This window comes from Patiria miniata, unplaced genomic scaffold (genome assembly GCF_015706575.1).
Source record: "Patiria miniata isolate m_02_andy unplaced genomic scaffold, ASM1570657v1 HiC_scaffold_29, whole genome shotgun sequence".
In the NCBI taxonomy this organism is placed as follows: Eukaryota; Metazoa; Echinodermata; class Asteroidea; order Valvatida; family Asterinidae; genus Patiria; species Patiria miniata.
This window is the reverse complement of record NW_024037068.1, coordinates 10258015-10330103: the sequence shown is the minus strand read 5'-3', so window position 1 is coordinate 10330103 and position 72089 is coordinate 10258015. Positions and strand designations below refer to the sequence as shown.

Here is a 72089-nt window from a genome sequence, read left to right as displayed (position 1 = left end):
ATGTGACGTCGTAATAAAGGCAGGCAATGAGTACACCACCATCTTTTCCTCAAAAAACATCGGTTAAAATGGTCAGAAATTGCCTCAAATCGCACCACAGAGCATCTCGAATCCAAAAATTTTCGGGGCCCTTAAGCGGGCCCCGAAGCCCAAGCCATAATTTTTGGACCCACTTTTTTTGGGGGGGGACCAAAATTCTTTGCCCCCCCCCCAAATTGTGTTCTGGATCCGCCCTTGCGTGATGATGTGTCACTCATGTGACTATAATTAGTTCTATATCAGTGTTTATTTCATAAAACAGGGCCTTGGCCTTGGCCTTGGCCTTGAGGGTTAAGCCTTGGCCTTGGCCTCGAGGCTTGAGGGTCAAAGCCTTGGCCTTGGCCTTGGCCTTGAGGGTCAAAGCCTTGGCCTTGGCCTTGGCCTTGAGGGTCAAAGCCTTTGCTCCAACACTGATGTCATTCCTTTGTTTTCGTGTAGTTAAGAAAACTCAGTACAAAAAATAATTTTACTTAAACTGTGAAAACTCTTTCAACCCAATTTTTTTTCTATGATTCCCTATAGTGTTTCTCTTCATTCTGCTACGGATAAACCTAACCCAAAAATGCCTCTAAACCTGTTTTCCAGAAAGGGCAAAACGTTATGTGGACGCGGCTTAGTCCACATAACGTTAACACAACCTGCATTATGTGGACATCTTTTGTTCACAAGTCCACATAGGGAATGTAAGACAAACTCACACACCCGCCCACCCACGGAAGGACAAGGCGGAAACAAGGCTAGGGGGGCTGTAGCCCCCCAAACATTTGTCTAGCCCCCCCCAAAAAATAAATTCCGTAAAAAAAAAATTGCATTAGCATAAAGAAGGATTGTGATGTATGCGAACGGTCTCCCCCTAAAGAAGAAATAGCTGTGACAAGGGTACATTAGTTAATATAGTGTGAATGATTTTAGGATTTTTTTGGCGCTCCCCATTGAAAATATGGCATGAAACCCCCCCCCCCCCCCCCCACCTATTGATTTTCGGAGGCCTAAGTGTCTGGAAAAAATAAGCGGTCAACATTTCAGCACGCCTCCCTGAAAAGTTCTGGATCCACCGTGCTATCCCCCCCCCAAAAAAAAATATTGGTTCTAGAACCGCGCCTGAATGGACGTATATTCTGTGCACATTTTTATGTTTATATGCCTATATATATATATATATATTAAACATATTAGAAGAGCACTTTCAAGAAATCCTTCATTGGGCCGCCCCTAATTCCCCTCCCTCTCCTTGTGATCCCCATAGTGTTTATAATACATGCACAATTAGGAAATGCCGCCATTGTAAGTATACAGGGTGAGTGAACAAAAAAGGAAACCCAAATGGCGGGACCATTTTCTTAATAACGTTTTGCATGTAGTACTTTCAAAATCTAGGATATGAAAGCCGATTCATAAGCTTTCTTTTAGTACAAGAATCATTCAAATCACTCATATGTACTTTTCAAGTTACGGAATTTTATACACAACCACTGTTTTAAAGATCTGTCCACGTATCAAAAAAAATGGTGTGTTTTCTTTCAGCAAAACGAAAAACAATTCCAGCGCATCCCCCTATATGTGAAGTGTTTTCGTTTTGCTGACAGAACTTTTAAGACGGTGTTTGTGTTTAAAATTCTGTAACTTGCAAAGTACATAAGTGATTTGAATGACTCTTGTACTAAAACAAAGCTTATAAATTGGGCTTTCATATCTTGATTTTGAAAGTGCTACATGCAGAACTTCATTAAAAAAATTTGTCCTGCCATTTGGGTTTCCTTTTCACCCTGTGTAAGTTACTTGTAGACAATCATAACAATTTAGATATGATTTTTTTTTTATAGCCGCCTACTTTAAAATGTAGCTCCACCCCTAAAGGGCAACAATTAGTCTTGCAACCGTTTAAACTTATCTTTACAGTGTATGGTAAACATAGTTAACCGATAGAAAAGTTGTGTTTTTACCAGCAAAAATGATGATATTCCCTTGTTTGAATCAAGCTGCTCTAATGTACCGCCTCTTTACATATTTAGGCCACGCCCGCAAAAGGGTGAAAATAACACGTTAGAATGTTAGAATTTACAAAGTGAATGTAAAATACAGTTTTCTGAGTTTTCTTTTTTTGCACTCCCCTTTTTGAAAAATCAAGCTCCGCCCCCCAAATGGGCAAGATCCAAGATGCGTTCACCTCAAAAAATTATGTTCGCCCATTTCAATTGGACATGCCAATTTTCAGAATTTTACCACCAAACTGAATGACGTTTTCCATATTAGGACCAAACTGCTAATATATACCGCCTCTTTTACCATTTAGACCACGCCCACAGAATGGGTGGAAAATTAACAGGTGTCAGAATGCTAGAATGTCTTATTTCATGCTTAAGTTTATTTCAAAGCGTAAAAAACAAGGAAATTTGATGTTAAATACAGTTTTCATGAGTTTGTATTGTTTGCACCCCTTTTTTGAAAAATCAAGCTCCGCCCCCAAAATGGGCAAGATCCAGGATGGGTCCCGATCTCAAAATGATTTTTAGCCAATTTTGACCCCACATGCCAAATTTCATGCTTTTACCACAAAGTGCACGATTTTTCGCTTAGCAGCTCCACTATAGCAGGCATCATCGAAAAAGTCAGTTTTTTTACCCAAAAAACCAGATCGAAAAAATTGACTCAAAAGTTTACACAAGGTGCCTAGAGGCCAGAATTGAATTCCCTGAAGAGTTCAACTCATTACATTAAGTATCCAGTGAGAAAACAAAACTTTTTGGCTTTTTATAAAATGTCCCAAAAACTTCAACTTTTTCCATAGCCGGCATCATCAAAAAAGTCAGTTTTTGAACCAAAAATCCAGATCGACAAAAATTGCTCAAAAGTTTACACAAGGTGCCTAGAGGCCAGAATTGAATTCCCTGAAGAGTTCAACTCATAACATTCAGTATCCAGTGAGAAAACAAAACTTTTTGGCTTTTTATAAAATGTCCCAAAACTTCAACTTTTCCATAGCCGGCATCATCAAAAAAGTCAGTTTTTGACCCAAAAATCCAACTCCACAAAAATTGCTCCAAAGTTTACACGAGGTGCCTAGAGGCCAGAATTGAATTCCCCGAAGAGTTCAACTCATTACATTCAGTATCCAGTGAGAAAACAAAACTTTTTGGCTTTTTTTTTAAAATGTCCCCAAAACTTCAACGTTTTCCATAGCCGGCATCATCGAAAAGTCAGTTTTGACCCAAAAATCCAGATCGAAAAAATTGACTCAAAAGTTTACACAAGGTGCCTAGAGGCCAGAATTGAATTACCCGAAGAGTTCAACTCATTACATTCAGTATCCAGTGAGAAAACAAAACTTTTTGGCTTTTTATAAAATGTCCCCAAAACTTCAACGTTCCATAGCCGGCATCATCGAAAAAGTCAGTTTTTGACCAAAAATCCAGATCGAAAAAATTGCTCAAAAGTTTACACAAGGTGCCTAGAGGCCAGAATTGAATTCCCCGAAGAGTTCAACTCATAACATTCAGTGTCCAGTGAGAAAATAAACTTTTTAGCTTTTTATAAAATGTCCCAAAACTTCAACGTTTTCCATAGCCGGCATCATCAAAAAAGTCAGTTTTTGACCCAAAAATCCAGATCGAAAAAAATTGCTCAAAAGTTTACACAAGGTGCCTAGAGGCCAGAATTGAATTCCCTGTAGAGTTCAACTCATTACATTCAGTGTCGAGTGCGAAAAAAAACTTTTTTGCTTTTTAGAAAATGCCCCTAAAACTTCAACTTTTTCCATAGCCGGCATCATCAAAAAAGTCAGTTTTTGACCCAAAAATCCAGATCGACAAAAATTGCTCCAAAGTTTACACAAGGTGCCTAGAGGCCTGAATTGAATTCCCTGAAGAGTTCAACTCATTACATTCAGTATCCAGTGAGAAAACAAAACTTTTTGGCTTTTTATAAAATGTCCCAAAACTTCAACTTTTTCCATAGCCGGCATCATCAAAAAAGTCAGTTTTTGACCCAAAAATCCAACTCCACAAAAATTGCTCCAAAGTTTACACGAGGTGCCTAGAGGCCAGAATTGAATTCCCTGAAGAGTTAAACTCATTACATTCAGTATCCAGTGAGAAAACAAAACTTTTTGGCTTTTTATAAAATGTCCCAAAACTTCAACTTTTCCATAGCCGGCATCATCAAAAAAGTCAGTTTTTGACCCAAAAATCCAACTCCACAAAAATTGCTCCAAAGTTTACACAAGGTGCCTAGAGGCCTGAATTGAATTCCCTGAAGAGTTCAACTCATTACATTCAGTATCCAGTGAGAAAACAAAACTTTTTGGCTTTTTATAAAATGTCCCAAAACTTCAACTTTTTCCATAGCCGGCATCATCAAAAAGTCAGTTTTTGACCCAAAATCCAACTCCACAAAAATTGCTCCAAAGTTTACACAAGGTGCCTAGAGGCCAGAACTGAATTCCCTGAAGAGTTCAACTCATTACATTCAGTGTCCAGTGAGAAAAAAAACTTTTTGGCTTCTTATAAAATGCCCCCAAAACTTCAACATTTTCCATAGCCGGCATCATCAAAAAAGTCAGTTTTTGAACCAAAAATCCAGATCGACAAAAATTGCTCAAAAGTTTACACAAGGTGCCTAGAGGCCAGAATTGAATTCCCTGAAGAGTTCAACTCATAACATTCAGTATCCAGTGAGAAAACAAAACTTTTTGGCTTTTTATAAAATGTCCCAAAACTTCAACTTTTTCCATAGCCGGCATCATCAAAAAAGTCAGTTTTTGACCCAAAAATCCAACTCCACAAAAATTGCTCCAAAGTTTACACGAGGTGCCTAGAGGCCAGAATTGAATTCCCCGAAGAGTTCAACTCATTACATTCAGTATCCAGTGAGAAAACAAAACTGTTTGGCTTTTTTTTTAAAATGTCCCCAAAACTTCAACGTTTTCCATAACCGGCATCATCGAAAAAGTCAGTTTTTGACCCAAAAATCCAGATCGAAAAAATTGACTCAAAAGTTTACACAAGGTGCCTAGAGGCCAGAATTGAATTACCCGAAGAGTTCAACTCATTACATTCAGTATCCAGTGAGAAAACAAAACTTTTTGGCTTTTTATAAAATGTCCCAAAACTTCAACGTTCCATAGCCGGCATCATCGAAAAAGTCAGTTTTTGACCCAAAAATCCAGATCGAAAAAAATTGCTCAAAAGTTTACACAAGGTGCCTAGAGGCCAGAATTGAATTCCCTGTAGAGTTCAACTCATTACATTCAGTGTCGAGTGCGAAAAAAAACTTTTTTGCTTTTTAGAAAATGCCCCTAAAACTTCAACTTTTTCCATAGCCGGCATCATCAAAAAAGTCAGTTTTTGACCCAAAAATCCAGATCGACAAAAATTGCTCCAAAGTTTACACAAGGTGCCTAGAGGCCTGAATTGAATTCCCTGAAGAGTTCAACTCATTACATTCAGTATCCAGTGAGAAAACAAAACTTTTGGCTTTTTATAAAATGTCCCAAAACTTCAACTTTTTCCATAGCCGGCATCATCAAAAAAGTCAGTTTTTGACCCAAAAATCCAACTCCACAAAAATTGCTCCAAAGTTTACACGAGGTGCCTAGAGGCCAGAATTGAATTCCCTGAAGAGTTAAACTCATTACATTCAGTATCCAGTGAGAAAACAAAACTTTTTGGCTTTTTATAAAATGTCCCAAAACTTCAACTTTTTCCATAGCCGGCATCATCAAAAAAGTCAGTTTTTGACCCAAAAATCCAACTCCACAAAAATTGCTCCAAAGTTTACACAAGGTGCCTAGAGGCCTGAATTGAATTCCCTGAAGAGTTCAACTCATTACATTCAGTATCCAGTGAGAAAAAAAAACTTTTTGGCTTTTTATAAAATGTCCCAAAACTTCAACTTTTTCCATAGCCGGCATCATCAAAAAAGTCAGTTTTTGACCCAAAAATCCAACTCCACAAAAATTGCTCCAAAGTTTACACAAGGTGCCTAGAGGCCAGAACTGAATTCCCTGAAGAGTTCAACTCATTACATTCAGTGTCCAGTGAGAAAAAAAAACTTTTTGGCTTCTTATAAAATGCCCCCAAAACTTCAACATTTTCCATAGCCGGCATCATCGAAAAAGTCAGTTTTTGACCCAAAAATCCAGATCGAAAAAATTGACTCAAAAGTTTACACAAGGTGCCTAGAGGCCAGAATTGAATTCCCTGAAGAGTTCAACTCATTACATTCAGTATCCAGTGAGAAAACAAAGCTTTTTGGCTTTTTATAAAATGTCCCCAAAACTTCAACGTTCCATAGCCGGCATCATCGAAAAAGTCAGTTTTTGACCCAAAAATCCAGATCGAAAAAATTTGCTCAAAAGTTTACACAAGGTGCCTAGAGGCCAGAATTGAATTACCCGAAGAGTTCAACTCATAACATTCAGTGTCCAGTGAGAAAAAAAACTTTTTAGCTTTTTAGAAAATGCCCCAAAAACTTCAACATTTTCCATAGCTGGCATCATCAAAAAAGTCAGTTTTTGACCCAAAAATCCAGATCGACAAAAATTGCTCAAAAGTTTACACAAGGTGCCTAGAGGCCAGAATTGAATTCCCTGAAGGGTTCAACTCATTACATTCAGTATCCAGTGAGAAAACAAAACGATTTGGCTTTTTATAAAATGTCCCCAAAACTTCAACGTTTTCCATAGCCGGCATCATCGAAAAAGTCAGTTTTTTACCCAAAAATCCAGATGGACAAAAATTGCTCAAAAGTTTACACAAGGTGCCTAGAGGCCAGAATTGAATTCCCTGAAGAGTTCAACTCATTACATTTAGTATCCAGTGAGAAAAATAAACTTTTTGGCTTTTTAGAAAATGCCCCAAAACTTCAACGTTTTCCATAGCCGGCATCATCGAAAAAGTCAGTTTTTTACCCGAAAATCGAACTTGACAAAAATTGCTCAAAAGTTTACACAAGGTGCCTAGAGGCCAGAATTGAATTCCCTGTAGAGTTCAACTCATTACATTCAGTGTCGAGTGCGAAAAAAACCTTTTTGCTTTTTAGAAAATGCCCCTAAAACTTCAACATTTTCCATAGCAGGCATCATCGAAAAAGTCAGTTTTTTACCCAAAAAACCAGATCGACAAAAATTGCTCAAATATTTACACGAGGGGCCTAGAGGCCAGAATTGAATTCCCTGAAGAGTTCAACTCATTACATTAAGTATCCAGTGAGGAAACAAAACTTTTTGGCTTTTTTAAAATGTCCCAAAAACTTCAACTTTTTCCATAGCCGGCATCATCAAAAAAGTCAGTTTTTGACCCAAAAATCCAGATCGACAAAAATTGCTCAAAAGTTTACACAAGGTGCCTAGAGGCCAGAATTGAATTCCCTGAAGAGTTCAACTCATTACATTCAGTATCCAGTGAGAAAACAAAACTTTTTGGCTTTTTATAAAATGTCCCAAAAACTTCAACTTTTTCCATAGCCGGCATCATCAACAAAGTCAGTTTTTGACCCAAAAATCCAGATCGACAAAAATTGCTCAAAAGTTTACACAAGGTGCCTAGAGGCCAGAATTGAATTCCCTGAAGAGTTCAACTCATTACATTAAGTATCCAGTGAGAAAACAAAACTTTTTGGCTTTTTATAAAATGTCCCAAAACTTCAACTTTTTCCATAGCCGGCATCATCAAAAAAGTCAGTTTTTGACCCAAAAATCAAACTCCACAAAAATTGCTCCAAAGTTTACACGAGGTGCCTAGAGGCCAGAATTGAATTCCCTGAAGAGTTAAACTCATTACATTCAGTATCCAGTGAGAAAACAAAACTTTTTGGCTTTTTATAAAATGTCCCCAAAACTTCAACGTTTTCCATAGCCGGCATCATCGAAAAAGTCAGTTTTTGACCCAAAAATCCAGATCGAAAAAATTGACTCAAAAGTTTACACAAGGTGCCTAGAGGCCAGAATTGAATTCCCTGAAGAGTTCAACTCATTACATTCAGTATCCAGTGAGAAAACAAAACTTTTTGGCTTTTTATAAAATGTCCCCAAAACTTCAACGTTCCATAGCCGGCATCATCGAAAAAGTCAGTTTTTGACCCAAAAATCCAGATCGAAAAAATTTGCTCAAAAGTTGACACAAGGTGCCTAGAGGCCAGAATTGAATTACCCGAAGAGTTCAACTCATAACATTCAGTGTCCAGTGAGAAAAAAAACTTTTTAGCTTTTTAGAAAATGTCCCCAAAACTTCAACATTTTCCATAGCTGGCATCATCAAAAAAGTCAGTTTTTGACCCAAAAATCCAGATCGACAAAAATTGCTCAAAAGTTTACACAAGGTGCCTAGAGGCCAGAATTGAATTCCCTGAAGGGTTCAACTCATTACATTCAGTATCCAGTGAGAAAACAAAACGATTTGGCTTTTTATAAAATGTCCCCAAAACTTCAACGTTTTCCATAGCCGGCATCATCGAAAAAGTCAGTTTTTTACCCAAAAATCCAGATGGACAAAAATTGCTCAAAAGTTTACACAAGGTGCCTAGAGGCCAGAATTGAAATCCCTGAAGAGTTCAACTCATTACATTAGTATCCAGTGAGAAAATAAAACTTTTTGGCTTTTTAGAAAATGCCCCAAAACTTCAACGTTTTCCATAGCCGGCATCATCGAAAAAGTCAGTTTTTTACCCGAAAATCAAACTTGACAAAAATTGCTCAAAAGTTTACACAAGGTGCCTAGAGGCCAGAATTGAATTCCCTAAAGAGTTCAACTCATTACATTCAGTGTCGAGTGAGAAAAAAACTTTTTAGCTTTTTATAAAATGTCCCAAAACTTCAACTTTTTCCATAGCCGGCATCATCAAAAAAGTCAGTTTTTGACCCAAAAATCCAACTCCACAAAAATTGCTCCAAAGTTTACACGAGGTGCCTAGAGGCCAGAATTGAATTCCCCGAAGAGTTCAACTCATTACATTCAGTATCCAGTGAGAAAAATAAACTTTTGGCTTTTTATAAAATGTCCCAAAAACTTCAACTTTTCCATAGCCGGCATCATCAAAAAAGTCAGTTTTTGACCCAAAAATCCAGATCGACAAAAATTGCTCAAAAGTTTACACAAGGTGCCTAGAGGCCAGAATTGAATTACCCGAAGAGTTCAACTCATAACATTCAGTATCCAGTGAGAAAACAAAACTTTTTGGCTTTTTATAAAATGTCCCAAAACTTCAACGTTTTCCATAGCCGGCATCATCAAAAAAGTCAGTTTTTGACCCAAAAATCCAGATCGACAAAAATTGCTCAAAAGTTTACACAAGGTGCCTAGAGGCCAGAATTGAATTCCCTGAAGGGTTCAACTCATTACATTCAGTATCCAGTGAGAAAACAAAACGATTTGGCTTTTTATAAAATGTCCCCAAAACTTCAACGTTTTCCATAGCCGGCATCATCGAAAAAGTCAGTTTTTTACCCAAAAATCCAGATGGACAAAAATTGCTCAAAAGTTTACACAAGGTGCCTAGAGGCCAGAATTGAAATCCCTGAAGAGTTCAACTCATTACATTTAGTATCCAGTGAGAAAAATAAACTTTTTGGCTTTTTAGAAAATGCCCCCAAAACTTCAACGTTTTCCATAGCCGGCATCATCGAAAAAGTCAGTTTTTTACCCGAAAATCAAACTTGACAAAAATTGCTCAAAAGTTTACACAAGGTGCCTAGAGGCCAGAATTGAATTCCCTAAAGAGTTCAACTCATTACATTCAGTGTCGAGTGAGAAAAAAAGCTTTTTAGCTTTTTATAAAATGTCCCAAAACTTCAACTTTTTCCATAGCCGGCATCATCAAAAAAGTCAGTTTTTGACCCAAAAATCCAACTCCACAAAAATTGCTCCAAAGTTTACACGAGGTGCCTAGAGGCCAGAATTGAATTCCCCGAAGAGTTCAACTCATTACATTCAGTATCCAGTGAGAAAAATAAAATTTTGGCTTTTTATAAAATGTCCCAAAAACTTCAACTTTTTCCATAGCCGGCATCATCAAAAAAGTCAGTTTTTGACCCAAAAATCCAGATCGACAAAAATTGCTCAAAAGTTTACACAAGGTGCCTAGAGGCCAGAATTGAATTACCCGAAGAGTTCAACTCATAACATTCAGTATCCAGTGAGAAAACAAAACTTTTTGGCTTTTTATAAAATGTCCCAAAACTTCAACTTTTTCCATAGCCGGCATCATCAAAAAAGTCAGTTTTTGACTCAAAAATCCAACTCCACAAAAATTGCTCCAAAGTTTACACGAGGTGCCTAGAGGCCAGAATTGAATTCCCGAAGAGTTCAACTCATTACATTCAGTATCCAGTGAGAAAACAAAACTTTTTGGCTTTTTATAAAATGTCCCCAAAACTTCAACGTTTTCCATAGCCGGCATCATCGAAAAAGTCAGTTTTTGACCCAAAAATCCAGATCGAAAAAATTGACTCAAAAGTTTACACAAGGTGCCTAGAGGCCAGAATTGAATTCCCTGAAGAGTTCAACTCATTACATTCAGTATCCAGTGAGAAAACAAAACTTTTTGGCTTTTTATAAAATGTCCCCAAAACTTCAACGTTCCATAGCCGGCATCATCGAAAAAGTCAGTTTTTGACCCAAAAATCCAGATCGAAAAAATTTGCTCAAAAGTTTACACAAGGTGCCTAGAGGCCAGAATTGAATTCCCCGAAGAGTTCAACTCATAACATTCAGTGTCCAGTGAGAAAATAAACTTTTTAGCTTTTTATAAAATGTCCCCAAAACTTCAACGTTTTCCATAGCCGGCATCATCAAAAAAGTCAGTTTTTGACCCAAAAATCCAGATCGAAAAAAATTGCTCAAAAGTTTACACAAGGTGCCTAGAGGCCAGAATTGAATTCCCTGTAGAGTTCAACTCATTACATTCAGTGTCGAGTGCGAAAAAAAACTTTTTGCTTTTTAGAAAATGCCCCTAAAACTTCAACATTTTCCATAGCAGGCATCATCGAAAAAGTCAGTTTTTTTACCCATAAAACCAGATCGACAAAAATTGCTCAAAAATTTACACGAGGTGCCTAGAGGCCAGAATTGAATTCCCTGAAGAGTTCAACTCATTACATTAAGTATCCAGTGAGGAAACAAAACTTTTGGCTTTTATAAAAATGTCCCAAAACTTCAACTTTTTCCATAGCCGGCATCATCAAAAAAGTCAGTTTTTGACCAAAAATCCAGATCGACAAAAATTGCTCCAAAGTTTACACAAGGTGCCTAGAGGCCTGAATTGAATTCCTGAAGAGTTCAACTCATTACATTCAGTATCCAGTGAGAAAACAAAACTTTTTGGCTTTTTATAAAATGTCCCAAAACTTCAACTTTTTCCATAGCCGGCATCATCAAAAAAGTCAGTTTTTGACCCAAAAACCCAACTCCACAAAAATTGCTCCAAAGTTTACACGAGGTGCCTAGAGGCCAGAATTGAATTCCCTGAAGAGTTAAACTCATTACATTCAGTATCCAGTGAGAAAACAAAACTTTTTGGCTTTTTATAAAATGTCCCAAAACTTCAACTTTTTCCATAGCCGGCATCATCAAAAAAGTCAGTTTTGACCCAAAAATCCAACTCCACAAAAATTGCTCCAAAGTTTACACAAGGTGCCAAGAGGCCAGAATTGAATTCCCTGAAGAGTTCAACTCATTACATTCAGTGTCCAGTGAGAAAAAAAACTTTTTGGCTTCTTATAAAATGCCCCCAAAACTTCAACATTTTCCATAGCCGGCATCATCGAAAAAGTCAGTTTTTGACTCAAAAATCCAGATCGAAAAAATTGACTCAAAAGTTTACACAAGGTGCCTAGAGGCCAGAATTGAATTCCCTGAAGAGTTCAACTCATTACATTCAGTATCCAGTGAGAAAACAAAACTTTTTGGCTTTTTATAAAATGTCCCCAAAACTTCAACGTTCCATAGCCGGCATCATCGAAAAAGTCAGTTTTTGACCCAAAAATCCAGATCGAAAAAATTTGCTCAAAAGTTTACACAAGGTGCCTAGAGGCCAGAATTGAATTACCCGAAGAGTTCAACTCATAACATTCAGTATCCAGTGAGAAAACAAAACTTTTTGGCTTTTTATAAAATGTCCCAAAACTTCAACTTTTTCCATAGCCGGCATCATCAAAAAAGTCAGTTTTTGACCCAAAAATCCAACTCCACAAAAAATTGCTCCAAAGTTTACACGAGGTGCCTAGAGGCCAGAATTGAATTCCCCGAAGAGTTCAACTCATTACATTCAGTATCCAGTGAGAAAACAAAACTTTTTGGCTTTTTATAAAATGTCCCCAAAACTTCAACGTTTTCCATAGCCGGCATCATCGAAAAAGTCAGTTTTTGACCCAAAAATCCAGATCGAAAAAATTGACTCAAAAGTTTACACAAGGTGCCTAGAGGCCAGAATTGAATTCCCTGAAGAGTTCAACTCATTACATTCAGTATCCAGTGAGAAAACAAAACTTTTTGGCTTTTTATAAAATGTCCCCAAAACTTCAACGTTCCATAGCCGGCATCATCGAAAAAGTCAGTTTTTGACCCAAAAATCCAGATCGAAAAAATTTGCTCAAAAGTTTACACAAGGTGCCTAGAGGCCAGAATTGAATTCCCCGAAGAGTTCAACTCATAACATTCAGTGTCCAGTGAGAAAATAAACTTTTTAGCTTTTTATAAAATGTCCCCAAAACTTCAACGTTTTCCATAGCCGGCATCATCGAAAAAGTCAGTTTTTTACCCGAAAATCGAACTTGACAAAAATTGCTCAAAATTTTACACAAGGTGCCTAGAGGCCAGAATTATATTCCCTAAAGAGTTCAACTCATTACATTCAGTGTCGAGTGAGAAAAAAGCTTTTTAGCTTTTTATAAAATGTCCCAAAACTTCAACTTTTTCCATATCCGGCATCATCAAAAAAGTCAGTTTTTGACCCAAAAATCCAACTCCACAAAAATTGCTCAAAAGTTTACACAAGGTGCCTAGAGGCCAGAATTGAATTCCCTGTAGAGTTCAACTCATTACATTCAGTGTCGAGTGCGAAAAAAAACTTTTTTGCTTTTTAGAAAATGCCCCCAAAACTTCAACGTTTTCCATAGCCGGCATCATCGAAAAAGTCAGTTTTTACCCGAAAATCGAACTTGACAAAAATTGCTCAAAAGTTTACACAAGGTGCCTAGAGGCCAGAATTGAATTCCCCGAAGAGTTCAACTCATTACATTCAGTGTCCAGTGAGAAAATAAACTTTTTAGCTTTTTATAAAATGTCCCCAAAACTTCAACGTTTTCCATAGCCGGCATCATCAAAAAAGTCAGTTTTTGACCCAAAAATCCAGATCGAAAAAAATTGCTCAAAAGTTTACACAAGGTGCCTAGAGGCCAGAATTGAATTCCCTGTAGAGTTCAACTCATTACATTCAGTGTCGAGTGCGAAAAAAAAACTTTTTTGCTTTTTAGAAAATGCCCCTAAAACTTCAACATTTCCATAGCAGGCATCATCGAAAAAGTCAGTTTTTTACCCAAAAAAACAGATCGACAAAAATTGCTCAAAAATTTACACGAGGTGCCTAGAGGCCAGAATTGAATTCCCTGAAGAGTTCAACTCATTACATTAAGTATCCAGTGAGGAAACAAAACTTTTTGGCTTTTATAAAATGTCCCAAAAACTTCAACTTTTTCCATAGCCGGCATCATCAAAAAAGTCAGTTTTTGACCCAAATATCCAGATGGACAAAAATTGCTCCAAAGTTTACACAAGGTGCCTAGAGGCCAGAATTGAATTCCCTGAAGAGTTCAACTCATTACATTCAGTATCCAGTGAGAAAACAAAACTTTTTGGCTTTTTATAAAATGTCCCAAAACTTCAACTTTTTCCATAGCCGGCATCATCAAAAAAGTCAGTTTTTGACCCAAAAATCCAACTCCACAAAAATTGCTCCAAAGTTTACACGAGGTGCCTAGAGGCCAGAATTGAATTCCCTGAAGAGTTCAACTCATTACATTCAGTATCCAGTGAGAAAACAAAACTTTTTGGCTTTTTATAAAATGTCCCAAAACTTCAACTTTTTCCATAGCCGGCATCATCAAAAAAGTCAGTTTTTGACCCAAAAATCCAACTCCACAAAAATTGCTCCAAAGTTTACACAAGGTGCCTAGAGGCCAGAATTGAATTCCCTGAAGAGTTCAACTCATTACATTCAGTGTCCAGTGAGAAAAAAAACTTTTTGGCTTCTTATAAAATGCCCCAAAACTTCAACATTTTCCATAGCCGGCATCATCGAAAAAGTCAGTTTTTGACCCAAAAATCCAGATCGAAAAAATTGACTCAAAAGTTTACACAAGGTGCCTAGAGGCCAGAATTGAATTCCCTGAAGAGTTCAACTCATTACATTCAGTATCCAGTGAGAAAACAAAACTTTTTGGCTTTTTATAAAATGTCCCCAAAACTTCAACGTTCCATAGCCGGCATCATCGAAAAGTCAGTTTTTGACCCAAAAATCCAGATCGAAAAAAATTGCTCAAAAGATTACACAAGGTGCCTAGAGGCCAGAATTGAATTACCCGAAGAGTTCAACTCATAACATTCAGTGTCCAGTGAGAAAACAAAACTTTTTGGCTTTTTATAAAATGTCCCAAAACTTCAACTTTTTCCATAGCCGGCATCATCAAAAAAGTCAGTTTTTGACCCAAAAATCCAACTCCACAAAAATTGCTCCAAAGTTTACACAAGGTGCCTAGAGGCCAGAATTGAATTCCCTGAAGAGTTCAACTCATTACATTCAGTGTCCAGTGAGAAAAAAAACTTTTTGGCTTCTTATAAAATGCCCCAAAACTTCAACATTTTCCATAGCCGGCATCATCGAAAAAGTCAGTTTTTGACCCAAAAATCCAGATCGAAAAAATTGACTCAAAAGTTTACACAAGGTGCCTAGAGGCCAGAATTGAATTCCCTGAAGAGTTCAACTCATTACATTCAGTATCCAGTGAGAAAACAAAACTTTTTGGCTTTTTATAAAATGTCCCCAAAACTTCAACGTTCCATAGCCGGCATCATCGAAAAAGTCAGTTTTTTACCCAAAAATCCAGATGGACAAAAATTGCTCAAAAGTTTACACAAGGTGCCTAGAGGCCAGAATTGAATTCCCTGAAGAGTTCAACTCATTACATTTAGTATCCAGTGAGAAAAATAAACTTTTTGGCTTTTTAGAAAATGCCCCCAAAACTTCAACGTTTTCCATAGCCGGCATCATCGAAAAAGTCAGTTTTTGACCCAAAAATCCAGATCGAAAAAATTGACTCAAAAGTTTACACAAGGTGCCTAGAGGCCAGAATTGAATTCCCTGAAGAGTTCAACTCATTACATTCAGTATCCAGTGAGAAAACAAAACTTTTTGGCTTTTTATAAAATGTCCCCAAAACTTCAACGTTCCATAGCCGGCATCATCGAAAAAGTCAGTTTTTGACCCAAAAATCCAGATCGAAAAAATTTGCTCAAAAGTTTACACAAGGTGCCTAGAGGCCAGAATTGAATTCCCTGTAGAGTTCAACTCATTACATTCAGTGTCGAGTGCGAAAAAAAACTTTTTGCTTTTTAGAAAATGCCCCTAAAACTTCAACATTTTCCATAGCAGGCATCATCGAAAAAGTCAGTTTTTTTACCCAAAAAACCAGATCGACAAAAATGCTCAAAAATTTACACGAGGTGCCTAGAGGCCAGAATTGAATTCCCTGAAGAGTTCAACTCATTACATTAAGTATCCAGTGAGGAAACAAAACTTTTTGGCTTTTTATAAAATGTCCCAAAAACTTCAACTTTTTCCATAGCCGGCATCATCAAAAAAGTCAGTTTAGACCCAAAAATCCAGATCGACAAAAATTGCTCAAAAGTTTACACAAGGTGCCTAGAGGCAAGAATTGAATTCCCTGAAGAGTTCAACTCATTACATTCAGTATCCAGTGAGAAAACAAAACTTTTTGGCTTTTTATAAAATGTCCCAAAACTTCAACTTTTTCCATAGCCGGCATCATCAAAAAAGTCAGTTTTTGACCCAAAAATCCAACTCCACAAAAATTGCTCCAAAGTTTACACGAGGTGCCTAGAGGCCAGAATTGAATTCCCTGAAGAGTTAAACTCATTACATTCAGTATCCAGTGAGAAAACAAAACTTTTTGGCTTTTTATAAAATGTCCCCAAAACTTCAACGTTTTCCATAGCCGGCATCATCGAAAAAGTCAGTTTTTGACCCAAAAATCCAGATCGAAAAAATTGACTCAAAAGTTTACACAAGGTGCCTAGAGGCCAGAATTGAATTCCCTGAAGAGTTCAACTCATTACATTCAGTATCCAGTGAGAAAACAAAACTTTTTGGCTTTTTATAAAATGTCCCCAAAACTTCAACGTTCCATAGCCGGCATCATCGAAAAAGTCAGTTTTTGACCCAAAAATCCAGATCGAAAAAATTTGCTCAAAAGTTTACACAAGGTGCCTAGAGGCCAGAATTGAATTACCCGAAGAGTTCAACTCATAACATTCAGTGTCCAGTGAGAAAAAAAACTTTTTAGCTTTTTAGAAAATGCCCCCAAAACTTCAACATTTTCCATAGCTGGCATCATCAAAAAAGTCAGTTTTTGACCCAAAAATCCAGATCGACAAAAATTGCTCAAAAGTTTACACAAGGTGCCTAGAGGCCAGAATTGAATTCCCTGAAGGGTTCAACTCATTACATTCAGTATCCAGTGAGAAAACAAAACGATTTGGCTTTTTATAAAATGTCCCCAAAACTTCAACGTTTTCCATAGCCGGCATCATCGAAAAAGTCAGTTTTTTACCCAAAAATCCAGATGGACAAAAATTGCTCAAAAGTTTACACAAGGTGCCTAGAGGCCAGAATTGAATTCCCTGAAGAGTTCAACTCATTACATTTAGTATCCAGTGAGAAAAATAAACTTTTTGGCTTTTTAGAAAATGCCCCCAAAACTTCAACGTTTTCCATAGCCGGCATCATCGAAAAAGTCAGTTTTTTACCCGAAAATCAAACTTTACAAAAATTGCTCAAAAGTTTACACAAGGTGCCGAGAGGCCAGAATTGAATTCCCTAAAGAGTTCAACTCATTACATTCAGTGTCGAGTGAGAAAAAAAGCTTTTTAGCTTTTTATAAAATGTCCCAAAACTTCAACTTTTTCCATAGCCGGCATCATCAAAAAAGTCAGTTTTTGACCCAAAAATCCAACTCCACAAAAATTGCTCCAAAGTTTACACGAGGTGCCTAGAGGCCAGAATTGAATTCCCCGAAGAGTTCAACTCATTACATTCAGTATCCAGTGAGAAAACAAAACTTTTTGGCTTTTTATAAAATGTTCCAAAAACTTCAACTTTTTCCATAGCCGGCATCATCAAAAAAGTCAGTTTTTGACCCAAAAATCCAGATCGACAAAAATTGCTCAAAAGTTTACACAAGGTGCCTAGAGGCCAGAATTGAATTCCCTGAAGAGTTCAACTCATAACATTCAGTTTCCAGTGAGAAAACAAAACTTTTTGGCTGTTTATAAAATGTCCCAAAACTTCAACTTTTTCCATAGCCGGCATCATCAAAAAAGTCAGTTTTTGACCCAAAAAACCAACTCCACAAAAATTGCTCCAAAGTTTACATGAGGTGCCTAGAGGCCAGAATTGAATTCCCCGAAGAGTTCAACTCATTACATTCAGTATCCAGTGAGAAGACAAAACTTTTTGGCTTTTTATAAAATGTCCCCAAAACTTCAACGTTTTCCATAGCCGGCATCATCGAAAAAGTCAGTTTTTGACCCAAAAATCCAGATCGAAAAAATTGACTCAAAAGTTTACACAAGGTGCCTAGAGGCCAGAATTGAATTCCCTGAAGAGTTCAACTCATTACATTCAGTATCCAGTGAGAAAAAAAAACTTTTTGGCTTTTTATAAAATGTCCCCAAAACTTCAACGTTCCATAGCCGGCATCATCGAAAAAGTCAGTTTTTGACCCAAAAATCCAGATCGAAAAAATTTGCTCAAAAGTTTACACAAGGTGCCTAGAGGCCAGAATTGAATTCCCCGAAGAGTTCAACTCATAACATTCAGTGTCCAGTGAGAAAATAAACTTTTTAGCTTTTTATAAAATGTCCCCAAAACTTCAACGTTTTCCATAGCCGGCATCATCAAAAAAGTCAGTTTTTGACCCAAAAATCCAGATCGAAAAAAATTGCTCAAAAGTTTACACAAGGTGCCTAGAGGCCAGAATTGAATTCCCTGTAGAGTTCAACTCATTACATTCAGTGTCGAGTGCGAAAAAAAACTGTTTTGCTTTTTAGAAAATGCCCCTAAAACTTCAACATTTTCCATAGCAGGCATCATCGAAAAAGTCAGTTTTTTACCCAAAAACCAGATCGACAAAAATTGCTCAAAAATTTACACGAGGTGCCTAGAGGCCAGAATTGAATTCCCTGAAGAGTTCAACTCATTACATTAAGTATCCAGTGAGGAAACAAAACTTTTTGGCTTTTTATAAAATGTCCCAAAAACTTCAACTTTTTCCATAGCCGGCATCATCAAAAAAGTCAGTTTTTGACCCAAAAATCCAGATCGACAAAAATTGCTCCAAAGTTTACACAAGGTGCCTAGAGGCCTGAATTGAATTCCCTGAAGAGTTCAACTCATTACATTCAGTATCCAGTGAGAAAACAAAACTTTTTGGCTTTTTATAAAATGTCCCAAAACTTCAACTTTTTCCATAGCCGGCATCATCAAAAAAGTCAGTTTTTGACCCAAAAATCCAACTCCACAAAAATTGCTCCAAAGTTTACACGAGGTGCCTAGAGGCCAGAATTGAATTCCCTGAAGAGTTAAACTTATTACATTCAGTATCCAGTGAGAAAACAAAACTTTTTGGCTTTTTATAAAATGTCCCAAAACTTCAACTTTTTCCATAGCCGGCATCATCAAAAAAGTCAGTTTTTGACCCAAAAATCCAACTCCACAAAAATTGCTCCAAAGTTTACACGAGGTGCCTAGAGGCCAGAATTGAATTCCCCGAAGAGTTCAACTCATTACATTCAGTATCCAGTGAGAAAACAAAACTTTTTGGCTTTTTATAAAATGTTCCAAAAACTTCAACTTTTTCCATAGCCGGCATCATCAAAAAAGTCAGTTTTTGACCCAAAAATCCAGATCGACAAAAATTGCTCAAAAGTTTACACAAGGTGCCTAGAGGCCAGAATTGAATTCCCTGAAGAGTTCAACTCATAACATTCAGTATCCAGTGAGAAAACAAAACTTTTTGGCTGTTTATAAAATGTCCCAAAACTTCAACTTTTTCCATAGCCGGCATCATCAAAAAAGTCAGTTTTTGACCCAAAAAACCAACTCCACAAAAATTGCTCCAAAGTTTAGACGAGGTGCCTAGAGGCCAGAATTGAATTCCCCGAAGAGTTCAACTCATTACATTCAGTATCCAGTGAGAAGACAAAACTTTTTGGCTTTTTATAAAATGTCCCCAAAACTTCAACGTTTTCCATAGCCGGCATCATCGAAAAAGTCAGTTTTTGACCCAAAAATCCAGATCGAAAAAATTGACTAAAAAGTTTACACAAGGTGCCTAGAGGCCAGAATTGAATTCCCTGAAGAGTTCAACTCATTACATTCAGTATCCAGTGAGAAAAAAAAACTTTTTGGCTTTTTATAAAATGTCCCCAAAACTTCAACGTTCCATAGCCGGCATCATCGAAAAAGTCAGTTTTTGACCCAAAAATCCAGATCGAAAAAATTTGCTCAAAAGTTTACACAAGGTGCCTAGAGGCCAGAATTGAATTCCCCGAAGAGTTCAACTCATATCATTCAGTGTCCAGTGAGAAAATAAACTTTTTAGCTTTTTATAAAATGTCCCCAAAACTTCAACGTTTTCCATAGCCGGCATCATCAAAAAAGTCAGTTTTTGACCCAAAAATCCAGATCGAAAAAAATTGCTCAAAAGTTTACACAAGGTGCCTAGAGGCCAGAATTGAATTCCCTGTAGAGTTCAACTCATTACATTCAGTGTCGAGTGCCAAAAAAAACTTTTTGCTTTTTAGAAAATGCCCCTAAAACTTCAACATTTTCCATAGCAGGCATCATCGAAAAAGTCAGTTTTTTTACCCAAAAAACCAGATCGACAAAAATTGCTCAAAAATTTACACGAGGTGCCTAGAGGCCAGAATTGAATTCCCTGAAGAGTTCAACTCATTACATTAAGTATCCAGTGAGGAAACAAAACTTTTTGGCTTTTTATAAAATGTCCCAAAAACTTCAACTTTTTCCATAGCCGGCATCATCAAAAAAGTCAGTTTTTGACCCAAAAATCCAGATCGACAAAAATTGCTCCAAAGTTTACACAAGGTGCCTAGAGGCCTGAATTGAATTCCCTGAAGAGTTCAACTCATTACATTCAGTATCCAGTGAGAAAACAAAACTTTTTGGCTTTTTAGAAAATGTCCCAAAACTTCAACTTTTTCCATAGCCGGCATCATCAAAAAAGTCAGTTTTTGACCCAAAAATCCAACTCCACAAAAATTGCTCCAAAGTTTACACGAGGTGCCTAGAGGCCAGAATTGAATTCCCTGAAGAGTTAAACTCATTACATTCAGTATCCAGTGAGAAAACAAAACTTTTTGGCTTTTTATAAAATGTCCCAAAACTTCAACTTTTTCCATAGCCGGCATCATCAAAAAAGTCAGTTTTTGACCCAAAAATCCAACTCCACAAAAATTGCTCCAAAGTTTACACAAGGTGCCTAGAGGCCAGAATTGAATTCCCTGAAGAGTTCAACTCATTACATTCAGTGTCCAGTGAGAAAAAACACTTTTTGGCTTCTTATAAAATGCCCCCAAAACTTCAACATTTTCCATAGCCGGCATCATCGAAAAAGTCAGTTTTTTACCCAAAAATCCAGATGGACAAAAATTGCTCAAAAGTTTACACAAGGTGCCTAGAGGCCAGAATTGAATTCCCTGAAGAGTTCAACTCATTACATTTAGTATCCAGTGAGAAAAATAAACTTTTTGGCTTTTTAGAAAATGCCCCCAAAACTTCAACGTTTTCCATAGCCGGCATCATCGAAAAAGTCAGTTTTTGACCCAAAAATCCAGATCGAAAAAATTGACTCAAAAGTTTACACAAGGTGCCTAGAGGCCAGAATTGAATTCCCTGAAGAGTTCAACTCATTACATTCAGTATCCAGTGAGAAAACAAAACTTTTTGGCTTTTTAGAAAATGTCCCAAAACTTCAACTTTTTCCATAGCCGGCATCATCAAAAAAGTCAGTTTTTGACCCAAAAATCCAACTCCACAAAAATTGCTCCAAAGTTTACACGAGGTGCCTAGAGGCCAGAATTGAATTCCCTGAAGAGTTAAACTCATTACATTCAGTATCCAGTGAGAAAACAAAACTTTTTGGCTTTTTATAAAATGTCCCAAAACTTCAACTTTTTCCATAGCCGGCATCATCAAAAAAGTCAGTTTTTGACCCAAAAATCCAACTCCACAAAAATTGCTCCAAAGTTTACACAAGGTGCCTAGAGGCCAGAATTGAATTCCCTGAAGAGTTCAACTCATTACATTCAGTGTCCAGTGAGAAAAAAAACTTTTTGGCTTCTTATAAAATGCCCCCAAAACTTCAACATTTTCCATAGCCGGCATCATCGAAAAAGTCAGTTTTTGACCCAAAAATCCAGATCGAAAAAATTGACTCAAAAGTTTACACAAGGTGCCTAGAGGCCAGAATTGAATTCCCTGAAGAGTTCAACTCATTACATTCAGTATCCAGTGAGAAAACAAAACTTTTTGGCTTTTTATAAAATGTCCCCAAAACTTCAACGTTCCATAGCCGGCATCATCGAAAAAGTCAGTTTTTTACCCAAAAATCCAGATGGACAAAAATTGCTCAAAAGTTTACACAAGGTGCCTAGAGGCCAGAATTGAATTCCCTGAAGAGTTCAACTCATTACATTCAGTGTCCAGTGAGAAAAAAAACTTTTTGGCTTCTTATAAAATGTCCCAAAACTTCAACTTTTTCCATAGCCGGCATCATCGAAAAAGTCAGTTTTTGACCCAAAAATCCAACTCCACAAAAATTGCTCCAAAGTTTACACAAGGTGCCTAGAGGCCAGAATTGAATTCCCTGAAGAGTTCAACTCATTACATTCAGTGTCCAGTGAGAAAAAAAACTTTTTGGCTTCTTATAAAATGCCCCCAAAACTTCAACATTTTCCATAGCCGGCATCATCGAAAAAGTCAGTTTTTGACCCAAAAATCCAGATCGAAAAAATTGACTCAAAAGTTTACACAAGGTGCCTAGAGGCCAGAATTGAATTCCCTGAAGAGTTCAACTCATTACATTCAGTATCCAGTGAGAAAACAAAACTTTTTGGCTTTTTATAAAATGTCCCCAAAACTTCAACGTTCCATAGCCGGCATCATCGAAAAAGTCAGTTTTTTACCCAAAAATCCAGATGGACAAAAATTGCTCAAAAGTTTACACAAGGTGCCTAGAGGCCAGAATTGAATTCCCTGAAGAGTTCAACTCATTACATTTAGTATCCAGTGAGAAAAATAAACTTTTTGGCTTTTTAGAAAATGCCCCCAAAACTTCAACGTTTTCCATAGCCGGCATCATCGAAAAAGTCAGTTTTTGACCCAAAAATCCAGATCGAAAAAATTGACTCAAAAGTTTACACAAGGTGCCTAGAGGCCAGAATTGAATTCCCTGAAGAGTTCAACTCATTACATTCAGTATCCAGTGAGAAAACAAAACTTTTTGGCTTTTTATAAAATGTCCCAAAACTTCAACTTTTTCCATAGCCGGCATCATCAAAAAAGTCAGTTTTTGACCCAAAAATCCAACTCCACAAAAATTGCTCCAAAGTTTACACGAGGTGCCTAGAGGCCAGAATTGAATTCCCTGAAGAGTTAAACTCATTACATTCAGTATCCAGTGAGAAAACAAAACTTTTTGGCTTTTTATAAAATGTCCCAAAACTTCAACTTTTTCCATAGCCGGCATCATCAAAAAAGTCAGTTTTTGACCCAAAAATCCAACTCCACAAAAATTGCTCCAAAGTTTACACAAGGTGCCTAGAGGCCAGAATTGAATTCCCTGAAGAGTTCAACTCATTACATTCAGTGTCCAGTGAGAAAAAAAACTTTTTGGCTTCTTATAAAATGCCCCCAAAACTTCAACATTTTCCATAGCCGGCATCATCGAAAAAGTCAGTTTTTGACCCAAAAATCCAGATCGAAAAAATTGACTCAAAAGTTTACACAAGGTGCCTAGAGGCCAGAATTGAATTCCCTGAAGAGTTCAACTCATTACATTCAGTATCCAGTGAGAAAACAAAACTTTTTGGCTTTTTATAAAATGTCCCCAAAACTTCAACGTTCCATAGCCGGCATCATCGAAAAAGTCAGTTTTTTACCCAAAAATCCAGATGGACAAAAATTGCTCAAAAGTTTACACAAGGTGCCTAGAGGCCAGAATTGAATTCCCTGAAGAGTTCAACTCATTACATTTAGTATCCAGTGAGAAAAATAAATTTTTGGCTTTTTAGAAAATGCCCCCAAAACTTCAACGTTTTCCATAGCCGGCATCATCGAAAAAGTCAGTTTTTGACCCAAAAATCCAGATCGAAAAAATTGACTCAAAAGTTTACACAAGGTGCCTAGAGGCCAGAATTGAATTCCCTGAAGAGTTCAACTCATTACATTCAGTATCCAGTGAGAAAACAAAACTTTTTGGCTTTTTATAAAATGTCCCCAAAACTTCAACGTTCCATAGCCGGCATCATCGAAAAAGTCAGTTTTTGACCCAAAAATCCAGATCGAAAAAATTTGCTCAAAAGTTTACACAAGGTGCCTAGAGGCCAGAATTGAATTCCCCGAAGAGTTCAACTCATAACATACAGTGTCCAGTGAGAAAATAAACTTTTTAGCTTTTTATAAAATGTCCCCAAAACTTCAACGTTTTCCATAGCCGGCATCATCAAAAAAGTCAGTTTTTGACCCAAAAATCCAGATCGAAAAAATTGCTCAAAAGTTTACACAAGGTGCCTAGAGGCCAGAATTGAATTCCCTGTAGAGTTCAACTCATTACATTCAGTGTCGAGTGCGAAAAAAAACTGTTTTGCTTTTTAGAAAATGCCCCCAAAACTTCAACATTTTCCATAGCAGGCATCATCGAAAAAGTCAGTTTTTTTACCCAAAAAACCAGATCGACAAAAATTGCTCAAAAATTTACACGAGGTGCCTAGAGGCCAGAATTGAATTCCCTGAAGAGTTCAACTCATTACATTAAGTATCCAGTGAGGAAACAAAACTTTTTGGCTTTTTATAAAATGTCCCAAAAACTTCAACTTTTTCCATAGCCGGCATCATCAAAAAAGTCAGTTTTTGACCCAAAAATCCAAATCGACAAAAATTGCTCCAAAGTTTACACAAGGTGCCTAGAGGCCAGAATTGAATTCCCTGAAGAGTTCAACTCATTACATTCAGTATCCAGTGAGAAAACAAAACTTTTTGGCTTTTTATAAAATGTCCCAAAACTTCAACTTTTTCCATAGCCGGCATCATCAAAAAAGTCAGTTTTTGACCCAAAAATCCAACTCCACAAAAATTGCTCCAAAGTTTACACGAGGTGCCTAGAGGCCAGAATTGAATTCCCTGAAGAGTTAAACTCATTACATTCAGTATCCAGTGAGAAAACAAAACTTTTTGGCTTTTTATAAAATGTCCCAAAACTTCAACTTTTTCCATAGCCGGCATCATCAAAAAAGTCAGTTTTTGACCCAAAAATCCAGATCGAAAAAATTGACTCAAAAGTTTACACAAGGTGCCTAGAGGCCAGAATTGAATTCCCTGAAGAGTTCAACTCATTACATTCAGTATCCAGTGAGAAAACAAAACTTTTTGGCTTTTTATAAAATGTCCCCAAAACTTCAACGTTCCATAGCCGGCATCATCGAAAAAGTAAGTTTTTTACCCAAAAATCCAGATGGACAAAAATTGCTCAAAAGTTTACACAAGGTGCCTAGAGGCCAGAATTGAATTCCCTGAAGAGTTCAACTCATTACATTTAGTATCCAGTGAGAAAAATAAACTTTTTGGCTTTTTAGAAAATGCCCCAAAACTTCAACGTTCCATAGCCGGCATCATCGAAAAAGTAAGTTTTTTACCCAAAAATCCAGATGGACAAAAATTGCTCAAAAGTTTACACAAGGTGCCTAGAGGCCAGAATTGAATTCCCTGAAGAGTTCAACTCATTACATTAAGTATCCAGTGAGGAAACAAAACTTTTTGGCTTTTTATAAAATGTCCCAAAAACTTCAACTTTTTCCATAGCCGGCATCATCGAAAAAGTCAGTTTTTGACCCAAAAATCCAGATCGAAAAAATTGACTCAAAAGTTTACACAAGGTGCCTAGAGGCCAGAATTGAATTCCCTGAAGAGTTCAACTCATTACATTCAGTATCCAGTGAGAAAACAAAACTTTTTGGCTTTTTATAAAATGTCCCAAAACTTCAACTTTTTCCATAGCCGGCATCATCAAAAAAGTCAGTTTTTGACCCAAAAATCCAACTCCACAAAAATTGCTCCAAAGTTTACACGAGGTGCCTAGAGGCCAGAATTGAATTCCCTGAAGAGTTAAACTCATTACATTCAGTATCCAGTGAGAAAACAAAACTTTTTGGCTTTTTATAAAATGTCCCAAAACTTCAACTTTTTCCATAGCCGGCATCATCAAAAAAGTCAGTTTTTGACCCAAAAATCCAGATCGACAAAAATTGCTCAAAAGTTTACACAAGGTGCCTAGAGGCCAGAATTGAATTCCCTGAAGGGTTCAACTCATTACATTCAGTATCCAGTGAGAAAACAAAACGATTTGGCTTTTTATAAAATGTCCCCAAAACTTCAACGTTTTCCATAGCCGGCATCATCGAAAAAGTCAGTTTTTGACCCAAAAATCCAACTCCACAAAAATTGCTCCAAAGTTTACACGAGGTGCCTAGAGGCCAGAATTGAATTCCCTGAAGAGTTAAACTCATTACATTCAGTATCCAGTGAGAAAACAAAACTTTTTGGCTTTTTATAAAATGTCCCCAAAACTTCAACGTTCCATAGCCGGCATCATCGAAAAAGTCAGTTTTTGACCCAAAAATCCAGATGGACAAAAATTGCTCAAAAGTTTACACAAGGTGCCTAGAGGCCAGAATTGAATTCCCTGAAGAGTTCAACTCATTACATTTAGTATCCAGTGAGAAAAATAAACTTTTTGGCTTTTTAGAAAATGCCCCCAAAACTTCAACGTTTTCCATAGCCGGCATCATCGAAAAAGTCAGTTTTTGACCCAAAAATCCAGATCGAAAAAATTGACTCAAAAGTTTACACAAGGTGCCTAGAGGCCAGAATTGAATTCCCTGAAGAGTTCAACTCATTACATTCAGTATCCAGTGAGAAAACAAAACTTTTTGGCTTTTTATAAAATGTCCCCAAAACTTCAACGTTCCATAGCCGGCATCATCGAAAAAGTCAGTTTTTGACCCAAAAATCCAGATCGAAAAAATTTGCTCAAAAGTTTACACAAGGTGCCTAGAGGCCAGAATTGAATTACCCGAAGAGTTCAACTCATAACATTCAGTGTCCAGTGAGAAAAAAAAACTTTTTAGCTTTTTAGAAAATGCCCCCAAAACTTCAACATTTTCCATAGCTGGCATCATCAAAAAGTCAGTTTTTGACCCAAAAATCCAGATCGACAAAAATTGCTCAAAAGTTTACACAAGGTGCCTAGAGGCCAGAATTGAATTCCCTGAAGGGTTCAACTCATTACATTCAGTATCCAGTGAGAAAACAAAACGATTTGGCTTTTTATAAAATGTCCCCAAAACTTCAACGTTTTCCATAGCCGGCATCATCAAAAAAGTCAGTTTTTGACCCAAAAATCCAGATCGACAAAAATTGCTCAAAAGTTTACACAAGGTGCCTAGAGGCCAGAATTGAATTCCCTGAAGGGTTCAACTCATTACATTCAGTATCCAGTGAGAAAACAAAACGATTTGGCTTTTTATAAAATGTCCCCAAAACTTCAACGTTTTCCATAGCCGGCATCATCGAAAAAGTCAGTTTTTGACCCAAAAATCCAGATGGACAAAAATTGCTCAAAAGTTTACACAAGGTGCCTAGAGGCCAGAATTGAATTCCCTGAAGAGTTCAACTCATTACATTTAGTATCCAGTGAGAAAAATAAACTTTTTGGCTTTTTAGAAAATGCCCCCAAAACTTCAACGTTTTCCATAGCCGGCATCATCGAAAAAGTCAGTTTTTTACCCGAAAATCGAACTTGACAAAAATTGCTCAAAAGTTTACACAAGGTGCCTAGAGGCCAGAATTATATTCCCTAAAGAGTTCAACTCATTACATTCAGTGTCGAGTGAGAAAAAAAGCTTTTTAGCTTTTTATAAAATGTCCCAAAACTTCAACTTTTTCCATATCCGGCATCATCAAAAAAGTCAGTTTTTGACCCAAAAATCCAACTCCACAAAAATTGCTCAAAAGTTTACACAAGGTGCCTAGAGGCCAGAATTGAATTCCCTGTAGAGTTCAACTCATTACATTCAGTGTCGAGTGCGAAAAAAAACTTTTTTGCTTTTTAGAAAATGCCCCCAAAACTTCAACGTTTTCCATAGCCGGCATCATCGAAAAAGTCAGTTTTTTACCCGAAAATCGAACTTGACAAAAATTGCTCAAAAGTTTACACAAGGTGCCTAGAGGCCAGAATTGAATTCCCCGAAGAGTTCAACTCATAACATTCAGTGTCCAGTGAGAAAATAAACTTTTTAGCTTTTTATAAAATGTCCCCAAAACTTCAACGTTTTCCATAGCCGGCATCATCAAAAAAGTCAGTTTTTGACCCAAAAATCCAGATGGACAAAAATTGCTCAAAAGTTTACACAAGGTGCCTAGAGGCCAGAATTGAATTCCCTGTAGAGTTCAACTCATTACATTCAGTGTCGAGTGCGAAAAAAAACTTTTTTGCTTTTTAGAAAATGCCCCTAAAACTTCAACATTTTCCATAGCAGGCATCATCGAAAAAGTCAGTTTTTTTACCCAAAAAACCAGATCGACAAAAATTGCTCAAAAATTTACACGAGGTGCCTAGAGGCCAGAATTGAATTCCCTGAAGAGTTCAACTCATTACATTAAGTATCCAGTGAGGAAACAAAACTTTTTGGCTTTTTATAAAATGTCCCAAAAACTTCAACTTTTTCCATAGCCGGCATCATCAAAAAAGTCAGTTTTTGACCCAAAAATCCAGATGGACAAAAATTGCTCCAAAGTTTACACAAGGTGCCTAGAGGCCTGAATTGAATTCCCTGAAGAGTTCAACTCATTACATTCAGTATCCAGTGAGAAAACAAAACTTTTTGGCTTTTTAGAAAATGCCCCCAAAACTTCAACTTTTTCCATAGCCGGCATCATCAAAAAAGTCAGTGTTTGACCCAAAAATCCAACTCCACAAAAATTGCTCCAAAGTTTACACGAGGTGCCTAGAGGCCAGAATTGAATTCCCTGAAGAGTTAAACTCATTACATTCAGTATCCAGTGAGAAAACAAAACTTTTTGGCTTTTTATAAAATGTCCCAAAACTTCAACTTTTTCCATAGCCGGCATCATCAAAAAAGTCAGTTTTTGACCCAAAAATCCAACTCCACAAAAATTGCTCCAAAGTTTACACAAGGTGCCTAGAGGCCAGAATTGAATTCCCTGAAGAGTTCAACTCATTACATTCAGTGTCCAGTGAGAAAAAAAACTTTTTGGCTTCTTATAAAATGCCCCCAAAACTTCAACATTTTCCATAGCCGGCATCATCAAAAAAGTCAGTTTTTGACCCAAAAATCCAGATCGACAAAAATTCACTCAAAAGTTTACACAAGGTGCCTAGAGGCCAGAATTGAATTCCCTGAAGAGTTCAACTCATTACATTCAGTATCCAGTGAGAAAACAAAACTTTTTGGCTTTTTATAAAATGTCCCCAAAACTTCAACGTTCCATAGCCGGCATCATCGAAAAAGTCAGTTTTTGACCCAAAAATCCAGATCGAAAAAATTTGCTCAAAAGTTTACACAAGGTGCCTAGAGGCCAGAATTGAATTACCCGAAGAGTTCAACTCATAACATTCAGTGTCCAGTGAGAAAACAAAACTTTTTAGCTTTTTAGAAAATGCCCCAAAACTTCAACATTTTCCATAGCTGGCATCATCAAAAAAGTCAGTTTTTGACCCAAAAATCCAGATCGACAAAAATTGCTCAAAAGTTTACACAAGGTGCCTAGAGGCCAGAATTGAATTCCCTGAAGGGTTCAACTCATTACATTCAGTATCCAGTGAGAAAACAAAACGATTTGGCTTTTTATAAAATGTCCCAAAACTTCAACTTTTTCCATAGCCGGCATCATCAAAAAAGTCAGTTTTTGACCCAAAAATCCAACTCCACAAAAATTGCTCCAAAGTTTACACGAGGTGCCTAGAGGCCAGAATTGAATTCCCTGAAGAGTTAAACTCATTACATTCAGTATCCAGGAAGAAAACAAAACTTTTTGGCTTTTTATAAAATGTCCCCAAAACTTCAACGTTTTCCATAGCCGGCATCATCGAAAAAGTCAGTTTTTGACCCAAAAATCCAGATCGAAAAAATTTGCTCAAAAGTTTACACAAGGTGCCTAGAGGCCAGAATTGAATTACCCGAAGAGTTCAACTCATAACATTCAGTGTCCAGTGAGAAAAAAAACTTTTTAGCTTTTTAGAAAATGCCCCCAAAACTTCAACATTTTCCATAGCTGGCATCATCAAAAAAGTCAGTTTTTGACCCAAAAATCCAGATCGACAAAAATTGCTCAAAAGTTTACACAAGGTGCCTAGAGGCCAGAGTTGAATTCCCTGAAGGGTTCAACTCATTACATTCAGTATCCAGTGAGAAAACAAAACGATTTGGCTTTTTATAAAATGTCCCCAAAACTTCAACGTTTTCCATAGCCGGCATCATCAAAAAAGTCAGTTTTTTACCCAAAAATCCAGATGGACAAAAATTGCTCAAAAGTTTACACAAGGTGCCTAGAGGCCAGAATTGAATTCCCTGAAGAGTTCAACTCATTACATTTAGTATCCAGTGAGAAAAATAAACTTTTTGGCTTTTTAGAAAATGCCCCCAAAACTTCAACGTTTTCCATAGCCGGCATCATCGAAAAAGTCAGTTTTTTACCCGAAAATCGAACTTGACAAAAATTGCTCAAAAGTTTACACAAGGTGCCTAGAGGCCAGAATTGAATTCCCTAAAGAGTTCAACTCATTACATTCAGTGTCGAGTGAGAAAAAAAGCTTTTTAGCTTTTTATAAAATGTCCCAAAACTTCAACGTTTTCCATATCCGGCATCATCAAAAAAGTCAGTTTTTGACCCAAAAATCCAACTCCACAAAAATTGCTCAAAAGTTTACACAAGGTGCCTAGAGGCCAGAATTGAATTCCCTGAAGAGTTCAACTCATTACATTCAGTTTCCAGTGAGAAAACAAAACTTTTTGGCATTTTAGAAAATGCCCCCAAAACTTCAACGTTTTCCATAGCCGGCATCATCAAAAAAATTCAGTTTGTGACCCAAAAATCCAGATCAACAAAAATTTTTCAAAAGTTCACACAAGGTGCCTAGAGGCCAGAATTGAATTCCCTGAAGAGTTCAACTCATTGCAGTTAGTTTCCACTGAGGAAACGAAACTTCTTGGCGTTTTATAAAATGTCCCCAAAACTTCAAGGTTTTCCATAGCCGGCATCATTGTAAAGTCAGTTTTTTACCCAAAAATCAAGATCAACAAAAATTGCTCAAAAGTTTACACGAGGTGCCTAGAGGCCTAGGGCATTTTGTAAAAAGCCGAACATTTTTGTTTTCTCAGTGGATACTGAATATAATGAGTTGAAGTCTTCAGGGAATTCAATTCTTGCCTCTAGGCACCTCGTGTAATCTTTTGAGCAATTTTTGTCGAGTTGGATTTTCGGGTCAAAAACAGATTTTTTCGATGATGCCGGCTTTGGAAAATGTTGAAGTTTTTGGGGCATTTGGTAAAAAATAAGTTTTGTTTTCTCACTGGATACTGAATCTAATGAGTTGAACTCTTCAGGGAATTCAGTTCTGGCCTCTAGGCACCTCGTGTAAAAGTTTGAGCAATTTTTGTTGAGTTGGATTTTCGGGTCAAAAACTGACTTTTTTTGATGATGACTGTTTCATGAAAGAACAAAATTACACAGAAACAGCCATCATAAATGCAGTTATTATCCTGGTCTAAGATGTTTAGATTATTTAAAACGTTGCGCAGCTACGCCAATATAGATACTAAGTTGATTGGGCAGCTGTGAGTAACCCACTATTTCGTGAAATCGGCTGCAGGTCACAGTAGTGGAAGGCGAGGAAAGTACCGTTACGCCCACCAGGTTTCAGCTCCCCCCTGACCTACCGACGTTCTGATCGTTGTCCGTGAGCCTCTCCAATCCCGGGTTGATGGTGCCCAGGAAGAAGAACATGGTGAGCTGCAGTAATGAGAACCAGATAAGCAGACACAGGGATGGTAGAGACAGGAAACAGGAGCACAGGGATGGGTAGCGGTCGCTCTTGGCAGCCTCAGTGACGCTCTGAGAGGAGGGAGGATCCCCGTCGGTGGGTAGGACTACGTCATGCTCACTGTCACTGGTTGCTGATAGAGGCAGATCATGAAAATAAAAACGGGAATAAATAAGAAACACTTATTGTCTGGCAGCCGATAATTCAAAGTTTGCGGAACCACCATGTGGGAATAATTTCTCAAACTGAAGACGGTCAGAGCATACTGACCGGAACATTGAGTTTATACCTCTGGATCTTGTCAGAACCATTCTCTTAGTTTGAGAAATTATTCCCACATGGTGTTTCCGCAAACCTTTCATTCATTATAGTATCTCCACCATGCAAAGCCTCGAATCTTACTTAATTTGTCATGTCCGCGCAACAAGGTCGTATCTCCTAAAATGGGCTGTATGTCAAATGCGAGTTTCAGAATGTCAAAAGGTTGTATCTCACTTAAAATAACCCAGATGTACACACAAAGTCAGTGGACGTCAAGATACGACCTTGTTGCACGGAGCATATTCGCGCGAGATAGGACTTTGTTGCAAAATGGAGTTATGACCTTGTTGCACTGACACGACGAAGTAACTATTCATTAACTAAACATGGGTGAAAATTTCAGTCGAAACTTTTGTATTGCTAGAAATATAGCAATTTGAAAAAAGAATCACTTTTTTTGGAATGAAACTCGAAATAGCAAGGGGAATGCAATTTTTAAGCAACACAAAACCAGTACCCTCCAAGATTACCCTTACACCTTATACCATATCCGAGTCTGAATTTACTTTTAGACTTTCTGTAATTTCTTAAATCTGAAAATGTGGTATTCCTACAACAGAGAGAGAGCAAGGAGTTTAAAACTGCTCAAAGATCAAAGGGATACAAAAAAATTGTTGTATTCCCCTCCAAAAATCTGGGTGGTTTTTTTTAGAATTGAGACCTAATATGGAGTATTCATAAGATGGAATTTGCATTGGAGTGTTGTAAATTCAATATTGGGAGAGATTTACGGTTCTTTGTTTGAGGAAAGGACCCCTATTATTCCTTGGGTTTTCTATTTCTACCGACCTTCAGATGAATGCATTTCTTTTCCTGACTGTCCGTTCCTCTCTTTTTCTTTTCCGTCTAAATCCTCCATCGGCACCTTATTTTCCACTCCTTCATCACTCTTGGCCCCTGCCCTCCCTGTATCAGGCTTGGCCTGCCTGTAGCCCGGGGGTAAGGGGTAGGGGATGTGGCTTGTCTTGGGCAGCAGGAGGGTGTTGAGGCACATCGTCAGGCAGATGCCTGCTAGGACAAAGAAGGACGTCTGGAGTGGCACCCCGAGACTCTCATACAGAAGCTGAAATGAATTTTCAACCAAAAAAAATATGTTTCTGTTTGGACTCTCAGCACAGGTTCCCCTTCGGAAACAAGAAAGATATGTCAGACACTTCACTTTCATTGATGACATGTGCCTTTTGCCCACGCAAAGACACCCACGTTTACCTTGCATACCTACTGTGGACCAAGGGCGGATCCAGGGGGGGGGGCCAAAGGGGGCCATGCCCCCCCCCCCCCAAAACGAAATCAATTTTTTTTTTTTTTATGTGACATCGCAATAAAGGCAGGCAATGAGTACACCACCATCTTGTCCTCAAAAAAACATTGGTTAAAGTGGTCAGAAATTGCCTCAGATCGCACCACAGAGCATCTAGAATCCAACAATTTTTCGGGGCCCTTAAGCGGGCCCCGAACCCCACGCCGTAATTTTTTGGACCCACTTTTTGGGGGAACAAAATTTTTTTTTGGCCCCCCCCCAAATTGTGTTCTGGATCCGCCCTTGCTGTGGACATTCCTTTGTTTTCGTGTAGTTAAGAAAAACCGGCGAAAAAATGCATTTCACTCGCACTGTGAAAACTCTTTCAACCCACATTTCTTACTTTGATTTCCTTGAGTGTTTCTCTTCATTTTGCGACAGACAACCCTAACCCAAAAATACCTCTAGGGAAAACCTGCGAGTGGGTCGCTGACAGATATTTCCGGCCTCGCTCCCCTGCGTGTTTATCTGTCATCCGTTCTGAATACCGCAATTTTTTTGCGAGTATACACGGACTCTCGCACGAACTGGTTAACTATGAGCACAAATTTTCTTGTTAAATTGGTAGGTACGCTTCTCGGTATTATGGCATATGTTCCTATGGAGTACCGAAGTGAATACGTCACACGCACAAAATGTGCCAACACGCGTGCGTACTCCATTCATTTGTACTACACTTTCTGGTTCTAAATGGCGTCAGACTTTGGTACTCCATATACCTTTAACTGATTGTTAAACTCATCCCAGTGAGTTGATCTGTTACCTTGACGATGATAAAGACAAAAGCTGAGGAATCCAGGCACCCAGACAGGAATGTCATGACAGTTGCCTTGCGTCTGCCGAACAAGTTGGAAATCTACACATAAAAAAAGGAAAAACAAGACAAGACAAATCTAAAGCACATGATTGAACCGGAATGGCTTTTCACTGGAAGTCCTTTCATGCATCAGTCAACAATCTGGGCCAGATGTTAGCCCATGCATTGGCATAATGTGTTGAGCCTATCAGATAGCACTGCCCAGATCATGAGTGAAGGGGAGTGAGTCAGTCAGCCAGTCAGTCAGTCGGGGAGTCAGGGAGTCAGTCGGTCAGTTGGGGGGGGGGGGAAGGTGGAGTCAGTCAGTTGGGGAGTCAGTCACTCAGTCCTTCAGGCCGGCCCTGAAGATTTCGTTTTTATAGACTATTGACTGTACAACTTTCAAATTATTTGTGGGCTGACAATAATTGTAGAACGCCATGGTCCAGTGGTTATGGTGTACAAAGGTGCTTGGGTTTGAACCGTACCAGGAACATGGTGTTTGTGCCCTTGGGCAAGACACTTAACTACAATTGCCTCTCTCCACCCAGGAGTATGAATGGGTACCTGTGAGGGTGGAGGACCAATTGAGCGCTGATATCAGCTGCCGCGTGGTCCCATGGCCTGATGAACGGGGTAATCATTGTAAAGCGCTTTGAGATCGTTGATACGATGGAAAGCGCTATATAAGCACAATAATTATTATTAATTATTATTAATTCAGGCTTAGTTTTTTTTTGCGTTATGGACCAAAAGCAACCCTGCCCCCCCCCCAAAAAAAAATACCAAAACATATTTCAGAGCATTGAAAAAATTAGCTTTTCCACTGAAATTTACTCTACAAATTGAAAAAAAAATATGTTGAAGAGCAAAGGCAGAACAAGTTTTAGCAGTGCCATGAAATTGGACCCGGTTCAAGAAAGACAGAATTTTGTTGTTTTTACGTACCTGCATGTTAGTAAACATGAGTTCTACTCCTCCGATTGCCAGAAAACAAGTAGCGGGAAATAGGAGAAAAGCTGTTTCCCTGGAGCTGAAGGCTATCAAGAGTAGACCTGCGATGATCAAACAACTGGGGAAAAGAGAAACAATTATGGAAAGAATTTGGATGGAATTTTGTAGCAAAGGATGACCTGTAACGGCAAAATCACTGAGGAAAAAATTGCAGAATAAAAATATAAAAGAATTTGGGGGTTTGCCCTTTGTGGATGGAATTCTAATAAAGTGTTATCAGAAGAGGATCTCTGAAAAAAAATGAAAACTGAAAAAAATTAATAAATAGAGGGAAAATATTGCGATGGAATTTGGGGGTTTTGTGTTAAACAACTGATCCGCAGATCGCGTGTGACACCTTTTTCCGCAGTCAATCCCTACATGTTTTATGTTCTAAAAAAAAAGTAATTTTTTTTTGCAAATGACCCCTAGATGACTTTTGACCTCCAAGTTTGGAAGAGTTGTGATGAACCCCCACCAAAGGATCACTCCATCCAAGCTACATTAAAATCCATCAAATTCTGTAGACAAAGAAACATGTGAAGTATATTTGAACAATGACCTCTAATGACCCCTACATGACCTTTGACCTCAGTAATCCGATGAAGAATAGTGTCTTCCCACCCAAGGGTCACTGCATCCAAGTTTTATCAAAATCCACAAAAGCACGTAGAAGTTATACATTTTTTTTCTCTCAAAAACTGAACATACCGGGCTACGGACATACGGGTCTATATGGACATACAGATTTCAGGACTGGTTAGAGTCTACTAAATCTTTGTTTAGGCGACACAAAAAAGGAAATGCTATCAAGAGAACACCCGTGACAATCAAACAGTAAAAAATATTATGATAATAAAAAGCGAATTTTTGATGGAATTTTGGGGATGTGCCAAAATGTGAGAAAAAACTGTTTGCACATGACCGTAGTGGGGACTTAAATTCACAACATTAATCCAAAGGGCCGTATCATAAGTCCAACGCCTCATATAGCTCCGACGCCGAAATTTCAGAATTATGAGGCGTCGGATTTATGAGGCATCGGATCCAAAAGGGAGAGGGGGGTGTTTCAGGGAATCCAAAAGAGTCCCGCATTTGCCGAATATTAAGTATCGTACCTGGACAACAGCCGCATGGTGAGGGTGCCAAATTTATCAAGCACAATGCCCATGGGAAACAGGAGGAACTCATAGCAGAATGTCGCAATGGTGAACATAAGCTGGAGTTCTGCATCTTGCTCCGGGCAGGTCGGAAACCCGCCGCCGGGACCCACCGATGCCAGGGTAGCACTTGCCTGCGTCGGGTCGCTTGGGCTAATCAGTAATCCGGCAGGAGGAATTGTGATCCCTACATTCTCGGTGGAATTGGTCGACGTGTTTGTAGGCGGGCACAGGTGGCTGAAGTAGCCCTCTTGCTTGACGACGTAGACAAGCGAAGCCCAGCCAAAGAAGACTCCGCTGAAGAGGAGGTTTTCAAAAGCGCCGAGTCCGAGGGTCAGGACTCGATACAAGGCGAGCCCGATCATCGCCACGCCCTACCTGCATGGGAGACCAAGATGATTTGAAAGAAAAAGAATTTTATGAACACAGGTTGGCAAGGCATAACGTCCACACTTACACCTATGTCTACACGGGTCAGCTGCAGATTTAGGACTTTCTACGTCCCCCAAAAAGTGTATGTCTAACTGTTTTTGAAATAACTACACAACCATGAAGACAATTTTGAAAATGTTTGGTTGTGCAGATACTTCTTATCCTGGGCCTAAATCTCTATGGGTTTCATTTAATTTCAGTCTTGCAAGATCACTGCACAATGGTCAATTGATCACAACAAAATTTTTGGACATGTGGCCAAGTTCCTTGCCTTAATCAATTTCAGTGCTGTTATGTAAGCTGTGTAAATTCCTGCATGTTGCGAAAAAAAGGCTGATGTGGTTTGGGATTGGAATCATTTGCCCTTGAGCATTAAACTGAGGTCTTGCCGGGATGACTGATAGCCAGGCAAATGATTCCAATGCCAACTGCAGCCTTTTTCACAACATGCTACAATTGTGTAGTGATGCGTGGCTGAAACTAAATGAAACTCATCATCAGGTTTAGGCCAAAGATAAGGAGTATCTGCACAATCAAACATTTTCAAAATTGACCTCATGGTTTTGTAGTTATTCCAAAAATAGTCAGACAGACACTTCTTTTGGGACATACTGCAGTGGCGGCGGAACGGTTTTCAAACTGGGGGGGGGGGGCATCACCAAAAAGGGGTACTTGCACATCCGTGCTGAAATGTCGACACGTTTTTTTCACCGGACACTTGGCCTCCCTAAAATCAAATGGGGGGGAGGAGGGTAACATCTTTCAAAATAGGGGGGCGCTCTTCAAAACCGGCCATTTTCGGGGCGCATTGTAAGGGTTTTGGGGCTTGGTTTTCATATTCCTCGTTCATATCAGAACTTTCTATACCATTTGGCGAAATGGTTACTGAAAACAAATTATCCGAAATTTAGGGCCACTTTTGTTTTCACTTCCAGGGGGCACATTTATGCTCGAGGGGGCACATTTATGTCAGCAAAAGGGCACATGGGTAAATCTGGGGGGGGGGAAGTGCACCAACAAAGAGGGCGCCCTTTTACCTAGCAACGACGTCCCATGGGCGGGCGGGACACGTACATTTCGCTGGTTGATGCGCACCAATTCCTTGTGTGTGACGCACGTACACCAGGGGATTTGTACTATGTACAACGCAGTGGCCGCGCTTCAACTCAGCAAATTAATGCAGTCGGGCAAGATGGCGTCGATCGGTCACCCCAACAGTACTTTCTTTGCCGGTGAGGGGGTAGGCCTACAGCAATAATTAGGCATAAAATATGTCATTTCAAATTGTGCAAGGTGTGGCACACAACTCAGGAAAATATTTTCAGATGTGCCAACAGACTGCAAAAGAGAATCCTTTCTTTATCATTTATTTTTTTAAGAATAAACACCTCTGGTAATAATATCAAATATAATACTTGTTTCCCTCATAAATGAGGGTATGCTTATGTGGATTTAAAAAAAAGTTAGATTTTTAATATCAGGCCTGTACCCAAAGGGGTGTGCTTGGTGTGTAAGCACACACCAAAACAAGAAGAGGACCACATTTTTTAAGCATTCCTTTCTCCAAGTATCCACACCTATCCTTTTTACAACTGCCTCAAATATGTTGTCTCTTCATCGACAACACGAAAAGTAGCATTTAAAATTTGAAAAGGACAAATATAGACAATATATTGGAGGGAATAAAAGCCTCGTAACTTTTCAGATGTTACCAGCAGGCTTATCAAATATCAACTAAACATGAATGACAGGTTTGTCCTTAGATGCCGGTGTATCTAGTTGTATCTCTGTAATTGCCATAGCAGTCGTTCTGCGCAATTCACCGTCTGCTCCAGTTGTACTATGGAATAATCCTAAAAGGATTACAGCTGTGAAATATATACACTACACACAGACTACAGTGTAGGTAATGTGTATGTAATGTGTATGCAAACAATATTGTGTTTACCATTTTTTTTTTTTTTGACAATGCATGCATGCGTTTCAACACCAGGATACATACATGTACCAAAGTAAAAATAAGAAGGACAATAAAAAAAGAGAGAAAAAAATGTGTACATAGGTTTATCTGTCATGCTCGAGTTACAACAGTGAAAAGTCAGGTTTTTAGAACTAATAGTAGAAAAAAAATGTGAAATACTTGTGAAGTACCGGTACTGTAGTTGTAGTTGGGCAAATTGCCCGAGGGCGTCATTAAGCCATTTTTTTCAAACCAGCTTTACAAGTAATAATTCTTAACATTTGTCCTCCATTTCATCTTGTAAAAAATATTATTTTTATTGTATTAACTATGCAATCATTACAATCACGATACTCGTAATTTAAAAATTGAAACTTATTCATTTGTCACAAGGCCATTGCTTTCAAAGCAATGTCTCTTTGGAAAGCTACTAACTTATTGTTATTATTATTATTATTAAATGGTTTATTTCACTGAATTGTGGGCAGGTTTACATTGGAAACGTTTAAAAAATAAACAGAAGTAAAAACTGTATGCATTACAATAAAAAAAATTACAAGACCGGTAAAAAATTATAATGAGAGTTAAAAAATAATATATGTAACAACAAGAATGGAGGTACACAATGAAATAAATTGTTGTGCGAATATTTATCAATTTTGAAAGTTTTCTCAGGATGCCATACATACCAACGAGCACAGTCCCACAGTTTAAGAGAAGAAAACAAAAAAAACCGGTGCACGGTCGTACCGGTATATAGTGAAGGTCTACACGATCATCTGAGTGAAGGGACAGGTTGCTGGGCAAAGGTCAGAGACGTAAATATACAATACCTACTCCAAACCTCTCCTGAATAAACATGACAAATTTTATCTCCGTGTTGGAATACATAATTTTATTCCTCATTCTACATCTTGTATGAATTATAATTTAATTACAAAGTTCCTAGTCTTTTCTTTAAAGATATAGTCCATCATTTGTAATTTGTGCATTTTGTTCGTTTGAAGCAACAAAAGTGTTCAAAATCTAATGAAGGGTACCAGCAACTAACCTGATGAAGTTTCAGCTCAGCTTCAGCTGTATATTCCGAGAAAAACAGCATTCTAGGATCTCAATTTTAAATCCAAAGTTGCTGAATCATATTTTGAATTGTTTTGAATTGCAGCTATACGCGATGTCGCGCACTGATCCGACGAATTATAGCAACCGCACGCGCCTGTGCGTCGTGCCAATGCTTGCGCGCGCTGCGCCGAATAACAAAACGAACTACTAATTTAAATTTTCCTACGGTACATCTTAAGACGCACCGTTGGAAAGGCCTTCTTTCGTTGATTACTTCAAAATGACAGCTTGCCAGAAAGAATAATTTCACAGGGAGTTTAGTCCCCTTACTATCTTTCAACCAAGTATGTTTTTCAACAATAATACGCCACTTTTTTGTGGCAGCCAGCAGCTTTTGCTTTTAAAATTGGCAATATACATCGAGTATCTGTAGCCATATGGAAAAAAATGCCAATTTTTGATACAGAGCCTAGTTAATGCTGTACAACTGGCAGGCAAAAAACTGTCATTTTAACAAGTAGTACCAGTGTAGTAGTCGGGTACTTTTTTCCGAGTACCGAGTACTGCCAAGTACTTAGGTTGCCGAGTACGAGTACGAGTACAAGTACTTGTACCTCTGAGTACAAGAACAGCCTCTGAGTATGAGTACTTGTACTTCCGAGTACGAGTACGAGTACTGTACTTCCGAGTGCGGGTACGAGTACTGTCTTGTATTTCCGAATACGACCATACGGAGAATGGTTCATTGTGCGTAATTGGCCCAGGCCCAGTCAGACGGATCTATATACAGACCCACTAGCTAGCTGTTAAATGAGCTTGTCCGGACGTGCACAGAGGAAAATCAGGAAACTTCGATTTCTCCACAAGCCTATCAACCATTTCAAACTGAAAGTATAGATAAAATAAGGCCGTGGTATATAAAGTCAAGCTACACCATTTTCCCCCCGAGTACTGCTATTCGAGTACGAGTACTTTGATGATCGAGTACAATTTCAACATGTCGAGTACGATTACTTTGCTGCCCGAGTACGAGTACCGTCATTTCGAGTACGAGTACTTTGACATCTGAGTACGAGTACGAGTACTCCAAAAAGGTACTTGAGTAGTACTCGAGTACGAGTACCGAGTACTACAACACTGATGAATACTGTCACTTTAACACAGTTCACAGTTGAAGTTTACTAAGTATGCCTTGTGTGAAAGAGCAGCCATGTTTATTCACTGGAATTTGTTTAAATAGTTTGTAGTGCTTGAAGATATTTACTGTCTGGCCCATGTCTGGCATGATCTGTCAATAGCAAACTGGGCTCATATTAAAAAAAATGTGGGGTTTTTTGGCACCAAATAATCCATGTCACAAGTTTCTGAGGTTAAAAAATTAAAAATTAAAAATGTCTTGTGTGAAAGAATGGCATTTTTCATACTTGTATTATTTTTTTTTAAATTTATTTGAAAAAATATGTAGTGCATGAAGATTTGACAATATTGTTTAATAATGTCTGGCCCAACATTGTCAAACTTGGCTGCGAGCTGGAGAATAGGAATCACAATTAAGTTATAGGACAAGTTTAAGAAGTATGAAAAAACAGCACTGGTCATTATAATTGGTATTTTTTTTGGGGGGGGGGGAATGTACTGCCTGCAGATATTTTATGATTGTCTGGCACCTGTGTGGCCTAATTTATCACTGTCAAACCCGGCATAAGTACAGGGTGAGTAAAAAAAATGAAACCCAAATGTCGGGACCATGATTTAAGTGAAGTTCTAAATGTAGCACTTTCAAAATCTAGGATATGAAAGCTCAATTCATAAGCTTTCTTTTAGTACAAGAATCATTCAAATCACTCATGTACTTTTCAAGCTACAGACTTTTAAACACAAGTACCGTTTTAAAGTTCAGTTCTGTCCACGGATCACAAAAGGGTAAGTTTTCGTTTTGCGGAAAGAAAGCACACCTTTTGTGTGATCCGTGGACAGAACTTTAAAACAGTGGTTGTGTTTAAAATTTCATAACTTGAAAAGTACACAAGTGATTTAAATGATTCTTGTACTAAACAAAAGCTTATGAATTGGGCTTTCATCTCCTAAATTTTGAAAGTGCTACATGCAGAACTTCACTAAAACAATAGTCCCGACATTTGGGTTTTGTGTTTTTTGACTCACCCTGTATTACAAGTTTATACGAATTGAACCCTAGACTCCATGTACCACATTTAAACCGCCATGCCTGTTACTCCTGTTATCGCCCGAGCACTGATTTATGGTTATATGGAATTGTCAGACAATAAAACTACTGTAATACAATGTAGGACAGGTACCATTGGCGTCGCGAGGGGGGGGCAAGGGGGGCACTTGCCCCCCCCTGGAAAAGCAAAAAAAAAAAAAAAAAAAAAAAGGAAGAAAAAGAAAAGAAAAAAAAAGAAAAGAAAAAGAGGCGCGAAGACAAAGCGGTGTAAATTTAATGAGTTGGGGGGGGGGCAAAATGTCCCTGCCCCCCTCTAAAACTGATAAATCGAGAATGTGTTGAGAAATACAAGCATTTTTTGGCCCAAAAAAATTTTGCCCCCCTCTAGAAAAAATCCTGGCGACGCCCATGACAGGTACTCACGGTTTAAAGTCCTGCCAATTATTATAAACCTAGTACAAGCTGCGCTCGCTGGGGGACATTACGCATTTAGTTGTTTTTATTAGTTTTTAGAGATTAAATGTACAATTATCCCACAACCTGTATTAATTTAAAAGTTCCTTGCTTTTTTGAGTGACGAATTTTCATGGGCATGGTCAGTAGCGTATCCAGCTTTTGATGTCGGAGGGGTGGGTGGGGGTGAAGGGAGCTGGTACCTATTTTTCAAATGGGGGCGCTCTTCAAAACTGATAGTTATTATGCATACTGCAAATTATATGCCCATTTTCACGGCGTATTGTAAAGGAATTGTGAACAGGTTTTCTTTTTGGGATTGATGTCAGAACTCTCTAACCATTTATTGAAATAATTGCTGGAAAAAAAAACATTTGTCACAAAAAATACCCAGGGGGTCAAGGTGAACCCCCCCCCCCCCTCTCTGGATACGCCACTGGACATGGTCCTCTACTTAGTTAAACTGTTAGGGTTAATTAGTTTTCTGCCGAGTGTGATTATGCGAAACAAACAACCTATCCAACTAATACACCGTAGTTTGAAGCCATTCACAATGACACTTGAATGGCAAAGTACAAAGTTCGGAGGTGACTATAGGGACTGGAAAATTGTCACACTTTGGACCCTGAATTTATATAATGAGCCACAAGGGCCTGTAACTGATGAGTTGCCATGGCAACGTCGGACTCATTTTGTATGTTAGGTCACAGAATATAAGAGAAAGTGTTCGTACAAAAGAACAGCTCCATGATCCACATGTACCAGACACTTATGAATTTTAAAATTAAACATATTTCTGTGGAAATATTCATTCATGTGAGCTGAAATAAACACAACATGTAACTGAAAGGACAGGTCAGGAAACTGGTGGCAAGTTTGATTGATATGATTAATGCAGCTTTAATTAATGATTGTTCACAGATTACAATGATGAAGACAATAATATGTGTGTGCGCCGCACAGCCGTGGAATGTTGGGTGTGACTGATGAAGGGCTGGTGGGTAGTATAACTGTAAGAGCCCGTCTTGAAGCCATGTTTAAGACGTGTAATTGGATTTGGCCATGTAATGGAAGCCGTGTTTCTTTAATATCTATGTACTACCAGTTTACCCTGGGATTTTTAGTTTGATTTAACGCTTTAGTGTATAACAGTACTGACATTGTATTTCTAAACACCCCATCATTTTTTCATGAAAAGATTTCATACTCCACAAGTTCCCTATTGAGACATACCGGTAGCTAAAAAGCATCGTCAATGCCCCTTTAACCCTGCTTGAACTTTTGACCAAAATTACTGAGGCAAAGATCAGACCCAGGCCAACTCCCATAGGATTTGTATTGTCCAGCTCCAAACACAAGGCTAGTGAAGTATAGCTGCTTGCTTAATTTGAGCGAAGAGGAGCTCTATCCATCTATTTAGACACTTTGAGTAGAGATTAACCCTGGTTGAACTTTTGACCCAGAATTTCTGAGGCAAAGATCAGACCCAGGCCAACTCCCATAGGATTTGTATTGTCCAGCTCCAAATACAAGGCTTGTAAAGTATAGCTGCTTGCTTTTAAATTGAGCGAAGAAGTTCAGTACTGTGGTGGATTACAACTAAAATAAAACGATGGAACCTCGCAGGGTAAAGAAATATTTTTTTTATGAACATGTGAACGAGAATCACAAAGGAATTTTCTAGAATCAGTCACGAGAGGGCGTAATACAAGTTTCCAGCTCAGACACTTTCGTAGAATAACAGCTATATTTTTTTTTCAGTTTTTAATGAGTTTTCAAAAAACAACTTTTGTTTTTAGCAATTTACAATTTCCACACCATTTCCTGAGAAACGAGAATGCTGTTGCAATGTCACTTTTCAGCACACACTCTTTAAGTTTATGGATTTTCTATACAAATTATGAATACAACCTTTTGCTCATTGAAAATGTTTTCTCCATTAAATTTGTACAATAAAAATACCAAACAAAACATATCCAAAAACTTTCAAATTGGTTGTCTTTTGCTACAAGATTTGCACTTTCCAAATTCATTGGCAAATTTTAGTCAGTAACTACTGCAGCTGCTAAAAATAATTCAAAAGTGCATGTGTACTGTTGAGGCAAATATGCAAACATAGTACTCAAAGGGTTATAAAAATAACTCAAGTATTCACCGAACCAATTAATATTTTAAAAGTTTTAACACGCTACTAAATCTGTTCATACTGCTGAAACCACGTTCATATTAAATTGCACAATTTATCACATTTGATCACTTTAGGGCTGTACTTGATTACGATAGAGGTTATAAAACTATTATCAATAATTACATAAAAAAATGTGTTGACAACATCCACTAGAAAATTGAATGTGATATAAAGACAATGTAATAATATAGCAAGGCATTTCAAAAATTTTCAAATGCCCCCCCCCCCAAAAAAAATAATTGCATAAAAGTACATTACAGTTAAAAATGGAAACTGCCAGTATGGTTGCATCTTAGGGGAATTGGCTGATTTAAAATGAATATCTTAAACTTTGGGCCAAATTTGCCTGATTCAGCGACCCAGCAAGATTAGCTGTCCAAATACACCATCACCACGGACTGTGTGTCAAAAGGAGCGGTAGATCTATATGAAATAAATTGTTCACAAGAAAACGTGTTTGTTGTTAACTTTATATAAGCTACCCTGAGCCAACGTGTGTTAAAATACCTATGCATAGTAAAAGTGGTTGGGCTCTACCTCCCTCAATCACGCGAGTATCCTGCTGGACCTCCCGCTGGATTTTAAAGGGCCGGGAAGGGTTTAAAGCAGGGAGAATGTGTGATTCTGCTGTTCCCAATCCGGGTGGGCTGGATCGATTGGTTCTTTCAGTGTCCTCTCAGTGAATGAGACATTTCCTGTCGCATCAATAAGGATAACAGTTGTGGTCCTGAGAAAAAAATGTAAAAAAAGAAAGAAAGAAAGAATAAAAAACTCTGAACAATTTGTCACACCCCACCAGTCGCCCCCCCCCCCCCCCCCCCCCCACTGAAAATTTGTTAATCCTATCAGCAACCGTAGTTAACATGTGTAACAGAAATTGGGTACACCCCACTGTAATCCAGCCCCCTTCCCTCTCAAACAAACTTCAAATGCAATGCATAAATAATGTCTGTTTTAAAGCTATAGTCCATCATTTGCAGCCATCCGAAAAAGTCACTGGCGTATTATTGTTGAAAAACATACTTGGATGAAACATAGTAAGTGGACTAAACTCCCTGTGAAATTAATCTTTCTGGCAAGCTATCATTTTGAAGTTATCAACGAAAGAAGGCCTTTCCAACGGTGCGTCTTAAGACACACCGTAGGAAAATTTAAATAAGTAGTTTGTTTTGTTATTCGGCGCAGCGTGCGCAAGCATTGGCACAACGCACAGGCGCACGCGGTTGCTATAATTCATCAGATCAGTGCGCGACATCGCATATAGCAGCAATTCAAACAATTCAAAACATGATTCAGCAACTTTTGATATGAAATTGAGATCCTAGAATGCTGTTTTTCTCGGAACATACAGCTGAAGCTGAGCTGAAACTTCATCAGGTTAGTTGTTCAGTATCCTTCATTAGATTTTGAACACTTTTGTTGCTCCAAACGAACAAAATGCACAAATTACAAATGATGGACTATATCTTTAAATAGGGGTACATACCTTGTTCCATATGTGTTTGACTTGATGAACACCAATTCCTTCAGCATTTCTTTGAGCTTAGCGATGTCCATGTCTTCTGTGGAAATGTCTGCACTGGACACAAGCCTGACAAGCCAAAAATATGTATTTGTATTAGGGCTGTGCATCGGAACCGGGAACCCGAGTACCCAACCGTTGATGTCAGGAACCGGTTCCAGATTATGGGATCGGGTACCCATAACCAACTTTACAAATTACTTAGCAACTTCTAAGACAATGAAAAAGGAAGATTTTGAATGCCGTTTGTGGGGAATTTTCTTAATGAAAACCAGGCTGTGTGCATTTTAAGGCACAACAGATGACACTCGTGACAGTTGCAGTTTAAACCGTAACGCTATTAAGCCCTTCAGACAACTTCCAGGATTTGAATTTTGGGGTTGGGTTCCTTTTACGGATACCCGTGTTTTACTTCAATAGGGTACCCGGTTCCTGTATTACCGGTAACTGCACATCACTGATTTGTATTTTAGGAAGCAACCAAAAAACATGGAACATTCCTGGTCCATCTACAATGCTCCTATCCGCTCCGTTCACAAGTACCCCCTAACCAGCAAAGCAAGTACAGTTGGGGGTGACCAACCGACGCCATCTTGCCTGACTGCAATTCATTTGCCGCGAAGCGCGGCCACTGCGCACGTGTACATAGTACAAATCCCCTGGTGTACGTGCGTCAGACACAAGGAACGGTGCGCGTCGACCAGTGAAATGTCCCGCCCACGGGACGTTGTTGCTAGGTAAAAGGGCGCCCTCTTTTGTCGGCGCACGGAGACCATGGGCACATGGTGCATTGAGATCTGGGAGAGGTGGCTGCTGTTATATATAAATATACGTAGTCTCTAGATTTGAAAGCTCAATTACAAATCTATAATACTGCATAAAAATTTCATGCAGGCATGCAACTGGGAAATAACAACAACAACAAAATTCTAAGTTTTATAAGACTTTACACTGTGTTTGTCAATTTTCAACAGGAGGGGGATGCTACTTGTCCAAAGGACGCGGCTACAACATGGTCGAGCCGAAGGCATGTAAAGCTTAAAGGCAGCAGCCATACAACCCATGTCTGACCAGGGATCAAAGCCAGATATCGAAAGTGTTGATTTTTGTGGAGGGAGGAAAACCGGAGAGCCTGGACAAAAAAACCTCGTGGCACAGGAGAGAATCAATGAACAACTCTACTCACATGTGACCCGAGCCGGGAATGGAACCCGGGCCCAGCAGTGAGAGGCATAAGCGTGAAGTAACAAAAAATCAGCTGATCTGACAAAAACTTGCATGCCTACTTTCAACGTCATACTAATTGCATCTGAACTGTTAAGCCTAATTTAGTGGCAGCACATTGTTCGCTACATACACGAATGAATGAAACACAAAAGATGATGTCACAGAACTTTCATCTACATAATTTTAGTACAGAATATGCAAAAATGCACTAAACTAATAATAAATGATGACGTACAGGGTGACCAAAAAAAAAGTTGTGCAAGCAGATATCGTTGAATTTCTCAAAAAGTACCTAACATGAGTATTTCATTTTGATGGAGGACATTAATTATACTCTTGTGTATAATCAGTGAAAATGTCATGGAAACCCATTCATGCAAACCAGAGCTGTGACAGATTATAAAAGGATATGTGTTTTTCAACCATTCCAATGGGAATTACACACTGCATTGGAAATCGCTCAACCGTCACTCTGCAATGGGTCTTTTCATTAACTGTGTAACAGCTGTGTGGTTGCGAATAGTGATTTCAAAGGTTAGAATTTTAGCCTTCAAGAAAGACTCTGCTAGGGTCGAAACGTCAGGCCACTAACTATTTTTTTGCATTTATACCATAGGGTCCTTTTGGTTGGTAAGCAGTTTGCAACAGCTAATTCTATTCTTCTAAAGGTTACGTAACACTTTATTTTGAATGAAACTACCGTAATTTTCGGAATATAAGCCGCGCGGCGTATAAGCCGCAGCACGCAAAAATCTGCAAATTAAGATTTGAAGTCGGCGTATAAGCCGCACCGGCGTATAAGCCGCACCGACCGCTGCGGTTTCAATTTTGTAAGGCCTCCAAATTCTAGTCAAAATGCTCTGAACCAGTTCCATTCACACTACAGAAGCTATTAAAAGGACCACAAAAGTTATATCAAATCATTTACAATTGATACTTTTACAAACAAATATGGGAATTGATGAGAAATAAACACCGGGAACTGCTGCCGGCTGCCCCGTCATAGCCCGGCAGCCTGCGCCACGCACGCCGGTGAATGACAACATTTTCCCACAGCACGTGAGAGAGTATGAAACCCACCGTGTGTTGTCTGACTGGAGCGCTACAAATCTTGCTTTGTGGCAACAGATGCTGATTTGTTTTGTCCTAAGAATAAACAGGTCCGTTTTTACCTCAAAACTTATCAAATTGTTGCGATTACGGTTGCGAGAAAAATTCAAGTTTCGATCGTAACTTTCTTTGGAAATAGTCAAAACGAAGCGGACATTTTAATAGACGATTCCATTAATTTTGTAAGGGGTGATTTAGTCCCTCTTTTGAGTTTTACATCGTTTCTTGAATACATTTCAAGAAAACAAAATATATTGTGACGTTGAACAACTGATTATGTAATAAAAAAATGTTTCAAACGCCATAAAAATTGTAGTGGTCTTTTTTCTTTCTTTTTTTAAACAGCGAAAATATTGGTAATTATTGTTCCCAAGAAAGAACACCCCTTTGTTACCACAAATGGTGTGGTCCGCTGTTGGGAAAGCATGCCTGCATATCGCTGCTGCACTGTACCAGTATCACGTACGGCTGGTGGCAAGTGTCGTAGACAGCTTTCATCACCGTACTTTTTTACCGCTCGGTACCTTTACGTGAGACGTGGTTTCGGTTTGTAAATGACTTTCTTAATTTATAATTCATTTCAGCAACATATCTCTTCTTATGCCAGTACATTAAATACACATGTGAATTTCATTTTTATTCTTCAAGGCTCGGCGTATAAGCCGCCCTGTGTATAAGCCGCAGTAAACATTTTCATGGGCAAAATCAACGTATAAGCCGCGGCTTATATTCCGAAAATTACGGTACATGAACACAGACATGTTCACGTTGGCAGGCGATCCTCATCAAAATTTTCCTTGGAGATACATGTAGTTCAAGGTGTAACACTGGCGTTTGCAACAACAGATTATTAAAGCTGAAGTTCAGAATATACTTAGATCACTTAAGTGTTCAACTACTCCAGAAATAACAACTTGGAGAAATCCCTAGAAATTGATATAAATACATTGATTTCTTCCAGACTTGAAGGTCAGCTTTACCAGTAACCAGTATTGACATTTCGGCATCGATGATGGCGATTTTTTTACTGACATGAAGTTAGAATTTCTTCTTCCGTTATAATTTAACATTTCAATCATACTGAGCATATTTCCTGAGAAACTCAACGTGCAAAAGGCCATGTTTTTTGGGGTGCATGAATTTCACTGCTCTGTTATAGCGTCTAAGTACGTAATCAGATTAGCTTTGCTTAAATCAACGCTTTGCCTTGGCTGGTAAATCACACTGGAATGGATGAAAGAGACTTTGCCATTTATAATCTGTTGAATTTCTGGTTTGCATGAATGGATTTTCATCAAATTATCAGTGATTATACACAAGAGTACAAACAATACACTCCATCAACATGAAATGCTAATGTTGGATACTTATTGAGAAATTTAAAGACGTCAACTTTTTTAGGGTCAACATAGAGAGATATACATTGTATACTTACGGTACATCGCGTGCCATCATTGCCAATAACTCCCCTGTTAGTTCTTCTTTGGTAAGGCTGTGTGCATTTTGGACGATTTTCTCGAGTTCTGTTCGTATGTGATCTGTCCTTGGCCATGACGTGTTGATTGTGTGGTTTGAGAATGTATGTATACCTGGAAAACAAAGGGATGGAGTTTTAAAACCAGTTAATGCTGTGGCCTCGTGGTCTGGAGCATTGAATTCGTGGTCTGCGGGTAAGTTCTGCAGGTTGTGGGTTTCGAGTCCAGCCTGGGGTTGTGGTGCGGATGCCCTTGGGCAAGGCACTTTGTCACTTATTGCTTCTCCCCACCCAGGAGTAAATGGTTACCTGTGAGGGCAGAGATGGTTATTATGGTTGATTTAGCTGTCTTGCCCTGAAATGGCTGCATCGAGTTGTATACTCCCCAGGGAGCTGAGATGGTATTTGGAATGTTTCATTGGCCCAATGATCAGGGGTAATAAAAATGTCAAGCGCTTTGATCTTAGTTAAAAGCACTATATGAGAACCTGTTATTATTATTATTATTATTACATAACCATGCTAAATCCATCAATGTCCAACAGCGGTAATATTTTATCAGATTGGGCGGGAACTAAAATACCACATGGTTTTAGGTGCTGGATTCTGTTGGATTCAGCAGGTTTTGAACTTGACTGTCCATGAATTTTGTCTGATCCCACATACTGCCAGAAAAATACCCGAAGGTGGTTAGGGTTACTTTTCAGGACATTTTTGTTTCTTGATTTTTAAAAAATAATAAATAAAACTTGGATGATATGTTTGATCAAAAATGTTGCAGACAGTTCAGAAAGTTGGCGTTTGACAAATTCTGCAAACTATGGTCAAGTCTGAAATGGGTACTGTTAGTCTACGACCATGGCATTTTACAGTTGCCGCTGTGTTGCTGTGACCACAAGGGAACAGGGGGGGGGGGAGGGGATTTCCAGAGGCAAAATGTAGTACATTGTTGTGTGGAGGATCTCGCCCATATAGAAGATCTCCCATGTACTCTACTAAAACAACTGGAAAAAAAGCTCTTAAGTACTTATTAATATCACTTGGAAGTTGCAACTGGGCCCAATTTCATGGCTCTGCTAACCACTGATTTCTGTGCTCACAATCACGATACAGTGCTAACAGCACTAGCAGAAAATTCTGTGCTAACCCTGTAAGCCACAAGTGCCACATTCTCCTTGCACCAACCCAAGGTGCCTTCCTGTCATGCTTAGCGTTTTTACTACACGTTTGTGAACATTCAGATTAAAACTGGCTAGCACGGTGCCGCGCCTTTCACTTGCTCAAATCAGTGCAGTGCACATTATGTGTACTTTAGTGGCTTGCACGAATACAGTTACTCCACAAAGTCCATATGTTTAAGTCATTTTATTAACAAACATATAAGTCTAAGAATCAGCACCAACCTGAGGTCAGTTTGATAGGGTCTGTCGTCTCCAGGGCATAGTTTGTGTAGTAGTTAGCGTCTACGCTTCCATTATTCCTGAAAACAAAAGTCAAAGTAAACACAATGTAAAGCAGAGAACATCTTCATAACGCAACTCTCTGTCAGTGGCAGGACACTGCGATTGCAAATATATAGCAAAGCCAGAAACTAAACACTGTAGTTCTGTGCTCATTCCATGAGAAATTGGTCGCTCGTACAGCACAAATTATTCCCAAATTAAAAAATAGAAACAGTTTCAAAATGTTCACCCCCTAAAAAAGTACACAATCCTTACAAACTTCATACATGAAGAGCAGTTGGTATTCTGTGGCCACATGTGCAGAGTGCACATAACCAATATTGCACTGAATGTGCCCAAACTTATGAAGTCTTCACATGAGACGAATGCACCTTCGTGTGGACACACAGTTCCAATGGCCCAACGCGCAAGAGCCCTTCAATATTGGCACTCTATGTCAGATTCACAATCGAGAGGTACTTGCACACACAGCCCCTTGTCCATATTACATGTGACATCACTGCCTTTAGGTTAGAAACAGGAACAACATCCATCTGAACATCTGTCTTTTGGGTTTTTTTTCAAACTGTACAGTATAACATAAGCATGTTGAACCCGTGCATATGTGATACGCATACATTGTAGAATAAACCACCATCACGCGACCAAGAAATGCAATTTTGTAAACAAACGTCACCTACACCTTATTTCACAATGCATTGCAAGCGCAAGGACGTCTAAGTCTCTGATTTTTCTTTAGCTTAGCCTGGCTTCCTTACCCAAGTTCCACAGTGATGAGATTGAAGCCGTTGTACGAATCGCATTCCTTTGCTATGCCCTGGAGGTAGGTCTGGCCATCCATGCTACCTTCCAGAAAGTCTGACACAAGGGAGCCTGTGTGAAGAGTGCATAGAACCATTTGAGAAATTTTACTGAAAACTTTCAAATTCCAATATAATGCCAGAATATTTAAAAAAAAAAAAAGTCCCAAGGGTAGATCCTAGGAGAAGTTTGCATTTTAAAGAGAGTTGGTACATTCCCAGATAAAGGAAATGTGCCAAACTCTGCTACATTGTTCCAACCCTACCAGTTTCCTCAAGAATTCTAGGACTCATGATTTGCAGAACTTCCTGACATTTTCAAAAGGAGAAGATCCAAAAACTGTTCACCGCCCCATTTCTTTTAACCACCCAAAACATTTCCAGTTAAAAACACTGGACTAAAGTTGATTAATTTTTTGTTCAACAACGAAGTTTCAATATTTATCTCCCAAACAGTGTATTTGTACCCTACCAATTGAGCTATCCAGCTTTGTGTTAGGCCAAAAAACAAAAAATCTTCGGTTTCTGGTATGGAGCTTGCCCTAAAAGTGGTGCGGCGACACGGCTTTTTTTCCCCATTTTTTTACTTCAAATGTCGGCTGATGACTTCATATGGTGCCCAACTAAATTGAAAATATATGGGAGCCAAGAGAGGCCACATAAAGCTTATACTCGATCATAACCCCATCGAAAAACATGTTAAACTTGTGCAGCAGCAGGATTCCAGTCAAACCAGTGAGTTTGGTGGTTTTGAGACATCATCTTACATTGAAAAAAAAATGTTTTAATTTTGCCGACGCGCATGGCTACGGCGACGCGCGGGCATACCAGAAACCGGAGACTTTTTTTTCTGGCCTTAGGGGATCCCTATTTTGTTTACGATTATTCTAATGAGGGCTTATCAGATGTGAAAAGTGACTCCAAGTTTCTGAGTCTATCTACACGTTTATTTCTTTTGGCTTATTGACACAATACAACAAAACAATTGTAGACTACTGAGGTGATGGACATGGGTTTTTCTACATGAATCCTGGAAAATGCATGACACCCTTGGAAGCCATACATTCCTAGTGCTACAGCGTGGCACACATCAGCAGGGTTCGACTTAAGCGGTAGCCCGCTAGCCAAATGCTAGTAAAAACAGCGACGGGCTAGTCAAACTATTTCCTTAAGTAGCCCGGCTGGCAATTCAAACATTATTGGGCTACGGCAAAGATGAAAAGACAGAAAGAAAGAAATCATTAAATTCAGAAAGCAAACCTGTATCAATTGTGTCAAATTTTATTAAGATCTGTTTATTAAAACACTGACAAGATTGTCTCAGGATACACGTTTTACATGTATGCACATTGTTGTTTATGAGACACTCTATAAAGAAAACATGCAGGTTAGTGAAAATGCTCACGGGCTAGTTAAGAGTCTCTCTCAGTAGCCCGGCTGGCTAGTGAAACAAAGTTAAGGTCGAACCCTGCACACCAGTCAATGTTTCCAGAATTTGCCGTACAAGCCCCACCCTCCACTGGTTTGTGTACATTTCTCACAGTGCCTCTGACAGAGTTTGACTGAGCTTTTGTGGTCACCTGACAAAAACTCATGATCTAATTGGTCAACGCATACTTTTTGATTGATGGGCAGGTGGATCACCTGTTCAACACACTCACCTCTTCCTTTGGCATCAGGGTTAATCCCGTCAGGTTTCAGGATATTCAGAAGCATGGCCAGCCTGCCTGATCGGCTCATACCTAGCCAGGTGCCTCCCTCCTTGCCTACAAACATATCCTGACCTGAAAAACACAAGAACTAATGAATGAACGGAAAAGTGAAGATCTAAAGTTAAAGCCCTGTGGCCAAGGGAGAGTGTGGACTAGTGGTTAGGGTTTGCGACTCATGATCAGAGGGTCAGGGGTTCGAATCCAGCCGCTGGTCATATGTTGTGTCCTTGGGCAAGCCACTTCACCCCCACTTGCCTCTCTCCACCCAGGAGCACCGTGGGGAGTGTAGCCTAGTGGTTAGGGTTCGTGACTCATGATCAGAGGGTCAGGGGTTCGAATCTAGCTGCTGGACTTATGTTGTATCCTTGGGCAAGCCACTTCACCCCCACTTGCCTCTCTCCACCCAGGAGCACTGTGGGGAGTGCGGCCTAGTGGTTAGGGTTCGTGACTCATGATCAGAGAGTCAGGGGTTCAAATCCAGCTGCTGGCCATATGTTGAGTCCTTGGGCAAGCCACTTCTTCCCCACTTGCCTCTCTCCACCCAGGAGTATAAAAATGGGTACCGGCTTTAGCTGGGAAGTAACCTGCGATAGACTAGCATCCTATCCAGGGGGAATAGAAATATAAGGCATGCAACTGGGGATTAAGAAAAACACGAGGAAACTCCAAACCACACAAGACTTTGTGCAGTATTTTTCAGTTCATAATGACATTCATGCGAAGTGAAAAACGAGGAAATCAGCAGATCCAAGGAAAAGTTGCATGCCTGAAATATTCTCAGTAGTTTCAAGCTACTGAAAATAGAAATAAACGCCGACCTGATGGGCCACATTGGCTCGAGGCAGAATTCAATTGTTCTTTTTTTATCATGCAGCCTAGACAATTATTGTGACAGAATGGCACTTTAACAAGTCATTTTGGGATTATAACAGACGAACACCCTGTCACTTTACACACAGCAATGACTCCAAAATTACACCATTCTAATCTCAAATTTGTGCCCGTCACAGAGAGGGCCATTTAGCTGGAATCCTCTTTTACTTGACTGGTCGACTCATTGACTATCACTTGGGAATGGTTACCTATACAAATAATGAATGTTCATGAGTGCATTGGTAAGAATAATTTCATGACGTGACAGATAGATTGTTTCATTCCACGGCAACAATGGCAACGCTGACTTTCCAGTACCCCGATCTAGGTCTAGCAGCAGAGGCCTGGGGCCAATTTCATAGAGCTGCTTAAGCACAAAATTTGCTTCAGCACAAAAAAAAACTTTGCTATATAATCAGGTTACCCACCGAAACTCCATGCGATTGTTAAGCTAAGTAAACAACAGCTAAATACCAGTCACAAGCAATTACATCGAATGGCGTTTTGGACGGTGAACTGATTATAATAAGCAAGGGCTTTTTTGTGCTTAAGCAAATTTTGTGCTTAAGCAGCTTTATGAAATTGGCCAGAGCTCAGGTCACGTGGGTCAGTGAGGGCCCTCTATAGACATTTATCCTGCTGCAACCATTTCAGTCATGTTCCCCGTATCCAATAACAGTGCTGAATGATTTTTATTATGCAAAAAGGAACCAGACTATTTTTACTTCCAGCCTTGCTTTGGTTATGTTGATTTGAATGGGAAAATCAAGATGGCCGCAACATGATAATGGTCTATTATGAATCGTTCAGATTTCTCAATCTTACCACTTATGATGTCGGTGTTCCTGTCCCAGAACTCGGCCGGTTTGGTGGGCCTCTCGTAAAACTCATCTCTGTTGAAGGCGAGTATGAGACGATATCCGCCATCCCCGGGGTCTGGGTTTAACACGAACGCCGTCAGACACATAAGTGCACTGTAGCGTCTCTGAATTCTCAGCAGAGTTCTTGAGGGAATGACGAGTTGGCACACGACATGAAGGTTAAACCAGTTACACTTTATTTAACTCTCTTTCAGCTGTTGTCAGTTCAGTGCTCGTAATCAACAGGACCTGTAAAAGAAGTGTTAAAATTACGACCTCTCGTGCCTTAGTTTTGGCAACGTGACTTGCCTAAGTTTCCTAAATAAACCACAACTCCCCATCAATTATTTAATTTTCAAAAACGTTTCCTAGAACTTCCTGGATTCTCATACAGCCTTGGGGGGGAGCTCACAATTTTGTTTTCCAAATTTCTCTTTTGAGTTTGAGTTTTGTCAAAAATTATTGCCTAAAATGTTTTGCTGCAGGGGGGCGGACTATTTTTACGTTCGTGGCAATAAATTATTGATGTTAAAGTTTAACAAATTTGTCAATTCCAAGCATGCTGGACAGCTTGTGGTAATTTTTATAGATTGTATATGCATTGTTACATAGTTTTGTTTTGCAATTTCAGTAAACGTACTACATACACATGTACCGGTATGTTAACAAGAGAAGACAAAAAATCTAACAAATATTAAGAGAGAAGCCAAATTAAAATTACAAAAATGAAAAAAAAATATAAAAAAACAGAAAATTAAAAAGGAAATCATTGGTTCTTTATTTTGCCAACCCCCCAGTGTCTATCCGGTTCGTTAGTGTGACGTCACCTCCAGCACTTTCTGCATGAGTGGAACCGGAAGTTAACGCAACTCGAGCGTTTGTAGCCAATGTGCGCTAGTCACTAATGGTGGGCGCGCGTGTATGACGTTTTTACTAACGAACTGGATTCACCACAAGACATTAGACCAATGTAAGCATAGCATTAAAATGATTTATTTATTGATATATAACATTAAGTCATAATTTTGTTATAGTCCTATACAGGGTGGCCCCCCCCCCCCCAAAAAAAGAACTGCGTACTTTCGCTACCCTGAAATCCAAACAACCTCTACCAATGCATGGGGAATTCTGATAAAAGAACAATGATAGCAAGATCGCCTGATTCGGTCTAGTATTTTTTGTTCTAGAGCCTATTTTGTGAAACAAAGTCGGGAGTCATTTTTTTTCCCCGCTGAATTACTAAACTGTGCCCGCGAATTTAGACTTAATTGGAATGAGGGATTAATAATACTGTTACGTAATAATCCCCCCCCCCCCCCCCTGAAAGATACAGTGTGCTTCACAAAATAGGCTCTGCAGCAAAAACTACTCAACCGAATCAAGAGATCTCGGTATCATATTTCTTCTTAAAAGATTCTCCAACTATTGGTTCAGGTGGTTTGCGTCTCAAGGTAGTGGAAGTATCGCCGTATCCGGTGCTGGTGACAGCTTAAACCTTCAAGTTCATATTGAACAGATTTTGCCAGCTCTGTAACTTTAAGTCCCCAGTTTTGCATGCAACACAGAATGTATACATTACATTGATCGTGCAGTAAACTACCCACAATAAGTTGCATTTCCTTCATATCAGAAATTAGCTATCCCAGCATGCCAAGTGGAGGATACGAGCCAAATTATTGACTGAAGGGGCATGCAAAGAATTTTCTGAGAGGAACACATTTCTTGCAACTTTCTACTCCTCTTAAATGTATAAAAACTACATATTTGACATCCCTTTTGGTTAATTTGATTGAAAAGTGCACTTCTTTCATTTTGTCTTTGAACAGTTGAAACTTTCCGTGCTTTTCCGGACCACTGAGGGCGCTGTTGCTGTGATGTCATTCCAGGAAGACACTGTTCAGTTTCTTGTTCTAACTGTAAATCCAACATTTGCTTATTTAAAACATTTGTGAGAGAGGGTTGCTTGATTGGCTTACTGCAACGTACTTACACGACAACAGATCACCAAATAGAGAAGAAAATTTACGACAGCAAAATATCAAAACTTCTAGCAACATTTTGTGCTGAAATAGCAGTTTCCACACGGAATGACATCGCAATTTTGGTGTAAAAAAACCCTGAAGCACCAAAATTCCCCCAAATGGCAAAACAAAAATTGAAAATAATGTTATATGGGACAAGGTTCATATTCAAGGATTGCATTTAATAAAATTACATTTGAATGCGCCCTTTAAAGACTACATGTACATGTAAAGCAGTGACAGCCATTTTCTGCAGTGGCACCAGGCTCGAGCAAGTCGCGCTCAGGAAATACGCACGCACTCCGTGCTCCTTCGACCAATAGGGTTGTTAAAATGCGCGCGCACCTCGTCTTCAAGAAAGCATGCGGCAGCGCGCGGACGTGGCGCCACCTCAAAAATGGCTTTTAGAATTGTTCAGCGATTTTAAATATACATGTTGTAGGAAGAAAAGGTGAATGAATATGAACCATACCACAGAGAAATTGATGCAAAATCCCACAGCTGCAGGAATGTTGACGGCAGATGGAATGCTCTGATGAATGGAGTGACGTTTTCTGATGATTATGCGAGGACTGTGGTTTTGTTGATTGGCAGCTGCTGGCAGTGTTGTAGCACGGCCCAACGCTCTGGGAAGTAATAGATGCAAGGGATTGCCCTTGAATTTCAAAGCAAGCTCCGCTGTCACGCCGCGACTTATTATTTGGCAAATTTTTTCCTTTTTTGGTTATGGATGAAAGGCAGCAAAGTTGATAATGTATGCTTCATGGACACATTTTGTTATTCTTAATGAAATTTGGACGGGTGTGCGACCCCAGCAAGGTGTATGGGCTCCATGCACAAACTTGTACAGACCACTGGGAGAAACATTGGAACGCATTGTCGACGATACATGACCCTCACGCGAAGAAGGTATGGCTATGTGCACAATCGGAATAAAATGAGTTGTGCGTGCTTCACGCCATAAGCGCTCATGACATGTTCTGTCCACTGGGCTCTCAAAAAGTGGTAAAAAGCGCCCTCTCTTGTTTGCGCACAGAGTCCATATGTACATGTGTCCATGCAAATCAGGCTACAATGGCTGCGTACATGTAGTGTGTACTAGTTCGAAAATGTGTGACACTTAATACTGTGCACGAGAGTCCCAAAACTTAAGATAATGAAAACATGCAATACAAGAAAATAGACTGCCACAAGGAACAACCAGTCCAACACCCCTTTAGTACTGCATCAATCAACCGTGCCAAAGAAACACCCGGTACCTTGAGTACGTTGGATATGTACCACGTCGAAATCACTTGGCCCTCACTCCCAGCTTCAAATTGTTGAAGAAAAGTCTCACATTAAAAAATTGAATTGAGACCTCAAACTTGGCTGGTGAAATACTGAGGAACCTTGTCTTTGCCTCATGAAAATTTTGGAGACATTTGTTGGCTAAAGGGTGAGTTAAGTTGGCAAGATTTTATTTTGTATGTTTGTTCTGCACACAAGGTCCCAGTCTATGCAAACAGATTCAGCGATTAATTATGCAAAACAGACTGCGTCTTTCTGGTTCTGGTTGAGTCGGTAAAATTCACTCAAGTATATCACACCAACTTTTGACCTTACGACTCATATTGGTCTTGACCTGGAGATTCTGACCATTCAGCGGGCGCCTTGTATCGGGTCTTCCGGGCCCTAACCAGTTGCTGTACGACAAAAATATGGCAGACAGATTGACCACTCAACAGCTTAGTCCACAATTGTGATCGAAACGACGTCACAATTTCTAAAGTCGACTCCGATTGGCTGGTGCGCAGGGCCGCATAAAATTTGTATGCTAGGATATATCAGACGTTGGTTCGTGTGGCTCTGCACACGTGAATGTCCGATCCACAGACTAGCCCACTCCCAGTCTGGGTGTGTGCATTCATCAGTAAAACAGCTTTACATATATGTCCAGGGTTCCCTGAGGATTTGAAACAATAAACCTGAGGACCTTAGCCCAAGTCCTCAGAAGGTTTTCGTGATGGTAATTAGCCAATTAAGTATGTATTACTTGTATAAAGGAATCAATGTGTGCTCCGGAGGTTTTTATCACTCTGTTTAAGACCGCTTAGAGTCTGGGTGCTGATAATTACCCGAGCCGGAGGCGAGGGTAATTATCAGTACCCAGACTCTAAGCAGTCTTAAACAGACAATGACAGAGTGATAAATACCGACCGAGCACACATTTATTCCCATTCATAAATACCTTTTCGGTAAAAAAAATCGTTCAAAAACTCCCGGTTTTGTTCAACAAGTTCACTTCATGCTTTTTGAAACATCCCTCTAGCAAAATAATGGAGTGTTCAGCTGGCGAGTAAGATGTAAACAATCCTTTTATAAATGGAGATTGACGCGCGCGTATTGAATTGCGTTTTGAATTTAGAACTATAAAATTCTGACTCGCTGGTAGTGTTGCGCACGCCTACGTGAGGATTGTGAACGTTCAACCAATGAAATGGTAAGAGGCACTGGATTTTTAGGAGTCCAAATTGCATGCAAAACTGGAAAAGTGTTTCAGACCAGCTAGCCATGTCTTTATCATCCGTTTAAGACCGGCCACGTGACGAGCTCTCGACCAATAGGAATAGCTAAACTGTCTGAGGTATTTATGAATTGTAATTTAATACCTGTATACTATTATTAATGTTATTATTTATTGTTGTAAATGTATACCTTTTGCCAACATGAAATAAATGTTGAAATGTTCAAAGCGAAAATGGCAATTAACTTCATTTAAATGCCAAAATCATTAATACTCAGTGAAACTTGAGATTATTTCCTTACAAGAAAACCTAACATAGGCCTAGTGAATACAAAATGATACTAGATGTTGGCTACGTTCCACAGGAAACCAGAATATTGACTTTAGTTCTACGCGCTTCCTTTCACAGACCAGTTACAAAACAAGCGGGCATTTCCCCGAACTGGATCGTGGGTATAATGTTTGAGTGGGAAAGATTCCCACATCTGGCAATCACTCATTTTTCCCTGCAGTGACCTATCAGCCATCAGAAAGCGATAATACATGTAGGCCTAGGCCTATGTCCTAAAAAGTCAAATTTAGCAGGGAAAATATTGAAGTATTTACTGAGAAAACACTTAGAAATTTTCAGACCAGTCTCGTTGTCTTGCTTTCCGCGACAACGCACCAGACGAAAATTGAACTCACTTGCGGCGCCTGAAAGCAGTGTGGTACCCACATACATCGCGCGCGCAGATTTTTTTGATGTCATCACGTGATGCATACATTTACATAATTAGCAAAACAAAATGGAAGACAGCCGTTGGAATTGGCGTATTTTTACGGACAAGCCACCGAAATCGTCAAGATTTTTCATTTTTTTTGTGGTCTGTTTCAAGTCGATCATTAGGCTTCGTAAATGACTGCTGAATGTATGAGGTATGTAAATGAACTCTGGGTCGGGATATTAGAGGTGAAAATGAACAATTTTTGAGAGGCCATTTTTTTAGGGTCTCTTAGTCTTGCTACCACATTCTAACGAACAGGTTTTGCCTCCAGCGTTACATCATGTGAATGAATATGGAGCATGTCAGCTGGAGTTACTCTAGACCCGTGAACGTGGCTTGTAAGTTGTATACAACGCCACGTTCACGGGTCTAGATTTACTCCAGCTAGATTCAATGAGAACTGACATGACTCGACTGAGAAGTGACAAATGACACGAGTTTCGCAACTATCATGACTATTCCTTCCTCCATGGTAGTACTAAAACAAGTAGGGAAATAAAGAAATTAGTAGAACTATTAATTACCTAAAGTTCTCCTTTATCAAGTCACATTCCTCAGCAAACAAATGTCACTTCATACTTTGTTTCCGGAGTCGGCGATTTCATCCAATTAAATCTGACGAATCTCAACCTTCAAAGTTCGCACTTCTGTTTTTGCTGCAGAAGTGGTACACTGTTCGCATAGTGCCACGCAACAGCGCCCTCTTTTGTCAAATTCGGGCGCTAGCTGTATTAAATAATCACAACAGCTGTACAATGGGCCAAGTAAAAAAAACCGGAAAAAATGTTGCAACGTTTAATTTTCTTCATATATCATCTCAGTGAAGGTCATTTATTGCAAAAATGACGATAAGATATGAATCTGGGACTGAGAAACATATTTTGTTCTTGACTCATAGACTTTGTACACAATCGCGCAAGTCGCGTCAGAATCAGGTTGCAACATTTTTTCAAACACAAGCTGGTCGTCCAGTTTTTTTTTTCAAAAAGAGGAGGATGAGGGCCTTTATATTTTTTTATTTTTATTTTTTATCTGATAGTTCTGGGTTTAAGTTATCTCAGGGGCGGATCCAGGAATTTTTGCACTTGGCTCCGCAAAATCAAGGGGGGGGGGGGGGGGGGGACTCGTACAATACTTTCAATGGGGGCGCTGTTGAAATCCGACGATAGTGTACAAATACCCCCGCAACCAAGCAGGATTTTGGACACGGGCGGATATGCGGATATATTAAATTATTAATACCAGTATAATTGTTTTGGGGCGCCAAAGCGGGGGTATATTTTTTATGAATTTCTATGAAAAAAAAACACCCACATTTTTGACAGAGCTAAAGGGGGGGGGGGTACCCCCCCCCCGGATCCACGCCTGTATCTAACAGTTGATGACCACAAAACATTCTTAAATGCTAATTGAACATGAGTAAAGCTGTGAGAAGCATCCAAACTTCTGAAACATCTTCTTTTTTATGTTATGCCTGAAATTACATACAAATTGATGCAGCCTCAACAAAGGAACTGCGGGCAGGGACGATCAACCGAAACGTATTTTATTCGGCCTTAAAGATGAGTTCCGGTTCTATTTTGAGTTTTACCCGAGTCGAAAGATAAATTTGGTGGGTTTTTTTTCGACTTGCTTTTTTCCTAGCAATATAAAAAGTTATTCACTTTTGAATGAGACATCGGCCTCAATATCACTGTGACGTTATTCTGACGTCATCAAATATGAAATTACAAGCGATATTAGATCGGAAATCAACCCAAATCATAAATGCTGACAAATTCCCTCGGGAAGAGAACGAAATACGTTTTCTCAGACATTTTAATTCCGAAGAACCTAAACATAATTTCCCCATTATTAAGTTTAAAAGATACTTTCTCCCTCGACGATAAAAACCGAAAATTGCACGTTAAAAGAGAGTAATGTGCAACCTCGTCCCCAGTGCTTACTTTATTTCCAACCGCGTTTCCAATAGTAAGCCCTGGATAGGAAACTTTCTTACTGTATCCTGATTCGATACCGCAATTTGCTAATAATGGATTTGTATCGTATAGTTGGTGTTGTTATTTCCAACGTGCATTACGTGTTTTCACGTTAAATGTAATTTTAACGTCCACGCCTTCTCAAAAATACTCCTTTCTTTTCCAGTTTGCTCATATCAATATGAAATGCGATACTGCATATTGGCGGGCCAGATTGTAACATTTTAACTTCCAAAAAAATCGTGTTTTCAAGACTCACGGCGCCAAGAATTGATGCTGATTTATCCCAGACACCGCATACAAAAACAAACGCTAACGCACAGGTAGGCACCAGACTATTCCTTATTTGCATACGTGTTCAAAAATCTTGCACATGCCAAATAATGATCCAATACCAGGGTGAGAGAGCAGGTAGTGTGGGCGCGTACTGCTCAACATCCTGGGGACGTAGTTGAGTAATTTTTAAATTAATTTCAGGCCCGTAAGCGAGGGGGGGGGGGGTCGACTATCCCCCCCCCCAAATACAAAAAAAAAGAGAGAAGAAAATCGGCTTTGAAAACTTTGAAAAAAGAAATATAACTGTATGTTACGAAAGCCCATTAGCGCCACTGCAAGTATATATGTTACAGATTATGTAATTCGTTATTACGGATTATTAATTCGTTATTACGGATTATTAATTCGTTATAACGGATTATTTAATTCGTTATTACGGATTATTTAATTCGTTATTACGGATTATTAATTCGTTATTACGAATTAGGTCTGATGTTCTCACACGTGGAGAGCACGTGACCAGGGGCCTGTGTATATAGCGCCGCTAGGCGGCGCTATCTTTGCATACAACGTTTGCACTCCTGTGTATTACTTGCCGAGTAATGACTCAGAACGTATGAGTAATCCGTAATAACGAATTACTAATCCGTAATAACGAATTAAATAATCCGTAATAACGAATTAATAATCCGTAATAACGAATTAATAATCCGTTATAACGAATTATTAATCCGTAATAACGAATTAATAATCCGTAATAACGAATTAAATAATCCGTTATAACGAATTAGTAATCCGTAATAACGAATTAAATAATCCGTAATAACGAATTAATAATCCGTAATAACGAGTTAATAATCCGTAATAACGAATTAAATAATCCGTAATAACGAATTAGTAATCCGTAATAACGAATTAAATAATCCGTAATAACGAATTAATAATCCGTTATAACGAATTAGTAATCCGTAATAACGAATTAATAATCCGTAATAACGAATTAAATAATCCGCAACATAATTATGTACTTGCAGTGGCGCTAATGGGCTTTCGTAGAATAGAGTCTGGTGACGGTACATAGAAATCTCTTTGAATAAAATGTGAATAGTTCATTCATGTGCACATGTTATGCAAAGCAGGGGCAGTGGTTCAAGGATATCTATGTCGACTTGCAAAAAGTGTGCAAGAACGCGACTTGAATGCTTTTATGTGTTCACAATACAACGACGCTGTTTAGATATTTCACTGTGTGACACAGTGAGAAATTTTGGAATCATAATGGCGTCATGGCGGTCCCCATCCTTCCCCAGTCCCCCTAGTTAGTCCGCTTGGGTTGTGTGAGCGAGAGAGCGTGTAAGGGTGATCCTTTGGTAGTCTGCTGCGGGCCTGGCGGTAAATCTCCGCCGAAACGGATCTGCGTACCCGACCGTAGAGGCTAGGCCGTTCGCCGCTACTCGCCGGGGCAGTCGTCCGAGGCAGTACCGCTACAATATCATTAGAGTGGTTTTCAATGAAAGGGCATTGTTGCTGTGATGCAAAGCGTATGGCAACTTTTATATCCTTCATTTATCACCGTGCATGACGTGCAAGGCCGAAGGAACACGTTGCAAACCGGCCATGGGACTGGTTCTCAGACCAAAAGATTCTGACTATTCCAGCTGATGAATCTTAAGGCTGCATCCGAATCAACTGTCTAGAGCTAGGTCTAGGTCCGCGCCCATTGAAAATACGCGGGGACGCGCTGACAATAGACGTAGCCGTAGCTCTGGAAGCCCGTTTCGGACACGGCCTTAGGTCAGGCAGCCTCCGTGGCTAAAAATAAACATGACGACATTGATGGCCCTTTTTCAAAGCTCGGCTTCGTTTCCGATTTCGTTTTATCGCTTGTTATAAAGGCTATTAAAAATGTATGGAATAAACATGTTAGACATCTATATATATAAGAGAGAGTTTAACTCGGCCTCCGAGACGATGTTTGCTCATGAAAGGATCCGAGACCGCGGGCTCCCGCGGCGCCAAAATCGCTCCACGTCCGTGGAAAAATACGGAGGGTGTCTTCCGCCGGGTCGGACACTTCGGGTCGTCCTGATTTTCCCGTACGGACCGGCGATCCTTTTCGTCTATTTTTCGTGACAGCATTTTGCACAGGAATTTTCCGTCGTGTGCGCTTTCACGTTGACTGCCTGGCCGCCCCCTGTGCTGGCTTTTCTGCGAGTCTAGACTGTGCGAGGTCAGCGAGGTCAACGTAGGGGTTTCGTTTACGTGTTCTACTCAGCCGTACTGCCAAAGCGTTCACCAAATTGTGATATGGGGTGACCTTGGTAAAATATTTTTTCTCCATGGTGCGTGGCCACCGAGTGCCCCTATTCTTTCATATGCTTCGCTTGCCGCCCCTGCGCCGAGTGCAACGAATACTCAGAAGGACTACACATTAAGTATGCCTTGCGCGGTCTGACCAATCGAAAGTCTACACTGCGTAGTATATCCGGGCTATGCAAAACTGTCGATGGCAACGCGTACTGCAGCCTGCTCCACACCCTGGAAACGAGGTTGGGTCTACGGTGCTCGCTATTTGCATGATTTGAAGCACAAGCATGTGAGTGACGTGTATAGTGCTCTGTTGCTTCCATCGTGTGTTACATGCTTCCACCAAGGCTGAGCGTTGTGAGTTCGCTGCCCGCCACAGTGTTGCGTTATAATTTCGGGGGCCTGTCTGGGATCAACGAAGGATCGATGCATTGCTTCAAACATCGAGATCTTAAACGCAGTCACACAAAAAATCAACGAAAATGTGTCCGATCCGGCGGAAGACACCCTCCACATTTTTCCACGGACGTGGAGCGATTTTGGCGTCGCGCAAGACCGCGGTCTCAGATCGTTTCAGGAGCAAACATTTCTCGGAGGCCGAGTAAAATTTGCTCTTATATAGATGGTTGCCCCAAGTTGAATAACAGTTGACTCGACAAGTTCCTCGCAGACAGTCTCGCAAATTGTAAGACGTTCAAGTTTACGTTTGTTGAAGAGTCCAATATACTGAAACTTAATTATGACCTTCTTAATCTTAATCAGCCTTCGCCTGTGTACTACGGCAAGCCTTTCAAGTACGTTTTCCCACAAATGCCACTGCCTCACAAAATGCCAATTTAACAGAACGGGAACATTTACAGACTGTTGCCATGGTACATAATTGTTAGCGGTCAGAAATTGTCTCAGATCGCACCACAGAAATTGCTTTTCTATAACTGCATGTCTTCTCAACTAAATCCCCCAGTTACATTCATCTCCCCACATTTTCATCCCCAACTCTACGCCCTACCCGATCTATGATCGGATAAATCAGCGAGGGATCGATGCATTGCTTCAAATATTGTGATCTTTGAACTATGTTGGGTTGGAATAACGAAGAGTGCATAAATAATAATATTGGCGGTTGTTGGCTGTTTGGCCTTGCTTATATTATGGTTGAACCATGCCAACTTGAATAAAATAGTTAAATCGACTTTTTCCTCGTAGGTCTCGCAAATTGTAAGAAGTTCAAGTTTACGTTTGTTGAAGAGTCCAATACTGTACCTTCATAATGACCTTCCTCCATGATTCAGACTATGTAATTTTATGGTAACACACTCAACATTTTTATTGCAAATGCCACCTTCACGTTTTATTCCATTATGATTTATTGTCAAAACAGTACAATCAGCCTTCGCCTGTGTACTATACGGTAAGTCTTTCAACTCAGTTTTCCCACATTAACAAACGCGACTGCCTCACAAAATGCAATTTAACAGACCAACGGGAAAATTTACAGACAGTTATACATGCCATGGTACATAATTATCATGGGCGCGGCGTCAATCGGTGGGGGACGGGGGACCCCCACCCCAACATTTTAAAGCGGGCAATATCGTTTGGTTCCCTACCCCCACTTTTTCTTCCCCGAATAAAAATTGTGGCCTACTAAATATTCTTTTGCTCAGAACAGCTGATTCAATTGACTCCAAACTCGAAAATGATGTTTAAAAGATGATCTTTTGTTTTACTATCGTACGTGGTCAGAAATTGCCTCAGATCGCGTCACCCTAAATTGCTTTTCTATAGCTACATGTCTTCTCAACTAAATCCCCCATTTACATTTAACTCCCCACACTTTCAACCCCAACACAAATACGCCCTACCCGATCTATGATCGGGTAAATCAGCTTGTACAGTTATATTTCGTTATCAAAGCTTTCAAAGCCGATTGTGTTGGTGGTCGAACCCCCCCCCCCCACACCCACCTACGGTCCTGCAATTATTTAACACATTACTCTCTTTTAACGTGTAATTTTTTGGTTTCTATAGTCTAAGGGGAAAGTATCTTTAACTTAATAATAGGGAAATGTGTGGGTTCTTCGGAATAAAATGTCTGAGGAAAAATTCTTCGACCTTCCCGAGCGAATTTGTCAGCTTTATCGATTTTGGTTGATTTCAGATCTAAAATCGCTTGTAATTTCATATTTGATGACGTCAGAATAACGTCACAGTGATATTGAGATCGATGTCTCATTCAAAAGTGATTAACTTGTAGGGCCTATATTTCTAGGAAAAGAGCAATTCGGAAAAAAATATTATCCTTCGACTCAGGTAAAACTCAAAATAGAATAAAAAACGTTCCGGTTGATCGTCCCCACCTGCTTTCTTTGTTGAGGCTGCATCAATTTGTATTTAATTTCAGGCATAACATAAAAAAGGAGAAGTTTCAGAAGTTCGGATGCTCGTAAGTTATGTCAATAAGCATTTTAAGAATGTTTTGTGGTCATCAACTATTAGACACGGGCGCGGATCGGGGGGGGGGGGGGGGGGGGGGGGGGGGTTAAACCTCCCCCCCCCTCAGCTCTGTCAAAAAATTGGGTGTTTTTTTTTTATAGAAATTCATAAAAAATAATGATAACTTCCCCCCCCCCCCCCCGCTCTGACACCCCAAAACAATAATACTGGTATTAATATTTTGATAGATACGCCAAAAGATACATCCAAAATACGGACAGATGCTGGGTTGCGGGGGTATTTGTACACTATCGTCGGATATCAACAGCGCCCCCAATGAAAGTATGTTTGTTTTTGCGGAGCTCCAAAAAACCTGTCTACATTTCAACATTGATTTGCTGATGAACCCCCCCCCCAGCAAAAATTCCTGGATCCGCCCCTGAGACAACTATACCTAGAACTATCAAATAAAAAGGGCCTTCTCCTTTTTAAGACACATATCGCACCGTGTAAGCTTAATATGCTCAATAAAAAAAATCAAAAATATAAAGGCCCTCATCTGTTTTTGGAAAGAAAAAAAAAACACCAACCGGACGACCAACTGGTTTCAAGAACAAAATTGAAATTGTTTCTCAGTCCCTGGTTCATATCTTGTCATTTTTGCAATAAATGACCTTCATTGAGATGATATATGAAGAAAAACGTGGCGTCGGTATGCAACATTTTTTTTCATTTTTTTTCTTTTTTTTCTTGGCACATTGGAGGATTTTTAATATTCCTCCATGCCTGGTGGCGGCTGCCTGGTGATAGCTGCGTACGGTACAGTGCAGCTGTTGTAATTATTTAATATAGCTACATGTAGCTCCCGAATTTGACAAAAGAGGGCGCTGTTGCGTGGCACGAGCATGGAAGTGTGAACGTGAACTTGAAGGTTGAGATTCGTCAGATTTAATTGGATGAAATCGCCGACTCCGGAAACAAAGTATGAAGTGACATTTGTTTGCTGAGGAATGTGACTTGATAAAAGGAGAACTTAAGGTAATTAATAGTTCTACTAATTGCTTTATTTCCCTACTTTTATAGTAGTTTTAGTACTACAATCTTGCGAAACTCGTGTCACTTCTCAATTCTCATTGAGTGGGAAAGACTCCCACATCTGGCAATCGGTCCCAATCACTAATTTTTCCCTGCAGTGCCAGTGACCTATCAGCCATCAGAAAGCGATATACATGTAGGCCTAGGCCTATGTCCTAAAAAGTCAAATTTAGCAGGGAAAATATTGAAGTATTTACTGAGAAAACACTTAAAAATTTTCAGACCAGTCTCATAGGTTTGTGCACTGGGTGACAAGTGATGGCCACTTTGGCCACTCAAACATTACCCACGATCCAGTTTGGGGAAATGCCCGCTTGTTTTGTAACTGGTCTGTGAAAGGAAGCGCGTAGAACTAAAGTCAAAATTCTGGTTTCCTGTGGAACGTAGCCAACATCTAGTATCATTTTGTATTCACTAGGCCTATGTTAGGTTTTCTTGAAGGAAATAATCTATAAGTACCACTGAGTAGGCCCTATTAATGATTTTGGCATTTAAATAAAGTTAATTGCCATTTTCGCTTTGAACATTTCAACATGTATTTCATGTTGGTAAAAGGTATACATTTACACCAATAAATAATAATATAATTTCAATTATTTACACAAGTAAAACATTAATGAATCGGCTAATTACCATCACGAAAACCTTCTGAGGACTTGGGCTGAGGTCCTCAGGTTTATTGTTTCAAATCCTCAGGGATACCTGTACATACATGTAAAGCTGTTTTACTGATGAATGCACACACCCAGACTGGGAGTAGACAAGTCTGAGGAGCAGACATTCACGTGTGCAGAGCCACACGAACCAACGTCTGATATATCCTAGCATGCACATTTTATGCGGCCCTGCGCGCCAGCTAATCAGAGACGTCGTTTCAATCAGAATTGTGGACTAAGGGGCCATTCAGAATTTTCAATGTTTTAAAATTTCGACTTTTTTTCCAAATTATTTTGACCCACCCACCCCTAATTTCGATTAATAAAAAACTGAACATGAACATGTACATGTACATGCACTTGCATGTACATGTACTTGAACACCATGTATGTACATGTGTGTCTAGTTCAGTGACGGCGTGAAGTTGTCGGTCTTCCTCTTTTATGTGATAAAATATGTGATACCTCACCAACAAGTATCTTTTAACGAAATTCAATCAGAATTTTTATCATTTTTTTAAAAACGTTTAGTTGTTGTGTTACTAGTTGGTGTCCCTGCCACACTGTACAATGGTGTAGCCGTGTGTTATGCACGTGGATTGTTTACTTTCTTTTTGACGGGGACTTTACTGAATAGAGTCTGGTGACTGTACATAGAAATCTCTTTGAATAAAGTGTGAATCGTTCATTCATGTGCACTTGTTATGCAAAGCAGGGGCAGTGGTTCAAGGCTATCTATGTCGACTTGCAAAAAGTGTGCAAGAACGCGACTTGAATGCTTTTATGTGTTCACAATACAACGACGCTGTTTAGATATTTCACTGTGTGACACAGTGAGAAATTTTGGAATCATAATGGCGTCAGCGATACTTGCTGGGGAGCTCTTGCGTACGACTTTCTGTACTTTGGTTCTGTTGTTTCCAGGACAATTGTGTGTACGGTAACCCGACGTACCCAGATTTTTAAAGACGAAATTGCCGACCTCAAACTTGTTAGTGCCATATTTGGCAACTATATGTGCGTTATTAGTTTAATTAAACAAATGAACAGGTTAATTAAACATAGTACCATTGAAGGTACCTAAAAGTAAACATAACAGCATAGAAGACCGACAGACGAACATAAAATGTTACATAAACATAATTGTCTGGATAATTTTTTAGGGCGTTACCGGCAAGTTAACACAAACTTGGTGTCAAATAGATCATGGGAGTTACTTTTCTTTGACTTTTCATACAAGTTTACATAAACTTTAACTGTATGACCTGCAGTGGCGTAGCCACGGGGGGGGGGGGGGGGGGCGTGGAGGGCGACAGCCCCCCCCCATGAAACTTTGTCGCCCCCCCCCCAGTCGCCTCCCCCACTGAGATTTTGAGTTTCTAAAAAAATTATCATTGATGACGCCCCCCCCCATGAAATGTTCCAGCCCCCCCCCCCCGGAAGACCCGATACGTGGCCCGGAAGACCCGATACGTGGTGCCCGCTGAATGGTCAGAATCTCCAGGTCAAGACCTTATGCGAGTCGTAAAGTCAAAAGTTGGTGTGATATACTTGAATGAATTTTACCGACTCAACCAGAACCAGAAGACGCAGTCTGCATAATTAATCGCCGAATCTGTTTGCATAGACTGGGACCTTGTGTGCAGAACATACATACAAAATAAAATCTTGCCAACTTAACTCACCCTTTAGCCAACAAACGTCTCCAAAATTTTCATGAGGCAAAGACAAGGTTCCTCAGTATTTCACCAGCCAAGTTTGAGGTCTCAATTCAAATTTTTTAATGTGAGACTTTTCTTCAACAATTTGAAGCTGGGAGTGAGGGCCAAGTGATTTCGACATGGTACATATCCAACGTCTTGAAAAAGATTGACCATTCAGTAATCTGGTGGCATGAGAAAATGTGTAGAAATAGGGACTCGAGGTACCGGGTGTTTCTTTTGGCACGGTTGATTGATGCAGTACTAATGGGGTGTTGGCAGGCGCGGTTCTACGGGGGGGGGGGGGGGGGGGGGGGGGGGCTAGGGGGGCTGTAGCCCCCCAAAAAATTTGGTCTAGCCCCCCCCCCCCCCAATAAATTCCGTAAAAAAAAATTGCATTAGCAAAAAGAAGGATTGTGATGTACATGCGAACGGTCTCCCCCTAAAGAAGAAATAGCCGTGACGAGGGTGCATTAGTTAATAAAGTGTGAATGATTTTAGGATTTTATTGGCGCTCCCCATTGAAAATATGGCCGTGCTACAACACTGCCAGCAGCTGCCAATCAACAAACTACAGTCCTCTCATAATCATCAGAAAACGTCACTCCTTTCATCAGAGCATTCCATCTACCGTCAGCATTTCTGCAGCTGTGGGATTTTGCATCAATTTCTCTGTGGTATGGTTCATATTCATTCACTTTTTCTTCCTGTAGTTAAAATTGACGAACAAATCTAAAAGCCATTTTTTAGGTGGCGCCACGTCCGCGCGCG

General features: G+C 39.3%; 1 protein-coding gene across 3 annotated transcripts; it reads right to left on the bottom strand.

Annotated features, from left to right (window-relative positions):
- Nucleotides 1–31534: 31534 nt before the first annotated feature.
- LOC119735960 (transport and Golgi organization protein 2 homolog) lies at nucleotides 31535–61558 on the bottom strand. 3 transcript variants are annotated; one of them, XM_038209937.1, is made up of 9 exons: nucleotides 61394–61558; nucleotides 58069–58222; nucleotides 55541–55824; nucleotides 53792–53914; nucleotides 52089–52203; nucleotides 51271–51347; nucleotides 49829–49982; nucleotides 46021–46125; nucleotides 43740–45261 (listed from the first exon to the last, which is right to left on the bottom strand). In XM_038209937.1, exons 3-9 carry the CDS (start codon nucleotides 55680–55682, stop codon nucleotides 45135–45137), a joined length of 843 nt encoding a protein of 280 aa, XP_038065865.1. In that variant the 5' UTR covers nucleotides 55683–55824; nucleotides 58069–58222; nucleotides 61394–61558; the 3' UTR covers nucleotides 43740–45134. The 3 variants fall into 3 exon arrangements, with proteins under 3 accessions (XP_038065864.1, XP_038065865.1, XP_038065866.1); XM_038209938.1 differs by lacking the exon at nucleotides 58069–58222; XM_038209936.1 differs by lacking the exons at nucleotides 43740–45261; nucleotides 46021–46125; nucleotides 49829–49982; ... (3 more) ...; nucleotides 55541–55824; nucleotides 58069–58222 and adding exons at nucleotides 31535–31817; nucleotides 32795–33068; nucleotides 34069–34161; nucleotides 35050–35173; nucleotides 36213–36632.
- Between the last annotated feature and the right edge of the window lie 10531 nt (nucleotides 61559–72089).

What these genes read in the sequence shown, in the direction of transcription:
- LOC119735960 (XM_038209936.1), bottom strand. Translation starts at nt 36,619, where the DNA reads ATGATCGGGCTCGCCTTGTATCGAGTCCTGACCCTCGGACTCGGCGCT. An exon ending in ACCATGCGGCTGTTGTCCAG is followed by an intron (nt 35,174 to 36,212) that starts GTACGATACTTA and finishes TCTTTTCCCCAG; the next exon opens with TTGTTTGATCATCGCAGGTC. An exon ending in TTGTCTTTATCATCGTCAAG is followed by an intron (nt 33,069 to 34,068) that starts GTAACAGATCAA and finishes AATTCATTTCAG; the next exon opens with CTTCTGTATGAGAGTCTCGG.